Source organism: Periplaneta americana, chromosome 8 (assembly GCF_040183065.1).
Source record: "Periplaneta americana isolate PAMFEO1 chromosome 8, P.americana_PAMFEO1_priV1, whole genome shotgun sequence".
NCBI lineage: Eukaryota > Metazoa > Arthropoda > Insecta > Blattodea > Blattidae > Periplaneta > Periplaneta americana.
Genome location: NC_091124.1, coordinates 55,063,430 through 55,135,518, shown reverse-complemented (window position 1 = coordinate 55,135,518; position 72,089 = coordinate 55,063,430).

Genomic DNA, 72,089 nt, shown 5'->3' with positions numbered 1-72,089 from the left:
CATTGGAAAACGTGAACATATTTCTGGAACGTACTATACTCACTCAGTACGGTTTTCTATGACCGCAAGGTGACTCTGACTGCATACGCGGCCTTGGTTCTGTGTGGAGGACAATTGGAAGTTTACTAGTAGAGGGGGTGGGAATGAAGTACATTAAAAAACTCAGGTACAATATAAATTGAAGTAAAAGTAAAATGATGTCTCTGTATAAGATCCTACATATGAATAAAACATAGCCTAATAATCCATGTTTGTTGAATTATTTTATTTTTCCTTTTGACACAAGAAATGAAGTAGGCTAAAATTGAAAGAATCCAGTGAAGAAGATTTTGAAAGTCTGCGTTCCAAGCCACAAGTTAGCAACGCAGATTGCATATTTTGTGGGAATAATTTTTTTGAAGATAGCAATGGAGAAGTTTGGGTAATGTGTATTCATTGTGAGTTTTGGGCCCATGAAGAGTGCACAGGATGTAAATCATATCCATGTATTTGTGATTTTTTAGAATAATGTTATTTTTAATGGTTTTGTCATGGGTATTCCATTTACCTCTTCCTATTCCATAAACCAATCCTTTTTCATATCTTTAGAATTTTTTTTCAATTTTTTTTTATTGTATAGAGAACGTGTATTCTATGTTTATGATATACTCAACTCTAATAAATGTACTATATAGTATCACAAAAAACTGTTTTTTCATACGAATATTTCAGACGATAGGATTAAAAACAAAAATTGTATACCATATCGGACTCCCAGTAAAATAGTGTCGTAATTAAGAAATTGTTATTTGTAAACATATGGTATTTTCTAATCAAATACTGCTGTAAAAAATTTTAATACAGCGTTTCTCAAACTTTTTTGAAGTGGGGACCACTTTTTTTTAAGTCAGAACAGTTCCGCGGACCACCTTACTATTCTTCCCTTCGAAAGTAAATTTATAATTTTTGCAGAATATTTTAATACCAGTATAGTTATATTTTAAATTAGAATTAATTAATAAAAATTAATTCAATTCAATTAATTTTATATTAGTATTAGCTAATTACATTAATGTTAATAGAAGAAAATTTATTTCCGTTCTTTTTTTAATAATTCAAGGCTATTAGAGTTTGGATAAACTTTAACTTATTAACTAATAAATAAATAAATAAATAAATAAATAAATAAATAAATAAATAAATAAATGTTGATACTCACATTAGTGAGATGAATGAGCCTGTCGATTCTTACACAGTTGTTCTAGGCCTATATCTGAATGACTAGATATTTCTTTAATGGCACTAGAATCATTGATATTAATATCTTCACACACAGCTTCTGAACTGTTAGCAGTGCCTAAATGAAGCGTATCATCACGTTCCTTTCTTTTCAAAGATCCGGATCGAAACCAGTTTTTCAGTATTTATAATGGGCACTATTTAACAGAGACATAGACAACTACTAGCGTTTACCACTTAAGAAAGATTTAAAGTCATAAATACATGAAAAGGTTCGGTACTGTGGTCCTCTGTAATAAATTCGGGTAGTCCCTGGCTGGGTTACAGGTGCAGCACCAGAAGTACAGGGAAAAGATGGCGAGAAACACTACGTTCATAGTGCTTTAAATCCCTCTTTTGTTGCTGAGAGTACAGTGGGAAGTCGATGGAAGGGTAGGGTAACAAATTTCATAAAATGTCAGTTCTGAAGAAAAAGTGAAAGCGATTGCCGTGTGTAATTTCCAATCTCAGAGCTATAATGTAATACGCAATTCGTTTGAATTTTATTTTTTCTTCTGTCCTTTTTGAAGGGCCACAAGGGCAGACCTGGAGAACCACAGGTGGTCCGCGGACCATAGTTTGAGAAACGCTGTTTTAATAAATAGGTACCAAAACCTGGGATAATTCACCATTTTATTATTAGAATTTCATACCTCTAACTAGTTGGAAATAATTTACGAAAGTAATATGTGATTTTCGACTTACGACAGTATTTTACTGGCTGTGCGATGTCATCTTCCTTTCCCCTAGTAGCCTACGTGAGTTCATAAAAATTAGAAGCATTTAAAATTGGCTGAGAATATTATTGTGGAATATACACAGATAGTGATTAAAGTAAATCCGCGAATGTTGCTATTCTGACAAACCCAAAAATCATTTATGCATTCTGTCTGTCATATAGTAACAGATATTATTAATTAATAATAGAACAACGCTAATACAAAATGAAACCTCTCAGCATTTGTAATTAATCAGAAATTTTAATGAATCGTTTAATATTTTGTAGTAAATTTCGTATAATATTCATGTAGTTTTTGTCATAATAGGATTTATTCGCACGTCAATGCGTAATTAATTTCTGACGCATAAAGTTATCAGTAAGTTTTTTTATAATTTTAAGTAAATAGGTTATAATACTATTTTTGTTTAAAAACATATTATTTATAACCAAAATGATTTTGTCACGCTGTCAGTCTGTCTATGCCCTGTATCCGTCCGTTCCTTAGTCCGTCCAGCCCTTAGTCCATGCTCCCGTCTTTGCGTCTGTCAGTCTGGCTCAACTTCCGTCCGTTCATCCGTCCGTATCTTTTTATACAGGGTGATTCAGAGGAATAACCACCACTTACGAAGCATATTTCCGAAGACATTCTGAGCAAAAAAAAAAAATCATGTAAACATGTGTCCTAATCTCAATATTTTCAGAGTTACACTAATTTGAAGTTGTTAGTAAAATACATCAAAAGATCTCTGACTTCTTGTGGCATCCCGTCTCTTTTGGAACATCCAGGTATTAGTCGCGCGGATGGTAAACGACCCGATGGTCTCACCTTAATTCCATGGTCTAGAGGAAAATCTTTAATTTGGGACTCCACTTGCATTGACACTCTAGCTCCATCTCACGTGTCGAATACCTCCAGACGCGCAGCATCTGCTGCTGAATTAGCCGTGAAAAATAAAGTCAATAAATATTCTCATCTATTAAACAATTATATCTTTGTCCCCTTTGCTGTGGAGACCTTCGGTCATTGGAGTCATGACGCTAAAGTTTTAGTATCTCAAATAGGCCAAATTTTTATCTCCATCACAGGTGATCGTCGTTGCACTACTTTAAGTACTGCAATTCAACGCGGAAATGCAATGAGCGTTTTGGGTACTCTTCCCGAGTACAGCCCTTAGGATGAACTCTTCCTCTTGTAAAATTTATTTAGTATTCCGTATGTAAATATTTGTATTTGTATTTAGTTTTATATACTGTATTGTTCAAATTATAAAATTTATTGTTAAACTTATATTTTTAATTTCGGGGAATAGTTTTTTTATATACAGAGAATATTAATGAAAAATAGTCACATCATGGTATTAACTATAATAATATTTAATTTCTAATGGTAATGTCATCAAACTACTCCAAGATTTTATTTAATTTTAACCCTTAACTTGGAAAAGCTTCATTTCTCACACTAGTTTATTAAACCTTGTCGGACCGTAAAGATAACAACTATCGCAATGTCCATATTTTTATATGTTGTACAATATTATAGTATTATGAAATTTTGATAAATTTTACTATCAATTTTTTTCTATTCTATAAAACTTATAGCATATAGCTATTAACCTATTGAATCCTATAGAATATATTATCAATTTAAGGGTTAACGGTGAAAGAATATTACAAATAGAAAATGAACTCTTCAGAACTATAGCCTACCTTTTTTAATAGGCTATTATTCTGAAGCTAAAAATGTGTTGTTAATTGCTTTGTTCAGATTTTGTTTTCAATTTTCAACTGAAAATTACATCATTTTCATCCACTTACTAGGGCTGGATAAAAAGTAATGGCGACAGTTCGATATTTCTGACAAGGCTTTATTCACAGGGATACAATACAACATTTATGTACCTTCTATATAGTCGCCCCCTTATTTATTACTTTTTGCCAAATGTTTGGAAGGCGTCGTATACCATCAGCATGTCCATCTTTGTTGATGTTCCGTATTGACCGCCCTATAGCACGGATAAGTTCACCTCTGGTATTGTAGTTCCAGAATCTCCCATTGCCAGCGACGCAAGAGGTCTTTGAGAGCAGCAGCGGTGTGACTCCTTGCATTACGTATCATGAAGACTGATGGGATTCTGTACCACCAAGTGTCGTCGTTTTCTCCTGAGGGCTGGACGAAGGTGGTGCTGCAGGAACCTGCAGTAGTAGTCCGCATTTGCCCTCTCCCCTGGAGGTACAACGTGGTGCAGTATTACCCCATCAATGTCATACGCCACAATGAACATCACCTTCACAGCACTTTGTGTAGCGCACACTTTCTTCGGACGAGGAGAACCTGAATGCTTCCATCCATTTTATTGACGTTTCAAGTTTGATTGGTTTGTATGAGCGACCCCAGGTTTCGCCCATAGCGACGATTCGTCCGAGAAAGTCGTAATCTATCCTTTGGTACCGGTCCAACAAGGCCTGTGCAACTCATAGCGGTGCCATTGTTAAACCTCGAAAATTTCATGGGGTATCCAACGGCCTGTAATTTTGCGGTAACCCAGAATGTCTTGCAGAATATGGAGCACAGTTTTGTGACATACTCCGACTTCCGCTGCTAACTCATGAGCAGTCCATCGGCAATCAGCATCCAACAGGGAAGCAAGGAGTTGAACTGTGTTGTCCTCCACGCTGGGTCGTCCTGTACGGAGATTGTCCTGAACGGCATCCCTGCCTTCCCGAACCGCTTTAACCCATCGTGCCACTGTGCGATATGGCAATGCTGCATAGGCACATGCTTCACGCAGTCCCTGAATACATTCTTGTGCACTACGACCTCGTGTCACTTCAATTTTGATCCAGGAACGTTGCTCTAGTTTTGTAAACGTGGTCTTAGGGCGCTCGCACTATCCTTGTGAAAATCAACGTTCTACACATGTAGATTGACAGAGTACTGTCGCCGCTGGCTGCACTAACTCATCTAACAGTCCTTGTTCATGTCCACACAGCTGGCAGCTCTCGAACGCACCATCGTCACGTAACAGCAGTGTTGCCATTACCTTTTATCCAACCTATGTATATAAAAAATTTCTACAGGTTTAATGCTCTTTATTAAAAATTAAGATTACAATAATTACTCTACTAGTGTCAAATGAACCGATGTTTGAAGAATACTCAGAGTGGCTCTTTTCGTTCCTGTTGTGCTGTATATTTTTGGTTTGTTTGTTAACAGGAGGTAGGAAGCTTTGACTAAGTACTTTCTGAAAGTATAAAATGTGTATATTTGAAAGTATATGAACTTGGATAAGTTCGGAAATTTTCTCATCAAAATTCCATAATATGAAAATAAAAAAAAAATTGTGTGAATTTAATGGAAACTCATTTAATTGCGTGTTACAGTTACATATTCACTGCATAGACAGCTAATGAATATATGACGTTGATTTCAGTACGTTTGCTAACAACCGTACTGCAATCTCTTCGAATGTTCATGACCCTTAATTTGATATCAGTCTGACAGATTAGCTTTGCTACTTGAATTTGACAAGCTGTGACACATCTTCATCAACATTACAGTCACATATTCAACCTGATCACGTGATGATGTTCTGATGGCGGGTTTACGTTAGAATTAACTGTCTAATAATCCAGTATTGCGAGCATTAAGGGGGAATTTTGATACCAGTGAAACTGTCACAATGAATTTCCTTAACGAAATTAACACCCAGTCGGCAGCGTTGTAGTATAATCGGTTGTCAAGGGAATTATGATATTCTCTTTATGTATGTGAGAATCCAGGAGGCATGAAACCTAACTATAATGATGTTTACATACCGCTCTGCTCGCAAATACATAGTCATTTCCATAACTCATTGCCCTACTTAATCGAGTAACATAGACTTTGCATTAATTTCTACACTGCGTTACAATCAGAGAGGTTAGAGCTCCAATGTTAGAAAAAATACGATAAGTGCATATCTTAGAAAAGACGATGACTGTACAATATTACTGAATATTGAACCATCTGAAAAAAGGTAATGAAAATGTGACATACTGAAATTTGTTTCTGAACTGCGACCGTACATGAGCGCTGCTCATTCGGTCCTCAAATTTTGTTAATATTATTGTATGCAATCCTCTTTTTACATTGATCGTATTTTATTTATATTTCTAATGTTGTAATTATATTCTGTATTCTGTGTATTTAAATAATTAATAAATAATAATAAAATAATAATAATAATAATAATAATAATAATTATTATTATTATTATTATTATTATTATTATTATTATTTCGTCAATGTATCGTGCATTCATTCGTTGTATTTCATAATACCGGTACTTCATTTCTTGCGTCAGAAGGAAAAATAAAGTAATTCACCATACATGTATTATTAGGCTATGTTTTATTCATATGTAGGATCTTAACTTGTTTGATGTTGATACTCCCAAATTTCAGCAATGGATAGTTGCGTAAATTTTCCAGTTATCCGAATGTAGCAAGTCATAAAGCTGTGTGTAAAGTGAAATATTCGTCATATATCAAAAAGGAGATTTTATACTTGCTTCCTTCTGGCTTTTGAGATGAGATTTAATAATGATAATAATAATAATAATAATAATTATTATTATTATTATTATTATTATTATTATTATTATTATTATTTATTAATCTGGCAGAGCTAATGCCAGTAGGCCTTCTCTTCCGCCCAGCCAGACTCTAATTCTAATTGAATACAATTGGTTACATAGTTATTACATTAATATCTAGTCCATACAACAACATGAAAGTAAATAATGAAAGTTGGATAAGTAATGTTATTGAGACAATAATAAAATTGGTAAGAAATAATAATGATAATGATAATAATAATAATAATAATAATAATAATAATAATAATAATAATAATAATAATAATAATAATAATAATATAACTTAAATATTTATTCTGTAATACTTACTTACTTGCTTTTAAGGAACCCGCAGGTTCATTGCCGCCCTCACATAAGCCCGCCATCGGTCCCTATCGTGAGCAAGATTAATCCATTCTCTATCATCATTCCCACCTCTTTCAATCCATTTTAATATCATCTTCCCATCTACTTCTCGGCCTCCCTAAAGGTCTTTTTTCCCTCCGGCCTTCCAACTAACACTCTATCCTATGCATTTCTGGATTCGCCCATACGTGCTACATGCTCCGCCCATCTCAAACGTCTGGATTTAATGTCAGATGAAGAATACAATGCGTGCATTTCTGTGTTGCGTAACTTTCTCCATTCTCCTGTAACTTATTTATTCTGGAAACGTACGATGACAAGTGAAGATCGGAGAAGTGAGAGTGGGATTGATTATTTCTTGTGACGTTGGTAGAGGAGACTGATGCTGTTGACTGAACACGAACACCGGTAGACAGTGCGTGTGCATTGTGTGCGACTGAAATGATGACGAAAGTGTGTATGTTATATCATGTATATTCCAACAAGTTAACAGAAATATAAAAATAGAATTAGATATTGAGGGGGAAGTCTGAAACCGGGCTTAATTTCGTTCTGGATTTCACCCCCCTCCAATCCCCAGCCTCCCCCGGTTTGAAATTTCGAGTAGTACCCCTATATTTTTATGCTTAATATGAAAGGGCATTCATTTGTTTGTGCACCTCATTCATTTATTGCATATCTTTTGTTTTATATCGTTGATTGTTGTTACCGTTGATTACAACTGAAGCTATAAATGTCATTGAACATTTCTTGTAATAGTTGTATTATATATATATATATATATATATATATATATATATATATATATATATAACCATTAAACGTGGAGAAACTTGAAGCAGCTATTATTGTTAACAAGAATTGTTAGAAAAATATTTCCTTAGTTTATTCCTAAATTGGTTAGATGTCTGACAGTCCCTGACATTACTCGGTAGGGAATTCCAAAGTCGAGGAACAGCCACAGTGAAAGAAGATGAATATGAGGATGTTCGGTGGGAGGGAATGGATAATATTGAGGAGTGTTGTGATCGTGTGTCTAGGTTATGGTGGGTGATTAATTTTGAAAACGAGACGCAAGATAGACAAGAGTGGAAAAATGCAATATGTGAAAGAGGAGGGAAAGACAGTGGATTTTCCTACGATCTTCTAGACGGAGCCAGGACAACATTTCGAGGGATGGTGTTACGTGATCAGCCCGGCGAATATTGCAGACGAAACGAACGCACATATTGTGAACGTGTTGTAGTCTCTGCGCCGAAGTAACGCTTAGGTCAGTTACTATGTTGGGAATAACATTCAACAGTGTATCACAAATTCAACAATCTTATATGCATTCAAATGAAGACAGAGGTTTCGTTTTTTGGATTGCTGAAGAAGTGAATTTTGTTGCAATTCTAAAATGCGAGATATAAGATTACATTCAGGTCTATGTAGATGTATACAAATTGAAAGTGATATAATTGTGCAGATTTTAACAGCTTATTTCTTGAATAGAATAAAACAGAAAATTGTAATATATTAGTCCCAAATGAATAATATTCTCAGAATAACATAAGTCATATCGTAATTTGCTACCATTAGGAAGTTTGGCAACCTTACTGCAGTAACTAAGGGATGGAATGCCGCTATTCAGTCCTGAATTCGTCTATATTCGTAGGTTATGCAGCGGTGCGCTGTTGCCAAACTACACCGATTTTCAGCGTAATTTTCTAATTAAGCACTCAATTACAAAACGTATAATAAGATTTTTATTTATTTTAAAATAGCTTATTCTATTGAGCACTTCAGTCTTCACAGTTATATTACTTCCACTCTGTATAGTTAATTTAAGCCTATATGAATATATACAGAATTTTTCTGTACATTATTTGATGCTATGATTGAGAATTGATATTGTGGCGCCATGTTAAAAGATTCTGGTAGCGTCAGAGAGTTGCGCACGCATCTAGCGAGAGGAAAAGCGCGGGGAAATGGAAACACGAACCCCTGACGGCACGGAGCAAGGGAGGAGAAAAGCTACTGTGACTGGGCGGAAGGAAGCACCTGGAAGCGGATTGTTGTGGAGGTCCAGAAGCTTCGCGACGCAGAACATTCTAGATGCTCGTGGTAAATAAATGACACCGTGATTTGCCGATGAAAGTCAGTCTTCGGAAGTCAGTCTACAAATGAGTCTTCGAGCGAGCAAGGAAGCCATCTTTCGAGAGCATCTGGAAGACCGGAGTTCGACATGCAGAGAATCGCAACTGGGAATACTCGAGTTCGACGTTTCGAGGACCGTAGCCGGAAGACCGGGGTTCGACGTGCAGTGAACTTGAGTGAGTCGGTAACTATGAAAGTGCCCACCAGTCGAGTACGACGTAGTTCGGAAGACCTGAGTTCGATGTGCAGTAAACTTGAACAGTGAGTTAGAAGAACTAGCCAAGGCGAGCGAACTGAGAACTGACAATTTTGTTCTGCACTTAGTACTTTGTGAACATTAATTGAAATTAGGAGTACATTGTTGATCTTCTCAATAATATACGTGTCTTGTCATTGTCGTCGTGTGGAGTGCAATAACGACTGTTGTGTTGCTGTGTTGAGTGGAATACCCATTGTTGTAGAGTGAATTATTAAGAATAAAAGTAACATTGTAGACAGATGTGGTGGAAAAGTAGACTAATATTGTGACAGTCGGGAGTCGATCGCGTCCCACAGAGGTCGGGGGCGCACGAGAAAACGAGCGACGCAGCGAAGAAGGTTTGCGGCCGCTCGGGTCTGGAGGGGACAGACGTAAGAGGGAGCGCGAGGTGGCGGCGCGGACATGACGAAGGGTGAGGGGGAAGTAAAGCAGCTAGTAACTGAGGGGAGAAATCCAGAGAATTCGAGAGGTGCCATCTTCTAGGCATTTGTCGATTGATCGCGAAATCGTACTCTCCAGAAACTATGGTTTAGTTATAAATACGACACGAGAATGAACTTGAGCAGCAGTTAGTTAGTTAGTTAGTTAGTTAGTTAGTTAGTTAGTTAGTTAGTTAGTTAGTTGCAGTCGTTGCTAGTTTTGGACAGCAAGGCAGTGAAGCCAGCTTCGAGACCGGAGTTCGATTTGAGTTGTGTCCGTAACTGTGGGAGCCGGAAGTCCTGAGTTTGAGTGCAGTGGACCGCAGTTGGGGGACCTGAGTTCGAAGTTCAGTGGACTGTCTCTGAAGGTCTGGGGTTCGAGATACTGTGAACTTGAGTGACTGAGCTAGAAGAACTAGCCAAGGCAAACTAACTGTGAACTGCGAACTGACAGTTCTGATTTGTAAATAGTGCTTTGTGAACATTAGTTAAAATTAGCAGTTCATTGTTGTTCTCAATAATCCAAGTAAATTGTCATTGTTGTCTGTGGAGTGCAATAACGAATGCTGTGTTACTATGTGGAGTGGAAACCCCATTGTTGACGGAAGTAGAATTAAATTGTAGAAAGTGATTATTTATTGTTGCTTTGGATAAAAATTATTCTTGTTTTGTGTTAAAAGTTACAATATACTGAAATGTTAATATAATGTTTTTTATTTATTATTTACTTACTTACAACTTACTTACAAATGGCTTTTAAGGAACCCGAAGGTTCATTGCCGCCCTCACATAAGCCCGCCAGCGGTCCCTATCCTGTGCAAGATTAATCCAGTCTCTATCATCATACCCCACCTCCCTCAAATCCATTTTAATATTATCCTCTCATCTACGTCTCGGCCTCCCTAAAGGTCTTTTTCCCTCCGGTATCCCAACTAACACTCTATATGCATTTCTGGATTCGCCCATACGTGTTTTATTTATTATTATTATTATTATTATTATTATTATTATTATTATTATTATTATTATTACTCTACTTAAGGCTCTCAGAAAATAATTATAAATTTCCAAAAGCAGTGACCACAAGCAAGCCAAGAGACAGCCGAAAAGACCAGGGTTTTCACTGGAAAGATGGATGGACCAGTGAAAATAGGATCAGACAACTACAGTCTAACCTGGAAAGTCAGAAGAAGAAGAAGAATTTTTATAATTATCTCTTTGTAGTTATCAGTTTATTATTTTATTTTTAACGACGTAACATAGTCGACAAATATCCGTCCACCTTAAAGAAATAGCATAATGATGTCTACATCGATTTCTGTTTCGAAAAATTTATTACAGTTATTGTGCCCAATGTCTGAGATTCGCTGACCCGGACTAAGGGCCGCATCACAAATGGAATCAGATCCTGCGAGTATCCCCGCTATATTGCATTTGATTCGGGCAGGTCAGCCGTCCCCTCTCAGCATAAACAAACTGCGTAACACAATTCTCCTCACGTTTCCCCCGCTGCCTGCGGAACTTAAGTTTCCGATAGATAGACTCTGCCCCAGTGAGATACATAACTCTGCCGCCCGGAGAGAGCTTTGATGCTCTCCACAGTGCAAACACATTCCACCTGCAGCTCTTCACTCTCAAACAATACAAACATTAATATTTGAAACACTGACAAGTCGTTCACTGTTCAGAACCAAGGTTGGTTATTGAATTTTTCTCATTTTTTGTGTTGTGTAGTTTCGCCCTACAAATAATGTGGGATTCAAATCGATCCAGTCAACTGATGATATGAATCAACACCGATTTTGTTAAGTATAACTTCTACTCTTGTGTACTTTTATCCACTGATTCCAAAAAAATAACTAAGAATTTTTCATTTTTATGAACAAGGAACCGGTTTTCAGCCAAAACGGTACCATAACACATTAGAATGGGTTAAGGACTAGCGAGTAGAGAGTCATTCATTATATCTAGCAGAATGTTAATGAAAAATAGTCACATCATGATATTAACTATAGTAGTAGTAGTAGTATTTATTCCATATTTATAAACCCTATTTGACATATAGTATATTAGAGTTATATTTTAAACTAATCATAACAAATTGAAACTTACAGACTACCATACAATAAATATACACTTGTAAGAGTGTAACATATATAAATTAATTAGATTAATGCCTTGAAATTACAGTCGAAAAACATAGAGAATTTAACATGAATAGCATGTTGCACTTATAGATAATATTATGACACTTAGCTAATATACACACATACACACACATACATACATACATACATACATACATACATACATACATACATACATACATACATACATACATACATACATGCTTACTTACGTATGTAGAGACATAACATATAGATACATACGGTGAATAAACATTAATTTGATTGAAGGCTTGAAATTATAATCGCAATACCTAGAGAATTTAACATGAATAGACATGTTGAACTTGTAGATCATATTAAGACATTTCGCTAAAATATGTACATTTGTAGACATAATATAACAACATGTAGACATATATTTATAAATTTACACATGCATACATACATACATACATTCATACATACATACATACATACATACATACATACACTCACACACAGATACATATATATATATTATATATGTATATATATATACACACACACAGCAAGATGTACGTCAGTAACAGATAATTGGAAAGGATGAACAATATTAAATACCTTGGACATTCATTATCACTTGCACATGACTTTGATATACAAAATAAATTTACCAAATTTATAAAAACATAATGCATAATAAATACAATTTTAAAACCATCATTTATTTAGAGTTATACACGAATCGCAGTTAAAAAAGAACTCTTGCCCGACAGTTTTAATCGCTGCCGAGATGGACTTCATGAGACACAAAATGGAACCACGAAAGAAATAATGATATCCTGAAATAACTCAAAGTCGAATCAATATTACAATATGTTTATAATTTCAAAAGGATGGATAGAACACTGATACCGAAACAAATCCTGCAGTACGCTCCTCGTGAAAGAAAATTTGTTGGTCGCCCTGCTAAGAGTTGGACTGACGTGAGACCTTAACAGACCATCTAGTCTAATACATGTTTTGGATTATCATGATGATAAAGATGAAATTATATTAATATTAACTATAATAATATTTAATTTTTAATGGTAATGTCATCAAACTATTCCAAGATTTTATTTAATTTTAACCCTTAACTTGGCAAAGCTTCATTTCTCACACTAGTTTATTAAACCTTGTCGGACCGTAAAGAAAACAACTATCGCAATGTCCATATTTTTATATGTTGTACAATATTATAGTATTATGAAATTTTGATCAATTTTACTATTAATTTTTTTCTATTCTATAAAAATTATAGCATATAGCTATTAACCTATTGTATCCTATAGAATATATTATCAATTTAAAGGTAAACGATGAAAGAATATTACAAATAGAAAATGAACTCTTCAGAACTATAGCCTACCTTTTTTAATAGGCTATTACTCTGAAGCTAAAAATGTGTTATTAATTGCTTTGTTCAGATTTTGTTTTCAATTTTCAACTGAAAATTACATCATTTTTACCCACTTACTAGAGCTGGATAAAATGTAATGGCAACAGTTCGATATTTCTGACAAGGCTTTATTCACAGGGGTACAACATTTACGTACTTTCTATATAGTCGTCCCCCTTATTTATTACTTTTTGTCAAATGTTTGGAAGGCGTCGTACACCACCAGCATGTCCATCTTTGTTGATGTTCCGTATTGACAGCCCTATAGCATGGATAAGTTCACCTCTGGTATTGTACCGGGTCCCTCGCAGTGGTTCTTTCACTTTGGTGAAAAGATCGTAATCGCATGGACTCATATCATTCATTATATCTAGCGGGTGGCACTTGGCAACATACGATATAAAGGGTGCGACAAAACATCCTCCCCAATTTAAAGTTTAAATAAAAAACAACTGTAACAAAATAAGGAAACTTTATTAATATGAATGGTATCTTAACAGTGGGAATTTTTCATTTTTTGAATAACGTGTCTCTCAAGTGGTGTCCTTCAATATCAATGCATTGTTGAATGCGACTTCGGAAATTCTGAATCACTCTAACTAGCATTTCTTGAGGAATAAGACCAATTTCTTCCTGTATTGCATTTCTTAGGTCTGGCAAAGTCCTCGGTCGATGTTTGAACACCTCAGCCTTAAGTTGTCCCCATAGAAAAAATCGCAGGGTGCAAGGTCTTGTGATCGTGCTGGCCAGGGGACGTCGCCACATGAAGAAATTAAGCATCCGGGAAACATCTGAGCAGCGACAACGGAATTACCACTTACCAGAAACGATACCACAGCGTAAGCACGTTCTTCACCCGTCCACGGCATAGTTGGAATTCGTTAGAGATTACAATTTGCACTAATTGAATGTCAATTCCGTATATTCAAAGACCTATTAAATTCTTGTTGTTTTGCGCATCTCAATTGATATCACTATGGCAACACATGTAAACCTAAATTTACCACTGTTTAGATACAGTTCATATTAATACAATTTCCTTATTTGATCCATCTGTTCTTTATTTAAACTTTAAATTAGGGAGGATGTTTTGCCGCACCCTTTATTTAATAACGTTAAATTCTGTGATGGTGTGGGAAAATGTATGGCAAAAGTTCGACAGTTGAGGGTGGAACTGGCCGAGGGGAGGGAGCCGAAGAAATAAGAGAAAGAGTTATTTATTAGTGTTGTAATGAGTAGTATTAACACTGAGCGAATTAGGTAATTGCGGGATATGTTCTTTTTGTTTTTTGTATGGTATGTATTACCTTTATATTTATTAGTTGGATTATTTGGTGCAGTTTCGATAAGGAATTAAATTGTTTATATATATATATATACTACTAATATATATATATATATATCACCGTGTTTTTTTCATATCTTACATTTATTTTATTTTTATTATTTTTGTGAAATTTGGTTTGAAGTTAGAGTAGTTATAATTGTGATAATTAATGATAACGGTAGTAATAATAATAACTGTTGTTTTACTATTTTATTATTAGTAGTATTATTTTCGTTTTGAAGATTCAAACTGTGCATAGTTATAGCACGAATGGCCGTACGGGCTCGTGCGAAGGATCTTGTGTACATGAGTTTGTATAATTTATTATGCATCCATAAATGCACTTTATCTATCTATCTGTATTTGGCCTAGACGTCAAAATATCAGGACACTTAAAGGAAAATGGAATAGGATTTCTGTCAAAGATTTTTATTGATCTTTTTGTTATTTCAATTTATAATTTGGTTTCCCTTCTTTGTATGATGTATTATAGGCTATATGATTGTACAAAATTTTTCTCCATTTTATTTTTCCGATTTTCTGTGAAAGGGTGTAGACATTTTAATTTTAACTAACAATTTACAAAATGCTTTATGGATTTTGGTAGGATAATTATGTTTTTTTTTTTTTCATTTTACCAGTTTATTATTTGATATTTCGTCTTTAAAATTGAATATATTGCATAATTAAAACATAATGGTTTATTTAACGATGCTCGCAACTGCCGAGGTTATATCAGCGTCGCCGGTGTGCCGGAATTTTGTCCCGCAGGAGTTATTTTACATGCCAGTAAGTCTACTGACACGAGCCTGACGCATTTAAACACACTTAAATACCATCGACCTGCGCCGGGATCGAATCCGCAACCTCGAGCATAGAAGGCCAGCGCTATACCAACTACGCCACCGAGGCCGACAGTATTATATAATAATATACTAAAATTGTGTTAATATATATATATATATTTATATATTTTAGATTTTTACGAGAAGATGGCGCAATCTATTTATATTTGTCTTATTTTAACACTAATATTTTCCTTCAGTTTAGTTTTTTTCACACAAGAAGAACCTTTTCCAAGCCCCTGCATAACCTAGAAAGTTGACATTTTCATTTGGATGTTGTACAGATACGGAAATGAAATATGGGCCAGGCCTTGATAGAAGTTCTCCTGAATATAGACATTTTTTCTTTCTGGGTCTGTACATGTACTGTAACAGTACCTTAGAATTGTTCAAATTTTGGTAATGTTACAGGAAGTAATCCACAGAAAATCATTGAAAAAATATGCGAATGGGGAAACAATTATTTCTCAGTAAATAAATAAATAAATTAAAGAAGGATACTGTTTCAGCAAAAAGTCAAATTATCTGTCCACGACCTGTAAGAAAAATTAACTGTCTACCTTCTTCAGCTTTCGAGAAAAAATTCTTAATGTAAGATAGAATTTCATATTGCCAAGGAAGGAAATTCAATATTTCCTTATATTAAGCGAATAAATTAAACAAGGATATTGTTTCAGCACAATGTAAAATTACATGTCCATGACCTGTAAAAAAAATTAGCTGTATAGCTTCTACAGTTTTCGAGAAAAATTTCCTTATGTAAGATAGAATTTCACATTGCCAAGATAGAAAATTCAATATCCCCTTAAAAGAAACGGAAAGATAATAACCTTTTTTCTTTGTAAAATAAACTAAAATGAAAACAAATATATTTTTCTAGAACAAGATATCTAATAAAGCCTAACATGTTTATAATATACATTAGGAAATTCGTTCTACCCCAAATTCATAAATACGAATGGTTTATCATTCAGAAGGGCTTCAAGCTCCTCTCCAACGATATCTTCATACTGACTAATATGACACGCTTTATAATTGCACTTTAAATGGAGTTTCATAACAGTGGTAATAACTTTTTCATAAACTAAATACTATACCCCAATTCCTATCTTCGAAAATAAACAGAGAATTTAATGGAGACCCTGCTAACCATATGTGATTGACTCACAAACCTATATTTGCATACAACATTGATTGATTCAGTTCGCGTTTTAAGTGTTGAAATCGATGTTTTTAGATCACTGACTTCAGCGAGATAAGAAATTCAAGAGCGCCTAGAGATTAGGCAGTTTTCAGAACAAATTACACGAATAAAAATGCAGTCGGTGCACAGGGTGCAAATGCACGCGAATGACCCATCTCTGTTCTCGACCAACGTTACATGTGGATTAGTAATCACGAAACAGACTTCAAATAAGAATATTAATAATAATAATAATAATAATAATAATAATAATAATAATAATAATAATATTGTGACAGCTACACCGGGGTTCGAACGCGTGTCCGTTGGTCGCTTAGGTGTGGCGGCGAGGGGAGCAACTGGATGCCGAGAGGGTAGAGGGGCGGTGTACTACTGCGACGCACGAGGGGAGGTTGCGCGCGCATCTGGTGCTGGCAGAGAGGAGAGGGGTCTGGATTGTTCGAGAGTGCTATCTCTGGACACACGTGGAACTTTCTCGTCTACGTCGCTGTGGTTATAAAAGAGAACACGCAAGTGAAAGTCAGTCAGTCAGTCAGTCAGTCAGTGTTGTTACAACCAGCAAGCAGCCAGTCTTGTGAAGCCAGCTTCGAGACCAGAGCGCGACTTGAGTTGTGTCCGTAACTGTGGAGCCTGAAGCCCGGAGTTCGAGTGCAGTGGACCGCAGTTGGGGGACCTGAGTTCGAAGTTCAGCGGATCGTCTCTGAAGGTCTGGGGTTCGAGATTCTGTGAACGCGAGTGACTGAGCTAGAAGAACTAGCCAAGACAAACGAGCTGTGAACTGAGAACTGACAGTTCTGTGTTGTAAATAGTGCTTGTGAATATTAGTTAAGATTAACAGTTCATTGTTGTTCGTAATAGTCCAAGTAAATTGTCATTGTCGTCAGTGGAGTGCACTAACGAATACAGTGTTACTGTGTGGAGAGCAAATCCTATTGTTGAGATAATAAAAGTTACATTGTTGTTAAGTATAAAACGTTACAATATATTTGTATGTAATAAATGGTACCGGTATCAATTGATATATCCTGAAGTTTGGAGTGAATAATAATAATAATCACTCAATAAAAGAATTGCATTCCAATGGATACCATTCAACGTATTACTCTGTGAAAATATTTATTAAATCTACATACTTAGACTTCAACAAACAAAATTTGATAACACAATCTCAAGGGAAAAATGGAACTCTCTGCATCATAATCCACAGTTAATTCCCGATTTACCACGAAAATCGTCTGTAGCTGCATTTAGATTGGCAACAGGCCATGATTGTTTGGCCAAACACCTACATAGAATTGGAATATATCAGTCCCCTAACTGCCCATTGTGCAACTCAAACCAAGAAATGGATTCGGAACACCTCAAAATCTGTGCTTCAGTGGCTGGCCATGATAATATCTTTGAAAAATATTGGAGTGCAAGAGGTCAAATGACTTTATTGTCAAACGCCTGACGTTAGAAAACAACAGCAACAACATAATTATCTTGAAGTTTTTAAAATTATCTGGTGGTTGTCGGAGACTGAAGATGGCGACGACTGCTTGCTGTCTCGAGGTTGCTGTCGGTTGACGATGTTAACTAAGAAAATTATAGATCTTGAGTACACACTTTTAACATTGATATCACTTAAGATTTGGTAAATTTGTTATAAAAGTAACTTTGTTGTGTTAATCTGAAACTATGTTGGTAATTTACCTTATTGAATGACTGGTTTTTCTTTGATATTGGGCATCTTGAGATTAAAAGTGAGGTCCTTGCTTGTTTCCGGTCCGGAAACAAAATACCGATTGAAATTCTACACCAACACAACAACAAATACATCCAAAACTACATTACACATTAGAAATTGAGAAAAATCTATACATTTCTTAGACATCACAATGACAAATGTAGATAAGAAAAATGCATCCAAAATCTATAGAAAGTCCACAATCACAGTGACACATATAGGTCCCTGTACATAACACAAACATTCCACTTTTCGATCCATGGTACACAGATAACAGCTCAACATACCAATGAACACACTATGAATTACATAGCACAAGAGAATAGGTGTAACTCCAACATAATACACATCATAAGGAAGAGAAAACATAATCATAAGAAACGAAGGAACAGAACACAGAGAGAAGAACACAAATATACAATTACAAGTTTGCAAACAGAACACAAAACACACTACAAAAATTTCTGAACACATGAACTAGACAAAAAAATGCAACCCAACAGGAGTTTACAAATTAACATGCAATAGTTATACTGTCGTGTTTAGATAACTTATGCGCAGTAAACCAGCCAAGTCCATTTGATACTGACAAGGAAGAAAAGGGGTGTATGGGCTAGTCGCTGCGCAGCTCCTGTAGAGTTCACTCCTTTTCCTCATTAAAGTGCATAGTATACTATTACATAAACATTAGTATCATGATGGAACCAGGAAAGACATTATAGTTTGTTTTCTTGCGAGTGGAAGAATGAAAAGAAAAAATTGCGTTGTGTTACGTACGAGTGTTTCGATAGCAGCGAATGGAAAAACTTTGATCGCACATGAAGTGCAGGTAGGCTACTAGTGTTTTTCAATATAGGTGTAACTTACGTCAGCAGTCCTCCTCCTTCCCCTTCCTGCCTCACTGAATATGCTGAGAAGCTGGCTCTCTCCATATCATCCCTACTCAATGTTCGCGCATAACACCGGCCAAACTATCTAAACACAAAAGTAACGACTTCTACACAGGACAAACTAGGAGATGATTTCGAATATATACTAGGAACACATCACAGCCTTAAACAAATCACACACTACTTCCACATACACAGAACAATCACCAATACCAACCACATTTACAGCAACATAGAAACAGACATGGAAATCCTACATATTGAATTGAAAAGCCAGAAATTAAATACATTAGAACAATACGAAATACAGGGTGATGCATGAATACCTGTAAAAACTTTGTGGGTGTAATGTAGAGGTAAAAATGAAACTAAAATATTCTTTACAACGTTTCCCGTAAATCCTTACTTTCAGAGTTATGATATATAGTGCCATATCTTGCCAGACATAAACATGGGCCAGTAAAGTCTTCGGTTGTGTCACGTTCGCATACATAGCGACTGAGGTAGATGTTTCTTATTCGTACACCCCACTACAGTTGATTCCGACCTCATAGGATTTTGTTTACTGTATGTAGGTATGTTTAGTTGTATGCCACTGTTGCAGTTCCTACAGTCACGACGTCCCGTAGGTACACATTCATTTTGTCGTTAGTTCAGTAGGCTTCAGTTATGTACGGTAAGATAGATCGTGCAACACCAGTTGCTTGGCCAGCCAGGTCACCAGACTTCTACCTTTGGCGTCGTCTGAAGGCGCTCGTTTATGCCACTCAAATTCTAAACGTAGCATAACTACAGCAGTGACATCAAAATAGCTATGAAACAGTTCGGAATGAGTTGAACGGAGTCTGTAAAATTCTAAGATCAGTACATACCTGCATACAGTAAACGAAGTTTTATCAGGTCGAAATAAACTGTACGTAATAGGGGTGTACGAATAACAAACATCTAATGCAGTCGCTATGTAGGTGAGTATTACACATCCGAAGGCTTTACTGGTCCATGTATTTGATACCTAGCAAGATCATCATTACACTGAAAGTAAGGATTTGTAGGAAAAATTATATAACTTAGAACATTTTAGTTTTAGTTTTACCTCTACATTACACCCACAAAGTTTTTACAGGTATTTATGAATCATCCTGTATATAGAGACTACAACGTGTTCATAATGTGTGCATACGATTCATCTGCAATACTCATAATTTTGACCATATAACACCTTCCCTCCAGTTACTTTCATGGGTGTGTGTGAAGGAACGAAAAACAATACATTCACTGTCTCTTCTATCATGCATACTTCTAGTCCGAATTATCTGTTATCGCGCTTTCAATTTCTTACAACTCTTCGAATACCTCGCCTCTGGAATTCGTTACCTAATGACGTCGGGGACTGCCGGACTTTATCACAATTGAAAATTAAATTGGAAAATTTTGTCTTATTTAATGCTTTTTAGGTGTATTGCTTGAAGTGTTGATTTGTGTTTTTTTTTCCTCTAGATTAAAATTGCAAGTTTCTTGTTTATGTTAGTTAATTAGTTAGGATACAATTAATTATGACACTTAATCACTCACTTAAAGTTTGTGTGACTGCAACCTGTGTATATTTTTGTGTGGCTTTACTTTTTTTATATAGGTCTCGCAATCACGGATTACCGACGGAAGGAATGCGAATCAATCACTGCGATAAGGAAGAGCGGGCGAGAGGAAAGGTCACGAGATAACTTGAATGATATTCAAGAGTACAATCGGAAGAGAAATGACATCGATAGAATCAGTCTTGCGTTGTGATAGTTTCATTACGACTTTAGTTTGTCCCATTGCATGTGAATACGTGTCTTGTATCGCACGGTATTATTATTTCATTCGTAAACATATGTTGCGCGTTTAATTAGCTTCGAATTTTTTTCTTGCTACGTTCTTTATTTCCACAGCGATGTCTTTATTTGTTCATCTTCTTGGAAGAGACAATACTTCCATCGGCTCGCACCTTTCCTCCCTCGGCGTGCCTACATACACATGTCAAAACAGACAGCAACGCCACCACTGGTTTCTTGCGCGAGCTATAGTGTATTTTTTTCTTTTTATTTCTATTATTGTATTTGTATTTCTGGTGGTGTGGAAGAGAAAGCCTGATGGCCTTAACTACACCAGAATAAGTAAATAAATAAATAAATAAATAAATAAATAAATAAATAAGTAAATAAATAAATAAATAAGTATATGATTATGTCTCGTGACCAGAATATTATACGAAATGGAAATATAAAAATTGGAGATTTATCTTTCGAAGAGGTGAAAAAATTCAAATATCTTGGAGCAACAGTAACAAATATAAATGACACTCGGGAAGAAATTAAACGCAGAATAAATATGGGAAATGCGTGTTATTATTCGGTTGAGAAGCTTTTATCATCCAGTCTGCTGTCAAAAAATCTGAAAGTTAGAATTTATAAAACAGTTATATTACCGGTTTTTCTGTATGGCTATGAAACTTGGACTCTCACTTTTAGAGAGAAACATAGGTTAAGGGAGTTTGAGAATAAGGTGCTTAGGAAAATATTTGGGGCTGAGCAGGATGAAGTTACAGGAGAATGGAGAAAGTTACACAACGCAGAACTGCACGCATTGTATTCTTCACCTGACATAATTAGGAACATAAAATCCAGACGTTTGAGATGGGCAGGGCATGTAGCACGTATGAGCGAATCCAGAAATCCATATAGAGTGTTAGTTGGGAGACCAGAGGGAAAAAGACCTTTAGGGAGGCCGAGACGTAATGGGAGGATAATATTAAAATGGATTTGAGGGAGGTGGGATATGATGATAGAGACTGGATTAATCTTGCACAGGATAGGGACCGATGGCGGGCTTATGTGAGGGCGGCAATGAACCTTCGGGTTCCTTAAAAGCCATTTGTAAGTAAGTAATAAATAAATAAATAAATAAATAGACATACACATCTCCACAACATATATCCAGTATACACTTAAATCTCTAAACACACATCGAATATCACACAACACTACACATTATAAATGCAGCCACCACAAAGGCGCCATAAGGAAGAAACCGGAAACTAGCAAGGACCTCACTGCTAACCTGAAGATGGCTCATGTCAAGTCGAAACTAGTCATTCAATAATGTAATTTAATAACATAATTTTAAATTAACTCTGGAAATATTCTATGACATATTTACCAAATCTTAAGGTAATTATGGTTATTAAATAACGATGATAATTTATTCCGATACTAATTGAATTATGCTGATATGATGTTGATAACAATCACGGAATGAAGTTCTCTGAAGTAAATTGTACCGCCTGAACTGAGGTTATAGCATGTTGGTTACTACACGAAATATGAAGTGGCTCTGAAGATCTTGGGCAGAGCTTTCATCGGGTAGTAAAAACGGAACGCAGTGGAGGCATAAAAATTATATGGGGACGGCTGATATTTTGTCATCGTCCCAACTAGCTGGCTGCAGGTTCAGCAACATTTTATGCGAATCTTTTATGCTGAGCGGAACAGAAGGGAACGTTTTGTTTTTCCCTGCGAGATGCTCTTTGCACCTAGATCACGCTTATTTGCGACACTAGGCTGTGATGAGATGAGAATGGACTGCCATTTTTAGAAAAGCACGCCCAGAATATCTCACGTGGCACGACCATTATGATATGAAATGTGGAGGTCCTCTTCACAATATTGGTTTTCAGCTTGAATGGACTGAGTTACGAATGAAAAGAAGGAAGGAAAGTGGTGGTATACATAGGCTATATATGAATAAAGGTAATGTAATTGAGTAATGAATGCATAAATACCGGGTCGTCATTTTGCTTTTACTTACATTTTTAATATTAACCTGGCTATAACTTTGGATTAACGGTTGAGAACCGGAAATACTGTTTGTTACCCCCTTCCACGACCGGAGTTTGATGATACTAGAGTAAAATACAAACAAATCACTTTACTAGGTATAGGAGGGAAGAAAAGTAAACTAACGTAAACTTAGAAATATTACGATTTTGATTTTGATAATTTTCATCAGGTTTTTATTTAATTAAAATACAGTACAGTATTAAAAATAAGTATTTTTCCTCACTAACTGAACTATCCAGGTGGATATATTCATTATGCTGTAGTACATAGTCTACAGCATATTAGCATGCAATATGGAGAGTGCATTTAAATTTTTAAATAATCAAAATTTGGATATTTAAACAAATTGTTGAAAATAGTGGCGATTAATTTCGATACAGGCATATTATCTTTAATTATTCTATTGTAAGTTGTTTAGCAAACACAACTCTTTTACAGTAATGCCAAAAGAAATAATGCAAAGAAACGTAATTCAGGCCACATGGGGGGAGGAATAATACTGCGCCTCTTTAAATAATTTTGTACCTTCTCTATAACAGACTACCTTACGTGCTGTAAATTCAGTTTTCACTTCTGCTCGATTTGTACAGATTAATTTACTTAGATATGCTATCTACTGTTCGTCCAAGTGGTTATGTCGCAGGGTTGTAGAAAGGGGGTAATCACGTGACAGTTACTTAACGAGGCCCTTTTACTTAAATTATTTTAAACAGTTGTGTAATATTACGTAGAAGTCCAATTCCTAACAGCAAATATTTTCAGGAATGAGCTAAGACAGCCCAGCCACTAGCCTTTACAGAGGGACCAGCAGAAACGGATGGGGGAAACCGGGAAGCGACGTAACCATAAGGACACAATACCTGTGCGAAAATGTGATTCAATAATGCATGCTCTTTCTTCACTGGAAATACGACCATATTTCTGGAACGTACTATATTCACTCACTCAGTACTCTTTACTATAACCGTAAGACGACTTTGACTTCATATGCGGCTTTGTTTCTGGACGGGTGGAAGGAAGATCACTAGTAGAAAGAGTGAGAGTGAAGTACATTAAAAAACTCAGATACAATAAAAATTGAAGTAAAAATAAAATGATGTCCCTGTATAAGCAAACAAGTGAACAGTAAACAAGTATGCATTACTTAAATAAAGAAACAGGAAATTGAAAAGTAATATTCATGTCACTCTCATTAGATAAACGAACTGTAAAATATGAAATAGTGGTACAGAATACGATATTCGAAAAATTAAATGGATTCAATTACACCGGGCAACAAAATTTAACCCTTTCCCTGTTAAATGGAAAATAAAATGTGATTCATATGGTGTCTTTTAGTTTGATTTCAAATCTATTTACAGTTTTTTTTTTCTATGGGGCATAGATCTTTTGTAATAGACATTTTTATTGTAATGAGTTAACCTTACAACTTACTCACTTACAAATGGCGTTTAAGGAACCCAGAGGTTCATTGCCGCCCTCACATAAGCCCGCCATCCGTCTCTATTCTCAGCAAGATGAATGCAGTTCATACCATCATATCCCACCTCCCTCAAATCTATTTTAATATTATCCCCTCCCATCTACGCCTTGGTCTCCCCAAAGGTCTCTTTCCCTCAGGTCTTCCAACTAACACTCTATATGCATTTCTAGATTCATACATATGAGTTACATGCCTTGCTCATCTCAAATGTTTGGATTTAATGTTCCTAATGGATATTAATTAAATAACCTTGCTTTAGTGAAGTTAAAATATGTTACATAGTCTGTATATTGATTTACATGTTCTTGAGGATTTTATGGCGTATTTAGCTTGAGGAACATCTCTCTTGAGAGTATAACAGTAGTCGGCTAACATTGTTCAGCTCTATTTACCTTGGTAATGATTTTCCATGGTATATATTTCTTCCTGGCGGAAGCTTCTCCATTTTCGTTACTTACACTGCCATGGTTGAAGAGGAAACCAATATGTACTGTACTTGAATTATATTGCGTCACGAAGCATTGGAAGAAAGAAACAAATACTGGTACGTAAATACATATACAAACTGGAAAACAAAGAAAAGTTTGACGATTATTTTTAGACATAACATTTTCTGTATCAGTTAATATTACGTAAGCAGATTCAATCCTTAAAACTGAACATAAATAGTTGTCTATCAGCCGACTTTTTGGATTAGATTTGTTAAGTTTCATGAAAAGAATAACTGTTTACACCTCTACGTACAACCTAACATTGATATTATTTCTAAAACTTTTTTTTACTATTTAAAATAAGAAGTAAAAATCGAAGTAATTGAGGATATTGCGATGACTGCAATGCTCTTTACTCCTTAGCATGAGGTCGAGTGATGAACTGTGTAAAATTTTTACTCACTTATTACGTGTAGCGTAAAACTACAGGTGAGAGAGAGGTGGCAGGAGACATAAGATTTGAACGCGTGCTGTTGCTGGAACGAAATTAAAGCACAGCACGATTAGAACGGGATAACATCGCTGTGTTAGATAGACATATATATGAGAGGAGTTAGCCTTATGATATGAATTGTGTAGTGTACGCAGTAAAGTCTAATGCGGTCATAACTCCCATCCTTCCAGAATGTACTATATTTACAATTAAATAGCAATAGTTGTAATGTTACAGCATTTCTATTTTGTGTCTTTCCAAAGAGATCACCCTGTATATCTATCTAGGTACTTTACTGTCTCAAATAAAATCTCTGTCCACACTGATTTGTTTATTAATAAGGAAATACAAATAGGAACATAAATAAATAATAATGATACAACTAAATACATTTGTAAATACTAGATAAGTAAATAAAAATACAAGTAGGCAATGAATTCAGATAAAGGAACAAAGAAAGGCTTTCCTTATTTGTGCTTCACGTCACGCTTCTTTCAGAAGCCTTGCCTTAAGGAGTTCTAATTATGTCTTGGGAAGAATAAAAAGCGCCAAGCTCATAATTATGCAACTTTTCTCTTTTCCCCTCTTCCTTTCATCACTCCTAGACTCGTAAATCTTCTCTAAGAAACTTGTTTTCAAATACTCTGAACCTCTTCTGCTCTTAGAGTAGAGAAGTTAGCTTCTGCGTTCATATAAAACAATCGTTGCCATGTTCTATCACTATTACCATCATGACAAATTTTAGGTTGTAAGGCCATGTTCTATAGTCTATATGTGAAAATCTACACATCCCTTTACAATATGCGAGTAGTGAAAACGCCCTTGTTTTATCTCACTGTTATGTTCGAAAAAAAAAATACTCTGAACTAATATAATGAAATATAAATGTGAAATATGCATATTATTTCATGCTGCTGAGTCATAACCATAAGATTAGTCCAATTCAATGTATTTAGTCAATTTATTGAACGTAGGAAAATAATTAAAACATAATTTTCATAATCATAATTACAGTTCGGAAATTGCCCTTTTTTCATATTTATTCCTATATAGAGTTCCAGATTCAACGCATTGCGCATGCGCAGTGCTCCAAAGCAATCAGCGTATTCCGAATCTCAGCGCTGAGCAATCTGATGGCATCACGTTGTTCCGAATTTCACCGATGGCGTCACTGATGCTCCACCGGTGTCGCACCGATGCCATCAGCTTGCAGAGGTGGTGCAGTCTCCATCAGTCTCCATCAGTGAATCTGATTGGTTCTTGTATAGGGCGGGAATTAGCGGACGAATAACATCGTGCACTGTTGTGTCATGGCGGTGTGTTCTGCTTTAGTTCTGTTGTATTGTTTGTAACGAGCACAACGTAAAAACAATATGTTAATGGCTTATGGGCGGACATGTCAACGGACCAGGTATTACTACTGGTTCAAGAAATAAATTGTTTATGCTCTCTTTTCTTTGAACGAGATGGCTTTACGGAAATTTTGCAAAATTTTGCTAGCGTAGCACAGACAACAACTTATACAGTCGCCATGACAGTCATCGATCTTTCCAACAGTTTTGTTCCTATTTCGTTGCACCGTGACGTCATTGTTGTCCACCGGTCCGATGAGATTCGAAATACGCTGAGTGATACACACGAGATTGCTTTGGTAGTTATTGAAATTAATTTTACTTCGTTTCTTGTCGTAACTCAAAATACATTTGAAAATATGCGATGAAAATTGATTTGTTCTTAATAGTAGATAAATATTAAAATTGTACAGTGAAATAGAATGTCTGCAAACGAAATTAACCTGAATATTAATTTAAAAACTGTTTTCTGAACAGTATCCGAACTCTGAACTTCATAGACTGCGAGCAAGCACGCTAGCGCAGAACTATCGAAATGCTTGCGATGAATTATTATAATCCAAGTTGCTGTACTGTATCATGTTTGCTTAGATAATGACTTTGTAATTAATTTGGTCTTATTTTTAGATTAATTTCATGCTTTTTGATTAGTTATGAAATACTGTCTTTCCCCATAACTATGGTCTTGGAACACAAGTATGGTTCATTCAAATTTTGTATTCTATAACGTAGTACCTCGTTTATCTATACTTTTTTATACTGTAGTTTGAAGTCAAGTCATTGCAGCTATCTACGAACGATCTATGTTACTTCTACAATGTTCTATGAATAGTTGTATCGTAAACCATAGTGTCCCAGGACCATAGCTATGGAAAATGACGGTACCTTCAATATTCAATAATACTGAGTTGAAAACTGTTGTTCAATCGTTGTGGTGTGAATCGCGCTTTGGAAGGATATTCAAGAGTCGAGCCTTTTTTTTCTGGGGCTGTACATAATGTGGGAAATTAATTGACAAATCATGATAGGTTATTTGAAAGCGCATTATCAAGTTCGTAGTGCCTATAAATTCTTATTTTAGAAACAACAGCTTATTTTAGGAATAGGAACCTTGTCAGCAAATATTCTGAAACAAACTGAATCACGTGTTTAGAGTATTCCGTTCATTATAATGTTCGAAGTTAAAAATGGTTTTACTAGCAACTATCGTTATTACTTCCAGTAATTCTTTATTGAACACTGAAATTTTACTACGAGCAAGTAAAGCGATAGGTTTGGAAGTAAACCCCGAAAACGCGAAGTAGCCTATATGATGTCTTGTGACCTGAATATTCTAAGAAATGGAAATATAAAAATTGGAGATTTATCTTTCGAAGAGGTGGAAAAATTCAAATATCTTGGAGCAATAGTAACAAATGTAAATGACACTCGGGAGAAAATTAAACGCAGAATAAATATGGGAAATGCCTGTTATTATTCGGTTGAGAAGCTTTTGTCATGTATTTAGTATTTTAGTATTTATTTATTTAACCTGGTAGAGATAAGGCCGTCAGGCCTTCTCTGCCCCTCTACCAGGAGATTCCAACTACAATATGAACAATAAAATTACAATTATTATTAAATTTACAATTACAATTACAAATAACATTACAATTAGTATTAAATTTACGATTACAATTACAATAAAATCAAAGTACGAAAAGATTACCTGAATAATTAAAGCTAGATAATTTATCATAGAGAAACAAAGAATATTTTATATTTACTGAATTAACAAATTAAATCTAGAATAACAAAATTGTATAGTGATGAAATTACTCGATATTGAAATATTTTGTGATAGTTTAAGGAAACTATTTAGAAGAAATCAATTACTGACCAAGTGCCTAGTAAGTTTGCGATTGAATTCAATTTTATTTCGACAGTCCCTGATGCTAGCAGGTAGCGAATTCCAGAGTCTTGGCAGGGCTATTGTGAAAGAAGATGAGTATGAGGAGGTGCGATGGGATGGTATTGTTAGTATTGTTTCATGGCGAGAGCGTGTGTTCAGATTATGGTGGGAAGAAAGGTAAGTGAAGCGAGACGACAGGTACAAAGGAATAGAAGAGATCAAGATTTCGAAGAGAAAGAGAAGTGAATGTAAATTTCTTTTCTTATCTAGTTTAAGCCAACCTATTGCTTCCAGGGATGGGGTAATATGATCATATTTACGAACATTGCTTACAAAACGTACACACAAATTATGAGCACGTTGAAGTTCCATTTTGTTGTCGCTGGAGAGGTCAGTCAGTAAAATGTTCGCATAGTCATGTAGTGTGCTGTCAAAAAATCTGAAAGCTAGAATTTATAAAAAAAAGTTACATTGCCGGTTGTTCTATATGGCTGTGAAACTTGGACTCTGACTTTGAGAGAGGAATAGAGATTGAGGGTGTTTGAGAATAAGGTTCTTAGGAAAATATTTGGGGCTAAAAGGGATGAAGTTACAGAAGAATGGAGAAACGCAGAACTGCATGCATTGTTTTCTTCACCTGACATAATTAGGAACATTAAATCCAGACGTTTGAGATGGGTAGGCATGTAGCACGTATGGGCGAATCCAGAAATACATATAAAGCGTTAGTTGAGAGGCCATAGGGAAAAAGACCTTTGGGAAGGCCGAGACGTAGATGGGAGGATAATATTGAAATGGATTTGAGGGAGGTGGGATATGATGATAGGCACTGGATTAATCTTGCACACGATAGGCACCAATGGCGGGCTTATGTGAGGGCGGCAATGAATCTGCGGGTTACTTAAAAGCCAGTAAGTAAGTATTTCTTTATTGAGGCAACATTCTTACATATGTGCGCTTCTAACGAAACAGCCTCTTCGGTAATGTATCGAGATTATGCAGTGACGTTAGGTCAGCTCCTTTCTTCTCAGTTTTGTGCTGTTACTCGAAAAACACTGTCAATATTCAGTCTGGTTAGCAGTTCTGTCTGGTGTAACAACCTATGTATTGTCAATGAAAGAGCTCAAAAAGTATGTAAATGAAGCATAAGACTGTCGAAGACGAAGGTTCCACGAGAGATGGAAGGACAATTTTCTGTCAGTGACTGGTTCATGCATACATAAACACCTGGAGACATATAATTCTTGTAATGTAGATATTTTCCCTCGGTATTTTAAAATAAAATTAAATTGAATTCTTTCTCGTTTGTCGTATAATATTAGGCTAAGCTAGAAAATCATGACTGTGTGTTTATGATTTTATTTTGGCTATAAGAATTTAATATTTTGTAATAATCGATGTAATAAAATTTAAGAAGGGCATATATTATTTTTAGTTACGCTTTTTAAGGAAATCGGTTTAATAATTCATTCATTTGTATTATGAATAAGATTAGAAGTTAAACCGATAATTGGCATTCTTTGTTCACGAGTCAAATGTGAAAAAGGACAATAAAAATACAGATACTTATGTTGAAAATCTTGCAGCCTCGGAGAAAAGAATATAGTATTTGTAATTTATATAACCATTTAATACTTTTTAAAATATTAGTTGTATTTTTGGTGCCTATCATAAGTGCCTATTTTGGATGGTTTTAGTAACTTTTGCCTCCATATTTTTATACAATTTTAAGTGCCTATTCAGAGTGCTTCAGGTGAAATGTAAAATACTTCAGGATAATGTTGTTTGGGTTAACCTACATCGATTTAACACGATGTACCTATGTCCGAAATGTAGTAGTTGGGAAGTTATTGATGGGCGAACTTTTAAATGGGGAGAGAAAATATAGGCTAGACATATTTGTACATTTTAGAAGAATGTGATATGATACATTATTGAAAATACTGCATCTTGTATTGTTCCAATAAGTGTATTTCATAAGTAACTACAAACTTAGTAAGAAAAAATTTATTACATAACACATATTACAAAGGTTGTCCTTCTTATAGATTCCATGAATTGTAAATTCATATCAGGTACCGGTACCGTTTCTTTTTCCCACCTCAATGAAATACTAGGTAGCTTTTCAGTTTCAGATAACATCCGGTAGATATAGGAAAACACAGATAGATGGAACCCTTCGATTGGAAAAACGTTGCCTGTATTCTTCAACAGCAGCCAATGCATTGTCATCATAAAATCCATAAATAAACAGCACATCTCAATATTCACTATGCGAATGCACGAATTAAATATCAAGTGAACGTGTATTCAGTTATGTGCGTTACGCTGGCGTTGCGGTGCTCAGATGCTGTCGTGTGCAAAAGAACTGGCGTAATATGCCAAGTATAGTACACGGAACGGCAATACGTTACAGTATTTCTCCCAACTGACAGATTTCGGACATAGGTATATGAAGTTAAATCGATGTAGGTTAACCCAAACTATATTAATCTCAAATATTTTACATTCCTCCTGAGACCTCAGTATATTCGAGCGCAAATCATAATAATTTATTCTTTCGTTGTTTAGTTTGGTTGATTTGATGCTATTTTAGTTTCTTTGTTTGTTTATATATTAGAAATTTGTGCATTTTCCAGCAAATGTATAGACCAGCGGTGACCAATTCGGGTGTCGTGATTACTTCGTGTAATCACAGACATTCAAACGGGTACGAGGAGTTTCCTGTATATTGCTGTGTGTTTCATTTACGTACTGAAGGCAAGCAGTGGTAGTATCGTGTCGCTCACAAACTCTGTCTCTACAAGCAATAAGAGGTGGTTTCGTAAAGAATGAGGAGAACTTTTTTGTTGTTCTGTAGGACAAAATGTAATATGTTTAGGTTACTTTGAACAACGGTTCAATTGGGAGTATATAGAAACATTAATTGCCACGCTGAATAATGTATTATTATTATTATTATTATTATTATTATTATTATTATTATTATTATTATTACTACTGACCACTAAGTATGTTTTTCTATAATTTTTCTGTACGTGCATGAATATTGATATTTTTAGATCTTCTCCCTTGAAGGATAAAATTATTAGGTTTTATCTCAGTTTTAGTCTTCTTAATATTTGGATGAGAGTAACTATTTATTAGTTATTCATTTAATAATAATATTGTAGAAAAACTGATTCAATATTATGTACCAACGAACAGGTAAATGCCAGGAACTGACATGTCTTAAATCATAGCCAGAAAGAGAAAGATGAGATAAATTAATATATGGAAGTCAGCTACCTAATGGGGTTTGAAATATCTCGTGCTCTAAAGTCTTTTAATGGAACAGAATTATTTCTCAAACGAGTAATGATAAAATAGCTTAAATAACTTGTCCATAAGAAGTTTTTAATTTTGAAAAACTACGAATTTCTCGACCAAGTATCGAGAGAAGAATTTATAAAATTCCTGGTTATATTCAAGTGGTAGGTTAAAAAAGAACCAAGAAAAATCGTATATTATTCACTGGCTCTTGATGACAGCAGTGACATTACTGATATAGCAAAGTTTGAGATTTTTATCCGCGGGATTGATCAAGATGTTAGTACAGGAACCACCACTGGTTGTAGCTTTCCTGTCAAGTACCTTTTCTCAGTCTCCTTATTTCATAGGCTGTCTGTCGCAAGTAATCACTGCAGCTCGAGTTTTGGTCACCGCTGGTATAGACACATTTGACCTAAATTTCGTATATTTGTGTCCTTTTTTAAATATATTTATTTCTAAATATTTTAACAGGTAATATGAGAGCATATTTTCTTTGATCCTTATTTACATCGAATACAAGATTGCCTCTGGCTAACATTACTTTATATTTTATTGATATTTCTGTTCCACTTCAGGAGTACCATTCGATAATGTGCCTTTCATATTCTTATATATTACATTTATTTATCTTTATTATACTATCAGAATGTTTTATGAACTTTAGACTAATATATTTGTTATTTTATATTCAGGTACTAGAGCATGCAGAACTCCGCAAAATTTAATTCTATACTTGAACAGCAACTCGTTTTATTTTCTCTGGGGCTATACAGGAAATTTTCCTGTAATTTCCGTACTCATCTGAGCGTTGGCGTACTACTTTGTTGCAAGGTTTTATTTCATAGAAATGGAATATTTACGCTCTTTCTGTTGAGTATTATCTGCCCCACAGAATTTATGTATTATAGCCTAAAGTGTGATGGTAATTTTGTAAGTGACCTGGGGCAAATTAAGCGATTTCTCACTAAATATGTTTAAAATCAACATACAAAGAAAATTCTGTATTGCCAGTGAGAAATTTCGAATTAACCAACGCCAAGAAAATCACTACTTAGATTTTTTTTCGAGTATTAAGGACATATTATTGTTATTATTATTAATCTGGAATTGTTACACATAAAGATTTTTTTTTACAGTTTTGTAAGGGTACAATAATGATTCTTAACACTACTTAGAAATGCTTATAATAAAATTTATTTAATTCTAAAAGTCTTATTTTGAATACAACAGTCATTGAACATTACACTATTAATTATATTAACATCTTATTACTAAAATACATTAAAATCGATCAATCTAGTCCACACCTGTGGAGTAACGGTCAGCACGTCTGGCCGCGAAACCAGGTGGCCCGGGTTCGAATCCCGGTTGGGGCAGGTTACCTGGTTGAGGTTTTTCCGGGGTTTTCCCTCAACCCAATACGAGGAAATGCTGGGTAACTTTCGGTGCTGGACCCCGGAATCATTTCACCAGCATTATCACCTTCATATCATTCAGACGCTAAATAACCTAGATGTTGATACAGCGTCGTAAAATAACCAAGTAAAATAAAATAAAAATCGATTAATCTAGACATTTTTCCAGGCCTTGCTGTCTCATCTTCGGTAGTTGAATGTATGTAAAATGTAGAAATCTTGAATGTTGAATCTATTATATCATGCATGCAAATTGAATCCTGTGTCATTAATTTCATTTAGTGTTCTGTCCAGGGCAGGTTCACTGCAAACCCAGCTTTCTCCAGTTTTTCCTAATTTCTGTCTTCTTTTTCATCTCATATCATCCCTATATCTCAATGTCGTCTATGATCCGATATCTTCTTCTACTCCGAACTCTTCTCCCGTTCACCATACCTTCCAGTGCATCCTTCAGTAGGCAGTTTCTTCTCAGCCAGTGACCTAACCAATTCCTTTTCCTCTTCCTGATCAGTTTCAGTATCATACTTTCTTCACCCACTCTTTCCAATACAGCTTCATTTCTTACTCTCTCTGTCCACTTCACACGTTCCATTATTCTCCATAACCACATTTCAAATGCTTCTATTCGCTTCTTTTCACTTTGTTATAATGTCCATGTTTCTACACCATACAGTTCCACACTCCATACAAAGTACTTCACTAGTCTCTTCCTTAGTTCCTTTTTCCAGTCCGCAGAAAATGCTTCTTTTTCTATTAAAAGCGTCCTTGTTCATTGCTATCCTCCTTTTGACTTCCTGACAGCAGCTCATGTTACTGCTTATAGTACACACCAAGTATTTGAACCTGCCCACTTGCTCTACTGCCTCATTTAGAATTCGCAAGTTTATCTTCTGTATTTTTCTTCTTATGACCATGCTCTTCGTCTTATTTGCATTTATCTTCATTCTGTCATTTAGCTCCAGTAGCATATCCTTTAGTATCATTTTCTTTTCTGCTAACAACGCCATGAAACCAACATCAAGGAATATGAAAATGAACGAATACGACGTTAGTTTTGACAAAGTTCAGCTGGGAAGACATAATATCGTAGAGTACGTAAGTGTCATATGTCTGGCTTCTACAGTAGAATGTATATTCATATTTTTTACAAATTAAAAATGGTGGTAGTTTAATGTGCAGTGATGAAGCTTTTCCCTCATAATTCATAAACTTGTTAACTTTTTCATGTTCTCTCTCTTTTTTTTTTCATTACTGAAACTCATGTTTACAATATTATGCTCTTTCAACTACATTCCTTAATATTTTTTTTTAATTTGTGTTAGAAGAAAGTACTGATACTTGACCATTTTTTAAATGAATTTATTTTTATCAGACAATCTATCGAAGGTAGAGAAGTGATCTTGCATCATATTGTGGATATAACATGCACAAATACACACAAAATATTTCATCACAGAATATTGGATAGCTTTTTAGTTTTGTGGGGAATGCTTCATCACTGCACGGTGAAATTTGTTTTGAAAAAACAAATGTAAATAATTTTTTTAATCGTAAAAATATTTTTTTTCATATAGCAGAAGGGCAGTGTTTTACACATACCAATATTCATTATTGTACAAGATACAGTAATGGAGGAAAAAAATGTTGAATATTTCCCAAATTTTACTACTGTAAGCTGTACTTACCCCTTAAATTTGATCCGGTCTCTCTCTTTCATTTTATTACTGAAACTCATCTTTACAATTTCATGCTCTTTCAACTACATTCCTTAATAAATACTATTTTTTTTTATTTTGTGTTAAAAGAAAGTACTGATACTTGACCATTTTTTTAATGAATTTATTTTTATCAATCTATCAAAGGTATAGAAGTGATCTTGCATCATATTGGAAATATAACATGCACAAATACACACGAAAATTGCATCATAGAATACTGGATACAGTAGTTTTGAGTTATGTGGGAAATGCTTCATCACTGCACAGTGAAATGAATTTTGAAAAAAAAAAAAAATATATATATAAATAATTTTTTTAATCGTAAAAATATATGTTTTTTTCATATAGCAGAAGGACAGTGTTTTAAACATACCAATATTCATTATTGTACAAGATACAGTAATGGAGGAAAAAAATGTTGAATATTTCCCAAATTTTACTACTGTAAGCTGTGCCTAATCCCTTAAATTTGATCCGACCATATGTAACTTTTCGTTCTGAAAAAGAATTTTACAATGTTACATTTGATCGGATCAAATTTCTGCACATTTGAAGAATAGAACTAAAATTATTTCAGTCATTTATTATCATAATACATTGCTCTCTTAAATTGACTAAGAATATACATCTTGATTACACAACTTTTAACACTGTATCACTTCGGAATATGTGCGATGAGACTTTCTTGTGTTAAATTCTAACGTACCTTGTTGGTCTTGGCGCCTCTGGATTCAAAGTATACAGAAAACCCACAACAATAACAACACACACATACACAACACATCCAACCACCCCACACAACACAAACAAGCTGCATTCCGAACAATGGTACACAGACTACTCAACATACCAATGAACTAATAGGATTACAACGAAGAGCTAAACACGATCAAATACATAGCACAAAAAACGGATACAACCATACCATAATAGACAACATAATACGTAAGACAAAACACAATCACAAAAAACAGAAGAATACAACACAAACACAAGAACACAAAAAATACATCACACTGAATGAATGAATGAATGAATGAATGAATGAATGAATGAATGAATGAATGAATGGAGCCTATGAAGGGCTAGGGCCTCCTACAGGAGGGGAAGCTCGGTTGATGTGGTTCACATGATGAGCTATTTCACGTGAACAATATTTACATTCACATTCACTATGTGAGATACACTAGAGTTTGTCGAATTTCAGTTCTATATGAGTTTGTTCACTATCTGTCTCCACTCGTTCCTGTTGCGGGCGATGGTTGACCAGTTCCCTCCCAGCTGCTGCTTGAATGTATCTGCCCATCTTCTTCTTGGCCTGCCTTGTGTTCTCCTTCCTATGTACGGGTCCCACATGGTGGTTTCTCGCGCCCATCTGCCTTGTTACTGCCTTGCTACATGACCACCCCACTTCCACTTCGTTATGAGGGTTTTTGTGTGATGTTCTCAGAAGCTGTAATTTTCTGCAGTGCCGTGTTGGAGACCTGGGTGTGTTTTTTGTTTTCGTATGTTAGTGTGATGTTTATGTTTAGGTCCATAAACATCACACTAACATACGAAAACAAAAACACACCCAAAATTGCAATCTCATTCAAGAAATTAAATTACAACATCGCATATAGAACAAATAACACTCTACAAAAACATCTCAACACATAAACAACACAAACACAACCATACAGGCGTATACAAACTCAAATGTAACACCTGCAAAAACTTCTACATAGGACAGACAGGCAGATCCTTTCAAACACGTTACAAAGAACACATCACAGCCATAACAAAATTACAAAACACCTCCACATATGCAGAACACATCACAAATGCTAACCACACCGACAGAGACATCAACAGAGACATGGAAATACTACACATCCAACCAAAAAGCCAGAAACTAAACACACTACAACAATATGAAATATACAGACACACGAAAACACACCCCAACGAAATTCTCAACACACAACTCAATTTCAGAACAAACACACTCTTTGACTCTACATTATACCACACGAACGCACCCTCACAGGATACAGAACAAGAGGCGCCAAGACCAACAACAACCAGTTCTGAGGATGACCCATAAATAGGTCGAAACATGTAAACAAGGTACGTTAGAATTTAACACAAAGTCTCATCATACATATTCCGACTAAGAATATTTCATATAAAACTATTTTTTATCTCGAAAAGAAGCAAAAATGAGCAAAATTGTTAAACTTTGTTGTTTGAAATATCTCAAATAATAACCCCCTGAAATTGAAGACATCATTTATTGTTCATCCTGTACTTTAATAATAATAATAATAATAATAATAATAATAATAATAATGGTTTATTTTAACTGGCAGAGTTAAGGCCATTCGGCCTTCTCTTCCACTCAACCAGTATGATAAAAAATTACTACAATGCTATGAATATAACATAATTACGTACACGCAAAACAAAATTACCAGTAAAGGGTTGGTGGAGGTATCGCTTTTAATTGGAACTGTGTCCGCTCTCTTATACATTTTCGCAATTACCTACACGCTGAATGATCTGTCACTTACTTTAGTGTAACTGCAGGGTAACTGAGTCCTCTCCAGATCGACTGTAAAACAAAATGGATGTTAAAGCTGCTGGAACTGACAGCCGAGAGAGAATCGGAACGGCCCCTAGAAATTCAAGCATTAACTGCTGCAACTTGTGCCGCCGCAATTTCCTCCTCTCCCACTGCATTATTGCCCATGGCCAATTTCACCCCCTTCTGAGGGCCTTTCTAATGTTGGTAATTCTAAGACTCGAGATTTTTATACGGGTTCTTATGTGTCAGAAGAAGTAACTCTTACACTAAGCCCGTACGTCTGAGTTAGCTATGGTTCAGTCAGATGACTTCTCGCTGAAAGACCAGAGGTTCGATTCCAGGTAAAAATATTATATTTGTGGTGGACAAAGTAACAATTGTATAAGTAATTGATTAACTAGCGGAACTTACTCGTGTTAATTATGTAAGTCTGTGTGGCTTACAGCTGTTTCGGTGCTTCATCACACCATCCTCAGAGCCTACTAGATCTCGGCGTCATCTCGAACGTCTCTGCCTGTTGTGTGGGTGCGTTTGATTGTTGAAAATTGTCGAAAAGTGGAGTCAAATAGTGTGTGTGTACTGAAATTGATCTGTGTGTTGAGAATTTCATCAGAGTGTGTTTTAGTGTGTTTGTATGTTTCATATTGTTCTAGTGTGTTGAGTTTTTGGTTCTTGGGTTGTATGTCCGCATTTATGTTATTGTATGTATGGTTAGAATTGGTTATGTGATCGGCGTATGTAGATGTATTGTGTCCCCTGGTTATTGCTTTAATGTGTTCTTTGTAGCGTGTTTGGAATGATCTTCCTGTCTGTCCAATGTAGAACTTGTCGCAACTATTACATGTGAGTTTGTATATACCTGTGTGGTCGTATTTATTTGTTTGTGTTTTTTGTGTGTTGAGATGTCTTTGTAGTGTGTTTTCTGTCCTGTATGCTATGTTGTATTTCTGCTTTCTGAATGAAAATGCGACCTCATGTGTGCTTTTGTTTTCATATGTTAGTGTGATGTATTTCTTGTGTTCTTGTGTTTGTGTTGTGTTTCGCGTGTTTTTATGTTTAAGTTTTTGTTTTGTCTTTCTTATGATGTTGTCTATTATGTTTGGATTGTAACAGTTTTCTTGTGCTATGTATTTGATTGTGTTCACTTCTTCATTGTAGTGTTGTTGGCTCCAGAGAAGTTCGAGATGACCCCGAGATCTAGTAGGATCTGAGGATGGTGTGATGAAGCACCGAAACAGCTGTAAGCCGCACAGACTTACATAATTAACACGAGTAAGTTACGCTAGTTATTCAATTACTTATAATAAAGTGTTAAGAGTAGTGTACGCAAGATCAGAATGGATTATCAAGACAATGGTATAGGTTTACTTCGAATATTGGTAACGATTATAAATAATGTTTGACGTCATACTGCATATTTGAGGTGGAAACAGGCATTCCAGGTCAATGTCCAACATACAGAAAGTCCACTACAAAAATGTCCACAACTAAAACGTCCAATCAAATAAGGCCGCTAGTCAAAATAGTCAATAAAGAGAAATGACCACAAGTCTCAATGTTCAGTGTACAGGGTTGTTTCCGATCTCTGATAACAAATTTGAATGACGTCATGTGCGTCAGGAATCACACCGACAGCTGAATTGCGGCGAGAGGTGGCAGATCAGTAGTGAGTGACTTCATAACCAGAGTGCACGGTGTATCACAGCAGCAATGCCCAAGAAAATCGAGCCTTTTTGGGAGGGGTACATAACAACCTTTTCAATGCCAAGTACAGTTACGTGAAAATCATAGGAGCCTGCAAAAAACTTGGTTTCCAAGAACGGCATCTTGTGTGTACCTAATAAGACTGGCAAAGCTCGGATGGGTATAATTCCAGAGAGGAAAAAGCAAGCAAATCCACCTCTCGTCACAAGTCGCCGCACCCCACGAGACGATACAAATTTATTAGAGCTTTACCAATCTTATTAAGTACCCTTTCCGATGCCAAGTACAGTTAAGTGAAAATAACAGAAGCCTGCAATAAACGAGGTTTCGTTATTTCCAAGAAAGGCCTATTCTGTTATGTACCCCTCCCAGAAAGGCTTGATTTTCTTGGGAATTTCTGCTGTTAGTCGCCGTGCACTCTATGAGATCACTCACTACTGGTCTGTCACCTCGCGCCACAGTTCAGCTGTCGTGTGACTCCTGACGCTCATGAAGTCATTCAAATTCGTTATCAGAGATCGGAAACAACCCTGTATAGAAATGTCCACAAGTCAAAATGTCTATTTTAGAGAGATGTCCAATATACAGAAAAGTACACAAATGAAAACGTCCAATCTCTAGTAGGCCTATGTAGGGTTTATACACATGATTCTTCAACATTTCGTTTCGGAGAGCTACACCGCCAAGATTCCCACCTATATGAAATTTCTATGAAATAACATTATAAGGTGGTCATAAAACTAACATACAGTGGAAGGTTTCTACTCTAAATTTCAAAAACATGTTTCCTAGACATTATGTCAGTATTCTGAGATTCATAGAAAACACAACTCAAAAACAGAATCAAACAGAATACATAATCCAGATTTCAGTATGGTCACATAAACGTAAAACATCTAGTAAACAAGAGGTATATTACGAATTAACCCACGGCGAATTGAAGGAATTGTAGACCAATAAATCAATATAAGGACAACAATAATGCGAAACAATATCTGCGTCCACTTTTATATCATACGGAGCTGCATGCTGACTGACCCCGGTGAAGAAGAAAATGAGAAAATGAAATTAGTTGCGTGATATTAGAAATTTAGCTTACTTCACTGTTTAATTAATTTACAGTATTAACACTGTCTAGTATATACAGTCACGAAGCTTGAGTTGTGAGGGTGCTAGGAACAATAGACTGTGCCAGTACTATTTCGCATTGTCTATAATGAGGCGATAGTAGCGATCCTAGTGGTTACCAACTACCTATGGATGCATAATTACTACGAATTGAGCTTCGTGACTGTATATATTAGACTGTGGTATTAATAATGTTCTGGTTATTCATGATACCGTACATGTAATAACTCCTGACTTTTTTTCATACTAGATGTTTAATGTTTGTTGTAATTTAAGATAATGTTCATTTATTCAATGTCGACGTTTTTGATACTGGACATTAATGATGATGGACATTTTAACGATAAACATTTCGCAATGGCAAGGCTCACTTTGAGAAAAGCAGATTAGAAAACATCTCAAAACGCATTCTAAACGGAAGTAGTCCTGGTTTCGGTATAAGATGAAAGCACCAGATGTAACAATAAAGAAACGAAGTAGTCTGGAAATAGTAATAGGATTACTACACGTTCTTTTGCATCCGGATGCATTTATTTTTAATGTGAGAATTGACAATCTTGTCCGCAAACTTCTGTTAAGTAGCCCTACCACAGAAATTATATTAATAAAAGGAGCAACTTATTTGTTAATTCATATCCTGTGAACAGGTAAATCTTCTTTTGCTTTTCTTTCGTGCGTTTTTCCCTCAAATTAGTCTACTTTTGTTGGACTCTTTTCCCATAAAATGTTAACAGATATCCAGAAATAAAAAGTGTTCAAAAACAGGCTATGTCAACGTGAAAATACTTGGAAGTGGAGTTAAAATAGTTTGTACTAGGATAAGTTTTTAAACGCTTCAGACAGACTTTAAATTTATAATGGGATGAATTTTATTATTGAAAAAATACTGATAATGTTTTTTATTCAGTTGCTGAGCACCATTGGCGTAATAAAAGCGTTCATACTATTGTAAATGTTGAAGATATTCTTGCGTTTATGGATCTACTAATAATCCAGAAGAATAAATAAAGACATAATTATATATATATACATACATGCACGCACACACGCACACATTTAGACCTATACATAGAGGCCGGGTAGCGCAGTCGATATAGCGCTGGCCTTCTGTGCTCAAGGTTGCGGGTTCGATCCCGGCCCAAGTCGATGGCACCTAAGTGTGCTTAAATGCGACAGGTAGATTTACTGACATGTAAAATAACTCCTGCGGGACAAAATTCCGGCACACCAGCGACGCTTATATAACCTCGGCAGTTGCAAGCGTCGTTAAATTAACCATGATTTTTAACATGCATGCATACGTACATACATGCATACAAACACACATACACACACACGTTGTAGCATCAAAAAAATTTCCTTCAGCCACACCGTATTTTTAATTGGTATTGTGAGTCCCTATCACCATACATGGTGCGTCCTCAGGTTGCGGATAGAGGAGACGATATGGAGGGTAGCTGCAGTCGCGGACAGCCGATAAGTAGTGATCCTGCAGCTTGGGAGTTGGGCGAAGGGCTAACAACCCATCATCATAAAAAACAGCTTGTTACGAAACCCCAGAATTGAGATGGGTAGGATATGTAGCATGTATGGGCGAATCCAGAAATGCATATAGAGTGTTAGTTGGGAGGCCTGAGGGAAAAAGACCTTTGGGGAGGCCGAGATATAGATGGCAGGATAATATTAAAATTAATTTGAGGGAGGTCTGATATGATTATAGAGATTGGATCAATCTTGCTCGGGATAGGGATCGCTGTGCGGGCTTATGTGACGGCGGCAATGGACCTCGGGTTCCTTAAAAGCCATAAATAAATAGTAGTAACGGTAGTAATAGCAGCAGCCGCTTTATTTTGCCTGGCATATTTAAGTCCATAAGACCTTCTCTTCCATTCAACCAGGTTTGAAAAATATATATGAGATTCATAAATTACATAAAAAACATAATACAGAACAATATAAAAATATGCACCGAAGTACGTTGATCTTAAGGTAACCTGCTAACGAGAGGAAACTTCGTTGGTAAATATTCCTAGAAATCTCATACCCCTGTGAGGCAGTAAAAATGTAGTCCTTTATGTGCGGTAGATGTCTTACATTGGATGTTCCTATTTACTTCGGAAGCCACTCTAACAATTTTGTATTATTCCTTTAAAATCCATATAATATTGGGTATGATTTTCATGGTTTGCGAGGTTATCGAAACTTATTCTGAGAACCGTATATTCCTATGCAAGAGAGGTAAGAAAGCTCCTGGAACTATTTATTGCACTGGTATTATTTTAATTATCATACTGAAATAATTTAGAACAATGATCGAAATATATATTATATTATAGGATTGAATTACATTCATACTTTCAGATCATATTTATTGCTATTTATAGGGAGAAAAAATTCCTCCAGACGAAGTTTTTGAGCTAACAGATTATACCAAAGCAAGCGTACGAGCATTTCAGTGTTCCTCCCGGCAGAGTTTACATGTCGTAAAGTTGAATGTATACCATGCTCTCAGAGGTCATCGGATTTCACATCGTTGAATTTCTGCTTTCGGGGATACATTACGTGGAAAACATAACTTACAATCCACCAGTGGAGAACTAATTGGATCTTGTTGCTCCTATTGCAGAAGCAACAACAGCCATCAGAACACGCCGACATTTTGTAATCCCTGCTGCATCGGTTGCAATTTGCACCGAACACGGCCACCTTGCTTTGGAATCTCTAGTCTACTGTAAAATGAATAAAAAATATAATTGTTGTTAAAGCTACATTCTGACATAGAGATACTGTAATATCGTAAAAGAATTCCACGCATTCTTACTCGACAAAATATTCGTATAGTAGATATGCCCTCCCAGAAAATTCGTGTAGAAATATATTTTATGTCATCCTAGCATTATAAACAGGTTGTTACTACATCCAATGTCGTGCGTAATCGGTTTATTATGGCACGCGTGCCAATAATAGCAATGATGTATTCTCTATGACGTAATACCGGAAGCTTGGGTGGGGATGCATGCAACTCGTCTGGTTATCTTGCTTACCGCTTCTACGCGCCACGTAACAAGAAATGAAATACAGGACAGAAGCTAACGTATAATTTATTTTCAATCTTTAACAATTTTGTATCACTTTTGTAACATAACATAAAACAGTTCTCTGGTTCAGAAAAACTGTATTAACAATATAAAGGAACATTTGTAACATAAATTTGATACCTAAGGTATAACTAGAGTTTGTAATACCTGTAAGGTCATCTTTTTCTCTTTATTCAGTGCCAATGACAGGCGCAACTAATCGATACGAACATATGAAGACTTTGTCAGCTATGGATGCCGAATTATTTCATAATTTATTTCCTACGAATTATTTCCTCGCTATCTTTCGTTTGAGAAACATTCACTAATGCCATAATCATTAGGATTTTCCACTTGTTGCATAAACTACTATTTTGCGGTGCACCGTCAGTCACATCATAAAGAACAACACAAGCAGGCCTACTATTTTTCTGTGTTTTGGGTTGTTTACCAGAAAGACGTGCAGTTTTAAAAACGTGAATTGTGCTATCCTGCAACGTTGTGATCAGTGGCCGAAAGCACAGAACTCTGTTGTGTTCCTGTGAATAACGCCTGCAGAGGAAGTGTTTTGAATAGGGAAGTTGGAGATCATTGCCATAATGATTGCTTTTAATATCGTAAGAGATAATACAAGTATTATACTATTTCATTTTTCTGTTCTAAATGTGTAGATAGAAGCTTCAAGTAGTATTTTGATTCATCCAGTTAGAAATATTTCCTTGCCATTATGGAAAGAGTTGGACTTTGGCAGTTATACAGGATGATTCATAAATAACTGTAAAAACTTTGTGGGTGTAATGCAGATGTAAAAATAAAACTAAAATATTCTATACAACGTTTCCTGCAAATCCTTACTTTCAGAGTTATGATGCATAGTGCCATATCTTGCCATGCATCAAAAACATTGGCCAGTAAAGTCTTCGGCTGTGTCACGTTCTCATACATAGCGACTGAGGTAGATGTTTCTTATTCGTACATCCCACTACAGTTGATTCCGACCTGATAGGACTTTGTTTACTGTACGTAGGTATGTTTAGTTGTATGGCACTGTTGCAGTTCCTACAGTCACCACGTTCCGTAGATACACATTTATTTTTTCGTTAGTTCAGTAGGCTTCAGTTGTGTGCGGTAAGGTAGATTGTGCAATACCAGTTACTTGGCCAGCCAGATCACCAGACTTCTATCTTTGGGGTCGTCTGAAGGCGTTCTTTTATGCCACTCAAATTCTTAACGTAGCATAACTACAGCAATAAAATCAAAATAGCTATGAAACAGTTCGGAATGAGTTGAACGGGGTCTGTAAAATTCTAAGACCAGTACCTACGTACAATAAACGAAGTTTTATCAGGGCGAAATCAACTGTACGTAATAGGGGTGTACGAATAACAAACATCTAATGCAGTCGCTATGTAGGCGACATTACACATCCGAAGGCTTTACTGGTCAATGTTTTTGATACCTAGCAAGATAGGACATTTTGCATCATAACTCTGAAAGTAAGGATTTGCGGGAAAAGTTGTATAGAACATTTTAATGTTAGTTTTGCCTCTACATTACACCCACAATATTTTTACAGGTATTTATGATTCACCATGTATAGTCAAAGGAGATTGCTCTACACATGTACAGTACTTACTTACTTACTTACTGGCTTTTAAGGAACCCGGAGGTTCATTGCCGCTCTCACATAAGCCCGCCATTGGTCCCTATCCTGAGCAGAATTAATCCAGTCTCTATCATCATATCCCACCTCCCTCAATTTCTTGGTTTTCCTATTTATTCATTAATTTTTCTTCAATATTTCCTTCCTTTCTCCACTCCTTTGCTTTATTTCATATTTTTTCAGTTTTCCTTCTTTCTTACATTACTTGATTCCTCTATTTCTTCTTTTGTTTTTTTCATTTTTCCTTTCTTTCTCCATTTCTTAATTTCTTTATTTATTGGGTACTTCGAAAGACAAAATGTTTAGCACTAATCAGCATATATTAGAGTTACGGAAATCTAATACTGCACTTTAAAAAATAATTATTTCAATAGATGAGTTTAGACGAGTGCATGACAATATATTCTCGCGATATCAACATGTATGCGAGCGGAAGGGCGGCACTTTTAACATCTACTGTAATGTATGTTTCATAATTAATTTCTGCTTCCGCCGTTGTAAGCAGCATTTTACCAGCTGATGCTCGACCTATCACCCGAGAGCCAGATACCGTGCTACGGCAGCAACAGGTATAAACGACCTTGTAGTTTTTTGGACAAATTAATTTTTACATACGGTTGTAAAATTCAAATTGTTAAAACTTGACTGTATAATTGAAATTCAAAATCTAGAAACCTTAGGACTGGTTCCAGAAAGACCGATCAGATATGATCAACGATCAAGGAGGGTTTTATTGGCCATAAATTCTATTTTCGTTGCAGAAAGAACAAGCAATATTTGATCTGAAATCAATCCTTCATCATATTTGATAAACAGATTTTCCCTGATCAGTAACTGAACAATAATCAAAATATGTATGTTGCTATAGTGAAAGCTAGAGTAATTTATATAGAAAATAGTTAAAGTAGGTCATTATATTGTTCTAAAATGGCCTAACATATTTCACTGATGAAAAAATTTTCAAACAATAAGAAATAGGCCTATTCGGTACCGAAAATATCCATAAACGACGTGGCTAACACATAAGCGATATATTTTTTTTTCTTCTTACAAAAAAAAAAAAACTTTATTGTATAGAAATATACATTACAGTTGAGCTTGTAATCACAATAAAACAAAACATATGGAACATGTATTGGGGAAGCCCACTGCCTGCTGGATCGCATCTTATGACTGCTTACACTGCCTGCTCAATCAGAGCTTATGTGCGAGTAATGAAAAAAGTTATTTTGCCGCTAGGTGGCAGGTAGTGCTTACTGCTATTAACGTTAACAATATATGCAAAGTACCCTAAAATAACTATTGTTATGACGTCCTTAAGTACCAGAAGAGATGAGGGCTTAGGGGAACGATGGCCCAGGGTGTCCGGACCCTTCCGAAGTGCTAACCCATTATATCCCAACGTATGAAATATCATACGAGAAATACATAATTTTGTTTATTCAATTAACAATGTAAATATTGTTTGTTATGAGGGTTTTTTCTCTTGTTATTATACAAGGATGTTTGAATTTAGCACACAGAAAGTTTCACCATTTGTGAAACTGTCTTTTGTCCTTTAGTACAGTAGACATCATCAAGATATCTATCAATGGAAGCAAAAACGCACCAAGGTAAACAATTTTGGCTTTATTTTATATAATACTGCAATTTTCTTGCTTTCTTATGCAATAATATGAAGAATGATCTTTATTGCTTCTATAATCCTATTACTGACAGATAGCTCCATTACATTATTGTAGTAGGACATGTTGAATTGTTGTGTATGATAAATCATACGTTGGGAAGTACCGGTAACGAGTTTCATAGTGTTTTAGGGTTCTAGAAACCAGTGAGGATTTTTTTTTTAAATTTTAGTAGGTTATTTTACGACGCTTTATCAACATCTCTGGCTATTTAGCGTCTGAGTGAGATGAAGGTGATAATGCCAGTGAAATGAGTTCGGGATCCAACACCGAAAGTTACCCATATTGGGTTGCTCATATTGGGTTGAGGGAAAACCCCGGACAAAACCTCAACCAGGTAACTTGCCCCGACCGGGAATCGAACCCGGGTCACCTGGTTTCACGACTAGACGCGCTAACCGTTACTCTACAAGTGTGGACACCAGTGAAGAGATATTTAGTGTATTAGAAGAATTTGGATGGGAATGATGAAGTAGCGCAAGACATAAGAAAAGTATCTCAGAATAATTGGTTCTTGTACCACCATGTGATTGTCTAGATAGCGACCAAGATGATGCTGGAAATGACCAGGAGTGGAGGAAGCACATTTTCTAGATTTATGGAGAGGTGTTCTGACTCAGGAAATGGAGGTGCAATCTGTATTTGATAATTTTTCCAAGGTACTGAAATTTTGTACAGATAAAGAAGATTCACTTTCAGGTCGCAACGAAACATAAGGAACAAAAAGCAAAAGTAGTGTACACAAAAGACCTAAGAAAGTAAAAGTAGATGAAGTTCAGAGAAAATATACTGAAAATTTTTTGATTCTAAAAATAGTATTGCAAAAATACCTGATTCCATTCTTACATACTGTATATAAGTAGTTTACACAATAAGGCCGCATCAACTTACATATTCAGACATATAATTGATGCAATTGTTGAACACATTGTTAAGGAAAGTGTAAAATATGCATAAAAAAGGGTTTCATGATCCAGTTGCCCTCAGAAGATGTATACAAATACAAAGCGATTTTTCTTTTATCTGGATACTGAAAATTATGCATAGTCATATATACCTACTGGTAGAGATGACCTGACACCAACAATGCTCTTGCGAGCAACGCAATGTAAAGAAATTCCTTAGATACATAGATTTTTTCACTTGAACGATAATAATACCAGAAGACAAAATATATAAGATCCTGCCACTTATTACATTCTCAATGATAAATTTGGAAGCCTCATTGTCCCACTAGGGAATAAATTCTCTCTGGTCGAAGCAATGGAACCATACTATGGGCATCATTCCATGAAACAATTTATTCCTGGAAAGTCCATTCGGTATGGATACAAGTTGGTATCTTGTTCATCCACGGGTTACCTCGTTAGTTTTTAACACTATACTCTTGCAAGTGATAGAGAAGAAGGCAAAACACTTGGACCTATTACCGAAAGACTATATATTGAATTCCTTCTTCAGAAATGTATAGTTTATATTGACAATTACTTCAATTCTCTTCCTCTTCTCAAAACCTTGTCAGAAAGTGGCATCAATTGCATAGGAACTACAGGTAATGATCGAGTGGAGAAAGCTCCATTACACAATATGAAGAGAGATCTCAGAGGTTCATACCACGCACTACAAGATGACAGAAATTAGATAACACATGGCATGGCAACAGTGTAGTTACTGTAGCTACCAACATATGCAATGGCAATGTTCTGGGACTAGGAAAATGTTCTCGAGGGAGTAAAAATCAAAAGAAGTGTGGAAAGTGTTCTAAGTTTCGATATGTTGGTTTACATTCAAAGAACAGTTTCTTGCAATACCATCTGCGATAACAATATATTTGCTAACACGAAACAGTGCCATTGTTTACAAAATATATCAACTTATTATTGTTATTAGTAGGCCTACATATGTAGTGTAATAGCACATAAAACATCACGTGCAGTAAATGTTTACTCATATGAACAGAAAATTTATTTGTACTACACACCAACGCCCAGCGTATGATTTTTCATACGGCTTAAAAAACACATGTAACTTACATTATTCTCAAAATAAAACCATTATATGTGATCTAAGGGCATACTAGACCTCAAATTTAGTACAAAAATTCAAAAATATTTTATTTCGGGATATAATGTAGTAATATTAATACTGAACTTAAAACTTAATTTTTTATAAGCGATACTACATCCAAACACAAGTTCTAATTAATGGGTTTGCATCATATAAATACAAATTATACAAGTAGGTCTAAGCTTGCTTTAGGCGTTTACTAAAATTATTATTAAAATCAATTACTGGTAATTTAAAAAATAATGTCTGAAATTGATAGAAAATATTTCAACAAGTTTAAACATATTTACGGAGAAATATGTGCTTCTTGTAACCGAGCTAAGAGGTTATTGAAAGTCACGGTTCGAATTAACGACAATATGGTGGTAACTTCCTGCTTGTAAAATAGCAGTTCCTTCAAACCCATAGAAATGGTATACGGACACTACGCCTACTGTTTTAAGTTCAGTATTGGCAGAAAGTAACTTCCCTATATATAAAAAGGCCCATTCGAAGTGTGATAAATTTTGAGCTCATTTAAAAAAATCCCTCCACCCTGGAAAAGAAATGCTGAGTAAAATACTGCGAAAATATAATTTACCCCATACTTTTGGAAGTATCAAGTTATAATTCAATGTGCTTTACGAGATATAGTATTCTAATCCTTTCCACTTCTTATTGATGTAATACCATAGACGACAGAAAAGTTACACTTGAAATGACAAGAAATTAGCTTGAGATTTTAATAGGAGAATCTTATACAATTGTAAATAGCCTATGTTATAATTAATGTTATGTTTAGGAAACCAAGTTTTATATCTCCTACAAAAAATCATCTTTACAAATCAACACTAAATTAAACATATTTTAACTCGAGTATTTCTTACTTCCAATATATTTTAAATAAAAAAAATTACGTAATTAATAAACGATTATTTACATACACTGTAATTACTTCTAAGATTTCAAATTAAAAATTATAATTCACTCTGCACACTTAGCACAGCCAAACCAACGACAGTTACTTGCTGCACTCTAGCGTCGAAACTGGGCAATAATGCTCCACGCGAAACACAGTGCTAAGAAAGAGGGTCCACACCTGTGGAGTAACGGTCAGCGCGTCTGGCTGCGAAACCAGGTGGCCCGGGTTCGAATCCTGGTTGGGGCAAGTTACCTGGTTGAGGTTTTTTCCGGGGTTTTCCCTGAACCCTTTAGGAGCAAATGCTGGGTAACTTTCGGTGCTGGACCCCGGACTCATTTAACCGGCATTATCACCTTCATATCATTCAGACGCTAAATAAACTAATGTTGATACAGCGTCGTAAAATAACCCAATAAAATAAAATAAATAAGAAAGAGGAATGAGCAGACAGTTACGCAGCCATAAGATGCGATCCAGCAGGCAGTGGGAGAGCCATAAGCGATATCCGACTTCATATTATCACTGTCTAGTATATTACATTCACGAAGCTCAATACGTAGGGAATATGCATCCATAGATAGTTGCTAACCACTAGGACCGCTACTATCGCCTCATCACATACAATGTGAAACACTACCGGCAAGTCTAGTGTTCCTAGTACCCTCATCAACTCAAGCTTCGTGACCATATATACTAGACTGTGATATTATGGTGAACGTGGCTAACGATGGTGAACGATATCGTTATTTCCTACTGGGACCGAAAACTTTACAAGTTTTCTTTCTGCTTCACTCAAACACTATATAGATCTATCTGCTTAAATTCTATTATATTCATGAAACCCTCTACGATGTTTAATAAGAGATCTCCATTATAAGAAAAATTTGGCCCCTCACGTTTTTAGTTTGGTTCATTCCTTTTATTCTCTAGTCTATAGAGATGGAATCCGGCTGTTTTACTTAAAAAACAACGACAAAGCATTCATTTGTTTTCTTGATCAGCTCCCATTCGATTCATTAGTTTTTCCCTTTTTAAAGAGTATCAAATTGGCCGTGATTATCAAATAACATCGATGCCAAATGCATTCCTTTCTTAAATCAGCAATTAGTAAATCGAGACAAGTTGGAGATTCACTTTCGTGCAACGCAATGAACAATAAAATAAATCAGGCATCAACTGATTGGTGATCAGGAACTGATTTGATTTGCATTTCTGCAACCGGGCCTTAGTCTTTCACAGATTAGCTCTGGAATTGCGGGTTTAAGCTGGATCTCCCGAGAGCAAGCCATTCTATTAATGTTATTCCGTAAGTTAACAGTGAGTTTAAATATTCAAACGACTTGCATCGAAATACAAAAGTTTTGTGAATATTCTCCATTGATTTCTGTTCTGCGTCTGTTGAATCGCTCTTGTCCCAAGCCCAAGGGGAGAAGTGTCCTTCAGTCGAAAGCACTCCACTGAATGCAGAAGACCCCGGGTGCATGCAAATGCACGAATCTAGCGGGAAGTCGTTCTAGATACAAGTGCGACGAAAGCTGTGATTCGGCTATGTGGCTAGCGTGGCGATGTCTTGCCGCTTCTCCAAGAAAAAAACTAAACCAACTATCGCGAAATGTAGGAAACTCTCAGTTCTGTACAAAGACACGTATCCGTACTTCTGTCAACTGAAGTATTCAAACAAAAGTTAGATGTTTCCTAACTTAGATCTGAAATATTTCTAGTCAACAACGAAACTGTGGTGTAGGTTTTCTGTCATCTTTCCCATTATATTGTATTGTTGCAAATTTATCTTATCTTCTGGAAAATCTTCCCTAAATACATTTTCGAAATACAGAATAGTATGTAAACAAACTTCCCCTAAAATAGGGGTTGTCCTGAAGGACAAAGTATACCAAATTTATAAGTATTAGTAAATGCGTACAATTTTATGAAAAAGTTTTCGTGAGAAATATAATAATAATAATAATAATAATAATAATAATAATAATAATAATAATTATTATTATTATTATTATTATTATTATTATTATTATTGTGTTATTAATTTACTTTATATGTGTGATTTTTTAGAAGATAGATTGAATATTTTAGAGCTATCAAAGAAACAGTCTTGGCCAAAGAGGATTCAAGATTGAACTCTTTGCAAGAATTAATATTTTTTTTCTTTTTTGTAATCTTGCCTCTAGCACCCACTAAAAACTCAATAATTTCAATAGTTAGTAACTTATGCATATGTAAATAATAAGGAACAGTTGGATCATAAATTTGATTCTTCTCATTGTTGACATCTTCCGGTTGAGTTGTATTGAATTCGAAGCGTATAGTAGGATCTATTATCTAGCCTGTTGTGTTGTTAAAGGCTAATATATCAACCCGCCGACAGCTTCCTGTTTCCGATAGACCATGGATTTCTTCATAGGTGGTATATCCCTTGTAGCGAAGAGCTTGAGCGATTGCGGACCTGATTTTGTAATGCCTGGCATTGCGTAATGTCTCACCATGCGTTCAAGATCCAAGAACGTGGGCGAGGGTTTCTATCGCGTTGAAGCAGTGGCGACAACGGTTACTGTCCATGGATCTGCCCGGAATAGCGCATACAGCCGCAACATTACCGACCATTTTTATAGCATCCCTCCATTCACTGCAGCTCAGTTCTTCATGACGAGTGATCATTTCTATTTTATATAATTTCGCAATAAATAATTTTTGGACTGAAAGAGTAATATTTTGAGAGACACGTATTTTAAAAATTAACAGATTGTTCTTTCCAAAAGGCTTAACACACATAAGAACTTACTACATTTGCGACATGATTATACAGATATAATTTCCAAATAACACATATTCGGACAAGAAGAACAATATTCTGAGACATATATTATATAGTGATATTAAAAACTTATTCCTTACATTTTTATTGTTCTTTTTTTTTACTATATCATGCAGGCTTTGCTTAATGGTAAGTTTTAATTGCCATGGTAATATTTTATACTGCATAGGTACAATCAGGACATAGTTAAAATGCAAGGAAAAAGTTTTTGTGCGAGATCGTGCGTATTTGCTTGTTTTCCGCACAGAACCAATACGCGGTAAGTGTGAAATACCACATTCAGTATTCCCAACGTAACATACATAACAATTTCCCTCTTCTTACCGCTTAAGCGCGACATTCATTTTACTGCTTCAGACTTTTAACATATTATTTTTAGAGACGTTTAACATAGTAATAATTATAAATTGGAAACTTACCACTGCAATTTCACCTAAATTGCACTGTTAATTATTGTTTTTAAATATTTGCAAAAATTAAGTAAAGTCTACTACTCCACGAAACTTATTGCATTCCTGATACAAGTAACATTAAGGAAGCCGTGAAAAAATCAACAAGATTCCAGATGCGGATGTTATTACTGCAATATGTTATATAAATAATATTTTTAAAATATTAAAATGAAAAATAAATCATTACATAACCTTAGCGTTTGTTTTAAGTTCGCATTTATAGATTGGGGGAAAAAAAGATAGACGTATATCACGGCCTGCTGGAGTATGGTAAACACAGAAAACATTTTATAGCAACAATGTTGAAGAAAGATATTTTGGTTTTCGGAAGTTAAAAAAGCTCAACTACGTTTCGCTTTTTCAATATTTTCCTCGACCATGAAAACATCAACATACCGCTCTTGTAACGTATATTACTATTGATGTCACTTTAATTAATACACTGTTAATTTCAGTGGGTTTACGTACGTACTTTCACAAACTATATTAGCAATATGGCTAAAGTATCACTGAATTGCTTTTTCATATGAGGAGCATCGTTTCAAAACGTATTATGTTCCCGAATTGTAATTTTACAAGAAATAACAAAAACGTTTCTCTCCTAAAGTGTTTTGAATATGTATAAAAATGAACTGCCATCGTGTTAATATAGACATTTATAACTAATACTGATAAAATCTGACATGTGTTTCCTATCACAATGCGGAGCAATTTGACTTTTAATTTGTTACTTAATATGTTTTGAAACGACACAATTAATTTAATACAGAAACAAAGAGCGTGTATTACGTGCATGTTTTTGTCCTGCCCGCTGTATCCGTCACAGAAAATTCTTATGCAAGTAACATCCAGCTCAAAGCTGAGTGCTTCGAGAAATGACACTACTCCATAATGTGTAGAATGTTGGGGACTTTGTGGGAATGTCAGCGATGCACAGTGAATAAAATGCAATTTGGCGAGAGTGATAGGCTTCACCAATTGCCAATTTTGGAGCTGCTGTAAATCAAAGCAGAATTACCTGCGACTGAACCACAGTGGCGTTCTTTCATAAAATTGTTTAAATCTGAGTTTCTGAGCATGCAGCTCAGCCATTAGAACCTGTTTTGAAGCCGGTTTGGTTTTTATTTCACTTGCCATACGAGCACAATAACTGCAGTCGCCGGTTATCCGAAGCCAATGTTGAAAAGAATACGAAAAATGTTTTGAAAAAACCATTTTTTGATCTTGAAATTTTCTGTAACTTTCGAATTTTATAACTCAAAGAGTTTGTTGATATTAAAGCAGGTGACAGATAGAGTCGTTGGCTCTTGTTGCGACTGTAATGAGATTCGGTTGCCTCTAATTTCTTTATGAATTCAATAACTTTCTTCTTCTTACGAGTATATAGTTCTTTCTTTCCCTTATCAGAGGCCTTCCTGGTTTCGGAAGCTTTGGTGAAGACACTTTCATCATTTGACTCAATTTCCGATACTGATCCATTTTTTTTGGTACGCTGTACACCAAAATCTTTGCTTTGAGTAGAAAATATACAGGAATACTGCCACATCTAAATCGACATTCTTTATGATAACATGGTGATTCGAATGCTGATAAATCTTCATCACGGTTTGAATAGCTTTGAAAGAATAGAGGTACTCAACAAAATATATATATATATATTAGTTTTGTGTTGTAGCTGGTGACAGCATTGAAAACCGCAACTCATAATATCAAATGGTTCTCGAAATATAGAGCGAAGGAATTTTGTTCACTCCCATTGCTGATGTCATACTGTCTCACCTGTAACTTGCATTGCGTAAGCTTAACACTTTGTTATCAGTGATACAGTTCCTGATGTCACCCACTGTTCTTTTCATTATTGTGTGTGTTCTGTAAGTATATAATTATATGCTGCTATGATGTAGGTCTGTCGCAAAAGAAAATCGGCAGCTACAAAATTCTAGGCGTTACAGATAGGAAGGACAAACGAGATAATATAGGTTCATCAATTAAGAAGAACCCAAGCAGAAAGAAGAACGATATTTTCCCGTTTTGGACAATACTGAATGTAAAATGATTAACAAAAGCAAGAATGAAGCATGACAGTGTGACGTACCACTAATCGCCATTACCACGTTTGAATTGCAAACGATTAGTTGCAGAAAGGTCTAGTTTGCCCCATTGTGTGTATAATGAAATGCATGTAGTTTAAAATATATCATCTCAGAATATGATGTTCAATTCAGTTTCTTGTAGTAACACAGCTAATACATTTATCTTGCTTCCATTTCGTTTTTGTTTGTAGCCTTTTCCTGCTTCCCTTTGATCTTTCTCAACTATTGCATAACCATCCATTTTGCACAAAAGTAGTAAGCAACTGTTATTCGTTACATCGTACACAGGCGCTGACAACTTAGGAAAAAGGTGGAATTTCGTTCAGGTCAACCAACGAAAGGAAAACGTTCGGGAATTTAATACGATTTGAACCGATCAATTTCGCAAACATAACACGATTTGAACCGACACATCAGAAAGCGCATACAAAAAACACAGGATATAATATGAAATGATCCAATTTTGTTACGGAATATGATAAAAGACATGCTTATAAGCGCGAAATCGCACCAAACTAAATTTCGATGGAAGGAGGACGTAACACATACAATTCTTTGTTTTCCTTTCTTTTGCACAAATAGCCTATGTATATAAATATTTAAGTAAACCCACTCTAAAGGAAAAACGTAATAGACACTGTGAAAAGCACGGAGTTTTTAAGTTAAATCCAACAACTTTGAACGGCTGTCCTTAAGCTTTATTTTAATATGTCATTACCAGGCTTCGCATTTTCGTTACACTGAATTTATTGAGAAATACAGCATTGTACGGAGGGAATTCAAATGTCTGGCGCTCACTGCATAAGTGCCTGTACAGGATACCTACGGTGAATGTAAATAATGGAGCATATCATGACAACATTGCAACTTAATTTTAATGGTTTGCAGAACCAAAAGTTCTGAACAAATATGTCTGCTCCTCCATTGACTACAATTGCATTTCAAAATTAATAACCTGATAATAAATATACAACAGAAGTTTTATACATACTATATATAAACGATAATTTACATCTCTTTATTGAAATTCTTTACAATGACAAAAATATACATTATGAGATTATGTAACTGAAACCTTCTTCAATCATCCTTTATCATCATTAAACACAAATCGCTGAAAAACTGCGAAAGATCACAATTAGAATCTGGATCTCTTGCAGCAAGAAACAATACAAATGTTCCACATGATTTTTACTGTCACAGTGAATTTTGAATACCTTGTCGTATTTCTACCTTCACTTCCACTTCGCAGAACTTTACAGAATATGTTACCATTCCTTACTCAAAAATGATAATTTCCAAATTCTGAAATAAACAACTGCAATGTTGATATTGGTGGCGACATTTGTCTCCTGTTGCACTTCCTCTATGACTGAACGGGATCACAATGAACTCATCGACATATTTATTTATAAACATACGGAGCAAAGTGCGTTCCTACATAACACAAGTCAAAACTCACAGAGGTCTTGTAACTTGTTTGTGTCTTTGACCGACGTCATTAATGTACCATCCAATATAACTCTTGTAACAAACCTGCGAAGCGTGGTCATTACGAATTCTAACCGCTCTGGAAATTGCAGCTGCTTAAAATCGAAAGGAATATTAGTTTGTATCATAGGAATACGTGAGATAAAAACATCTTCTATCGTTTTAGCAGTTAATATAGTCGCTTCTATACGTTTTGCATGAATTATTTGACACCAACTCTTATTGGTGACTCAATATTAAGTACACGCTGGCATTCCTTGTGGTTTCAAGAATACAGTTGGATAAATATCAGCCTGCTCACTACCTGAAACTGTACCGAGAAACTCAAAATATGGCCCAGGACTGTGTCATTGCTACTTACTGCATGGATTTTCTAGATTTTAGCTTTCATATTGCGTCAACAATGTTACTTAATTTTCTGTTATTTTTCCCACGGCTCCACAGTGTGCAATAACGCAAATCTAGCTGGACAAAATTACTAACTTCTCTGCATTCCAAGGATTGTTATGAAACTTTGTACAGGCCTTATAAATAGCACATATTTTTTGTGTACAAACTCTGACTACATTTGTGTACGAGGAACTACCCCTTTATAGAGGATGGTTTTAGACTAAAATAATAACTTCTCTCCTATCGAACAGATATTTATGAAACAGTGTACGGAACTTACAGGTAGAATATATTTTTTGTGTAGCTCAGTTGGTAGAGCAGCTGGCTACGGACTGGAAGGTCCGGGGTTCGATCCCAGGTGGCGACAGGATTTTTTCTCGTTGCCAAACTTTCAGAACGGCCCCGAGGCTCACTCAGCCTCCTATAAAATTGAGTACCGGGTCTTTCCCGGGGGTAAAAGGCGGTCAGAGCGTGGTGCTGACCACACCACCTCATTCTAGTGCCCAGGTCATGGAAAGCATGGAGCTCTACCTCCATGCCCCCCAAGTGCCTTCATGGCGTGTTACGGGGATACCTTTACCTTTACTTTTTTACAAACTATATTTACGGTTCTATAAGAGGAAGTACCCCTTTACAGGGAATGCATTTACGCAAAATTAACTTCTCTTCTACATAACAGATTTTTATGAAACTTTGTACAGGAGTTACAGGTAGCATATATTTTTACTCGTATGTACAAATTCTGATTTCATCTGTATGCTACATGTGGACCTAATTCTTGTACAAAGTTTCATAAAAATATATAGGAGGGAAGTTATTAATTTTGTCTAAATGCACCACTATAAAGGGATAGTTTCTATTATGAAACATAATCAGACTTTCTAGACAAAAAATAAAATATTCCACCTGTTACTTCTACCTTATATAAAGTTTTCATAAAACTCTGTTAGATAGGAGAGAAGAATTGTTTAAATACACCTGCTATAAAGGGCTAATTTTTCTTGCGCAAATGTAATCAGAGTTTGTATACAAAACATGCGTGTCACCTGTAAGGCATGTACAAAGGTTCGTTACAATCCGTTGGAATGAGAGAAATTATTAATTTTGTCCAGCTACTGATTTGCGTTCTGATTCACTGTGCGTTTGTTAAGCTTAGATAAAAATGTGTCCAATGCATTTTTAACCCGATGTGAATAATTTTGCAGGCCTAAAACACTCACAAGTGATTAAAAACTTCCTTATTCCGTGATTATTTTCTGCTGTTAAGTCGAATATGGAACAGTTATCGTATGTCCCACCACTGAATAAAAAAAGTAATTACTGATAAATGCGCAAGAACGCGCAAATTTTAAAACAAGGATCCAACACTCTAAATGATGCTGATTAAATGGTAAAAGAATTGTTGTAACCGGACGTGACCGGATATACTAAAACTCACATTATATTTGGAGAACTTTAAAATAATATTTCTTTTCAATTGTAATGTTTAAAACCTCTTGTAAGAAGAATAATACTTTAAAATCTTTCAATTGAAGTTACATTAGTAAGACGTACCTATGTGAACAGATTTCATGTCTCACAAAACAATAAATCACTAACAATTGGCTCTTCTTCATCCACAATAGTAAGCCTCTCTGTCTACGGCTGAACAGGAGCGAGAAGTGTTAGGAAGAACTCATTGTTCATACCCTTCTAAACATAGCTCGCCGCTGATGAAACAGTAAAAACTACTTTTCACAACATTCTCCAAATGTTAAAGAACATGAATTCATATTCATCTATGCTTAACTAAACGTGTCGAAATTTGATTTTTGTCCATCTAGATTGAGAAAATTGCACACTGTGTGCCCCGTGAAAGTCGATGTTGAATATAACAGAAATAAAAGACAATTGACTTAGAATAGGCCATTTTAATATTATACATACATACTTGATCATATTTATTTTTATTTTTTATTTTTTCAATTAACGTCCGTTTTCCCAGTTTTAATGTAGCCTATGTTTTTCTCCTGGTTATGAAGGTTAAATGTGCAAACTTTGGCAAATATCGGACAAACCGTGTAGACTTGTATAGTGTACATACTGTACATACAAATATACATACATTACATACACTGCCGGTAAAAATTTTTCGATCACCTATCAAAACTATGGATTTGTGGTTAAAACTGGGATTTCGTTTTGAATATTCTATCATATCATAATGCTAGAGAGAGAAAATATTTATTTTGTTGGTCTATTTAGTTTTTCCAATGTGTTTGTACATTGAAATAAAGTATATAGTTGTTTTCATAGCTGATCGAAAACTTTTGACCGATAGTGCAGAGTAGTGGCAAAAGAAACCGGACCGACCCTTGTAGCTGATTTCAGATCCTTGTTCACTCCAGAACACCATAGACTGGTAACTAAGACTTTCGTGTTCGAATCCTACCTTTTTTTTTTGTTCCCTATTGAAATATATTCCCAATACTTTGCGATTCCTGGTCAAATTCATGTTCTGGGAATAATAAGTTAATTAAGTAGTAAAATATCGCTGCAATCGAAAAGTGTTTGGAATAAATTTGAATAAGGAACAAAAAAAGTTTCCTTCTCAGGCAGGATTCGAACCACGAAAGTCTTAGTTACCAGTCTATCGTGCTCTGGAGTGAACAAGGCTCTGAAATCACCTACAAGGATCGGCCCCTATTTTTGCCACTACTATACATACATTCATACATACATACATACATACATACATATATGCATGCATGCATATTGTTTACCTCGTTTTAACCGTGACAACGTTTTTTAGTTCATTTAAGGGGAGGCAGAGGTGAAATTTTCGAACAAAACTGAAGAAAAAATGAAAATTTGGTTTTTTCCATTCTTATTATCTTTATTTTCATATTCCGATGTTAGTTTTTGATTTTGTGCCCTTTAAATGTATGAAATTAAAACCAAGATAACTGTATTACTATATTATTCCCATAATAAACTAATACTTATCAATACTCCTACCTTACTGGCCGCCAGCAGCGTGTCATATCTAATAATCGTTTCTCATCCTGGCGTACTGTAGATACAGGAGTTCCTCAGGGATCAGTATTAGGCCCCTTGCTCTTCTCTATTTATATAAATGGAATTTCCAACTCATTTAAGCACTGCAGATATCAAATATATGCAGACGACGTTCAATTGTATATTTCAGCCCGTCCCGACGCACTAAACGATAGCATTAATAGTCTGAATGAAGATCTTGATTCCATCTCTTACTGGTCTCAACAATTTGGGCTTAACCTAAACGCATGTAAATCACAGGCTATTCTGTTCGCGAACCGTAGATTAATTCCTGAAGTCAACTACCTAAATATTCCACCTGTGAAACTGAATAAAACAATCATCCCGTTTAGCTCTACCGTCAAAAATCTCGGAGTACATTTCGAATCTAATCTCAATTGGGATACGCATATTAAATATACATGTAAGAAGGCATTCTCTATTCTCCATTCACTAAAAAGATTGTATCATTATCCATCTAAATTAAAACAGACGCTGGTACAGACACTCATTCTACCTCACTTCGATTATTGCGACGTTTTGTTCAGTGATCTCAGGATTGATTCCGCTCAGAAACTACAGCGTGTTCATAACGCGTGCGTCCGCTTCATTTGTAATGTTCGATACTATGATCATATCTCACCTTCTTTCAAGAAGTTATCATGGCTTAGGTTACATGAGAGGAGAAATCTGCACTCACTTTCTCTCTTATATCGAATTATGCACTCTTCATCCCCCTATTATTTATTCGCTCGATTTCATACTCTCTCTCGCTATCATAATATTAATACTCGATCACAACGCGATAACACGCTAGAAATTCCACTTCACGCATCGTCTCTGTATTCCTCATCCTTCACTGTTGCTACCTCTCGTCACTGGAACTCTCTGCCGCCTGAAGTCAAGGGCTGCCGAACATTGAATTCTTTCAAATCCAAGTTAGAAAATTATCTTATGACGAGTTGCCAAACTAACTTACTATTATGACAAGTGTTGTATTGCATGTTTCCACGTATTCACATTTTTTTATGTTCTAATGATATTCAACTTATTTTATATTTTTGTTTTCATATTTTCCGATAATGTTATATCTCTAATGTGATAAGTTGAGCTATATATAATCTTAATTTTCCTTATTGTGTGTACTTAGAAATATTGTATTCACTGTATACTTTGTACTGCACTATTTTATTACTACTATTAGTATTATTATTATTATTATCATCATTATTACTATTCTTATTATTATTATTATTATTATTATTATTATGAATAATTGTCTTTTTTTGTATGCCTCATTTATTTTGACCTGCTGTTCACATATTATAATGCTTTTTTCTTTCTTTCTGTATGTTATATACTATGTCTGATTTCTTCTTATTTGTTGTTTATTTTTTATTATTATTATTATCTTATTTAGTTTTGTGTGTAAAATTGTAGTGTAATTTGTAAATTTGTAGTGTTTTTGTAACGCAGTCTTTACTCCTGGTTGAGTGTTAGAGAAGGCCGTATGGCCTTAACTCTGCCAGGTTAAATAAATCATTATTATTATTATTATTATTATTATTATTATTATTATTATTATTATTACTATTATTATTTATATACCGTCTCTGAACATATAAATAAAAAGAAATATTGAAAATTTCTTACAATATGGTGTATCGAGCATTTTATATCAAACGATATAAAGTTTTATAAAATTATTAATATTTACAGAACTATTGTACTTAGAAAGTTGAAACTTGGTATGTCCATTACTAATAACATACTTAGTATCCATGATCAATTTCAAACAAATCGAATAAATTTTGTGTGTTTTGAAATATTCACCTCTGTCTCCCCTTAAGCATTCTGGTTATTGTATTATGTTTGCTTTGTGAAGGATTTTAGATAACTGCGCAAATAGCCATAGTACTGACGCGCCCTTTTTAAATTCCACTAACTACATACGTACGTACGTACCTACATACATACATACATACATACATATATACATAAATAAATACATACATACATACATACATACATACATACATACATACATACATTACATACCGACAGCAAAATCACACTCGATTCGTTACGAAATTTCAATAACCATCACCACTTGATAGAACATATTAGAAAACAGATAAGAAAGCTGGAAACATTAAACTGGACTATTCACTTCGCATGGGTCAAGGCACACGTTGGACTTGCGGGGAACGAGCTGGCCGACCACTTGGCAAAGCAGGCAGCAAGTAACAACGCGATACCAGTGAGCTTCGACAGGATACCAGTCAGCGACATCATGTGGGAACTTCAGGAAGAAAGTGTGGTTAAGTGGGAAAGTGAGTGGCAAAACACGAAAAATGGTGCAGTGACAAAATCGTTTTTCCCCAGTGTAAAAGAGAGGTTACGCGTTAACATTCCACTGAATGGAAAGGTCACAACTTTCCTAACTGGACATGGAAAAACCGGTGCTTACTTATACAGATTCAAGCTGAGGGACAACCCGTCGTGTACGTGTGGAGCAGAGGAACAGACCGTCGACCACCTCCTTTTCGAGTGCCCGAAATTGGACAAAGAAAGACTAGCGTTCCAGCGGGAAATGTTAAGGAAAACTGGCAAGTGGACTTTCACAAAGCTTAAAATAATGCAAGAACATGCGCATACTTTCACAAACTATGTCAATGTTATAAATTTAGACGAGTAAACGTACGATAATTTAATCTAGGATAGATAAGAGTAGGCAATAGATATAATGAAAGACTCAAATTTTCACAACAGAATAACAGACCTACATACGCCTACAGAGTGACAGAAACGAGACATAATGTGCTATATTATAAACATACAGGTAGCAAGGCATGTAGTATTACCTTTATTGTAATGGGACATGCCGTTCAACTAATATTAAAAAAAATACATACATACATCGACTTTTATAATATATAAGGATATGTATGTGGTGTCGTTAGTGCAACTCTGCTTACAGCATACAACTGACACTACAAAAAACATCACAATGTTACTGAGAAATGATTTAGTGTCGCTGGCATGAGATCGAATTTGTGCAGCATATGTCGTCGTTGCTCGAATCGTAGTTCTATTGAGGTTCTCATTTTGCTGTCTATAGTAATTTTTTTACCGAATTTTAATGTGGAATAATCAGTGGGAAGTGCATCTGTGCGGTGCTGTTGGACAGTGGGGTGTATTTCCGAAGCAAGAGAGCGACGCAACAAATCAAACGACGGGTATAAACCCCTCGGGCCTGTATATTGTGTGCGTGGACCTCAACAGTTCACGCTGGGCTACTGCTGGGAAGAGAGATACAAAGCGCGAAGCTTCGTAATAAAGCAAACTGTCGGCATGGATGTCAGAAAGAAGGAAAGGTCTGCCCATTTCAGGGAAAAGCAACAAGGGCTTCAGTACTCTGCACATAAAATTGTCATTGAAGCTTCTTGTTAACCTTATGCAAGAAAATCTGACTTTATTTTCTTCAAAGGGTTTTTTGTTTTTTTTTTTTTATTGTAAATAGCGTACATTTAGGATTTCTGTCAGGGTCTAGTTGGACATCCACGAGATTCCTTTGTCTATTTCACTTATTTTACATCATCCTAATGGGTTGGGGACAACTCGCCACAGAAAATTAGCCACAGAGGCAACTCGCCACGTAATTAAAATTCGTATCAAAGACAATTCGCCACATAATTGGAATTTGTATCAAAGACAATTAGCCACACATTAAAATTCGTGTGAAAGGCAATTGGCCATATACTAAAATTCGCTGCAACTTGTAATATATGAAGGTAATACTCAAATTCGCAACAATTTATAATATATTTCTATGGTAACACAAGACAAATCCAGAAGCTGTAAACTAATTCGAAACTATGGCGGAAGAAATTCGCTTCACAAAATCAGAAAGAGGCTCTGACAAATTAATTTATCTTGGCTACATGTACACGAGACTTAGAGAAAATAAGAATGGAGTTGAAGCCAAGTTTCATGTACATAGCGATTTACATACTTAGTGGAATTTACAATTATTAATCTCTGTATCCATTCGCACAATATAGAGCTTCTGGAAGTCAAGAATTTATCTTTGTACCGCAGTGTGGCAAATTGTCTATCTGTGGCTAATTGTCTATTTGTGGCTAATTGTCTATCTGTGGCTAATTGTCTATCTGTGGCTAATTGTCTACCTGTGGCTAATTGTCTATTTCTGGCAAATTGTCTATTTGTGCCTAATTGTCTATCTGTGGCTAGTTGTCTATCTGTGGCTAATTGTCTATCTGTGGCTAATCGTCTATCTGTGGCTAATTGTCTATCTGTGGCTAATTGTCTATCTGTGGCTAATTGTCTATCTGTGGCTAATTGTCTATCTGTGGCAAATTGTCTATCTGTGGCCAATTGTCTGTCTGTGGCCAATTGTCTATCTGTGGCAAATTGTCTATCTGTGGCTAATTGTCTATCTGTGGCTAATTGTCTATGTGTGGCAAATTATCTGTCTGTGGCTAATTGTCTATTTGTAGCAAATTGTCTATTTGTGGCAAATTGTCTATCTGTAGCGAATTGTCAATCTGTGGCTAATTGTCTATCTGTGGCTAATTGTCTATCTGTGGCTAATTGTCTATCTGTGGCTAATTGTCTATCTGTGGCAAATTGTCTATCTGTGGCTAATTATCTATTTGTGGCGAATTGTCTATCTGTGGCGAATTGTCCCTATTACCAATTTTCTGTGGCCAATTGTCCCAGTTACCAATTTTCTGTGGCCAATTGTCCGGAACCGTATCCTAAATTCTATCAATAATGATAAAGAATGCCTCAGATATGAACCAATCACAGCTATGATTCTTCAGATGTCCTGACAGGTGCTAGTTGGACATCCATTCCGTGGGATCCTTTTGATTATTTCACTTACTTTACGTCATTCTACTTTCTACCACTAACGGTAAAGTATGTCTCAAATATGGACCAATCACAGCCTGATTCTTCAGAAAATTATCGCAAATTCGTCACCCTTTTTGTTTTGGACTTTATCAGCTCCAGCTTTCCCTGTTCATTGATCAAGTGTAGATCCAACTAAGATTCAGTAAGCACTGCACATAGCGAAAATGGTTGACGTTAACAGAACGTTTTGGCCAAGCGTCTAATGATGAAATTGATTTAATAATTCGGAATACAAAACCACAAACCACAAAGGAAAAAAAATAGGAAGTGCGTGTCGAATCGGCTTCGGCAGTTTTGTGAAGTGTGGGAGTATGGATTAGAGAGAAATATCTACTCAAAAGATTGCATGCATTTTAAAAGATTCAAGTATTAATATGAGAAAATTAAATCGTGATGAGTGTACTGTGAAAACTGTGTGGAATGTGACGACAAGAATAATAGAAAATAAATGTTTTAGGCAATATCAACGAAATATCAATAGATTGTAGGTAAATAATTTGAAATTGCTAAAGATTCATGAAGAATTCAAAAGTATTTCTTTCTGTCAGGGACTGTAGCTACCAACACTGCAACTACTATTACTACTACACTGCTCCGATTTAATATAATGCGTTTGAGTCTAAAGAAAGCAGAAAACAGTACAACATGATCTGTTGGGACGAGAATCCAAGCCCCGGCATACCGGTAAGGCATCATGTCACAAACACGTTCACGTCTGAGTATTTCTGAGAAAGTAAATACTATTCAGGTCCTAGAAGACGGCGCAAATATTAAGGATATTGCTGTAGAGTTTAAGGTAATATTTATTTATGTAATTATTTATTTATTTGGCTTCCTTATTTATTTATTTATTCACTTATTCATCGATTATATATATATATATATATATATATATATATATATATATATTTATTCATTCATTAAGTATTGTACTACAGGGACGTCATTTTATTTTTACTTCAATTTTTATTGTATCTGAGTTTTTGAATGTACTTCACTCCCACCCCTTCTACTAATGAAGTTTCAACTGTTCTCCAGACGGAATCAAGGCCGCATATAGTAAACAGCACTGAGTTAGTGAGTATAGTACGTTCCAGAAATATGTTCGCGTTTTCCAGTGACGAAAGAACTTTCAATATTGAATGATATTTTCGCACAGGTACTGTCCGTTTGCCTACGTCGCATCCCGATTTTCCTCACCTGCTTCTGCACGCCCCTCTGTAAAACCAAGGCTGTCTTAGCTCGTTTCTGAAAACATTAATTTCTGTTAGGAATTGGACGTTTACGTAATATTATACAACTGTTTAAAATAACTTAAATAAGAGGGCCTCGTTAAGTAATTAACTGTCACGTGATTTCCTACCTTTCTACGATCCTGCGGCATAACCACTTGGACGGACAGTAGATAGCATGTCTGAGTAATTTTATCTGTGCGGGTCGGGCAGAAGTGAAGATTGAATTTACAGTACATAAAGTACTCTTTTATAGAGTAGGTACAGAATTATTTCAACATGAGGTACTAGTACGGAAGACAAAACTGGCAATTGGAATTAGATGCAATAGTCTATAGTGCGATAATATGCACAAAAGAACTGAAGCCTGTATCGAAATGAACGGCCACCATTTAAAAAAAAAGTGTTTAAATATCCATATTATGATTATTTTTCAATTTAACTTCATTTTCTATATTGTACGCTAATGTGGTGTAGACAGTATAATATACACTGCATAATGAATACGTTCGCATGGATAGCTCAGTTCGTGAGTAAAAACATTTATTCTTAATCTTACTATACTGTATTTTGATTAAACAAAAACCTAATGAAAATTATCGAACTCAAAATCGCGATATTTCCTAGTTTACGTAAAGAGATGAAGTACTTTTCTTCCCTCCTATACCTACTAAAGTGATTTGTTTGTGTTTTACGCCAGTATCATCGAACTCCAGTCGTGGAAGGGGGTAGCGAATGGTGTTTCCGGTTCTCTAAAGGTATAGCCAGGTTAATATTAAAAATGTTAGTAAAAATAAAATGATGTCCCTGTATATAGGCAGACACAGTCTAGGAAATGAAATTAATTTCTATTAACATTGTGTCACATTCACTTTTTATAATGAATTAACAACTCTTCAATACCCATTCCCGAATGATCCTGGCTCTATATAAACATGATGCTTGCCGATTGCATGGAACTTGCTCCGCGTGTTATATCTAAGTAGGTGAACATTGATTTTCTCCTATATCGACGGAGCAGTGTACTACCAACACTACTACTGTCGTCATCACATTACTAACAATCATACATAAACATTGTGAATCTCAGAAGCATGAAATATCTCATCTCGACAAGCATGATACCTTGAAGCGTACATTTGTATGAATAATACATACATAGAGATAGAGTACCAGTAGTAATTTACACGTATACTCGCATACGAGCACACATTTGGATGATTCATAAATCTTGTTACTTTCTAGCATGTATATAGCCGATTGAAAAAATTACCCTACATAAATATGTAATGAGTTAAATGTTATGATATGAAATGGCATATCTTTATGAGTAGTAGTTTAAATATTTTATTTATTTATTTATTTATTTATTTATTATTTATTTATATATATATTTATTCATTCATTCATTCATTCATTCATTCATTCTTTCATTGAACATAACAGGCAAAGCCCAATTACAATATTCAAGACTGACAAACTAATTTATATTACATAAACAAGGAAAAGGAAACATACACTTATTAAAAACTGAAACAAAATAGAAATAAGAGAAAGAAAAAAAGAGAAATTGAAATAAGGTGTGAAAGTAGCTTCAAATTAACTAACAACAATATTCAGTAAAATATGATAACAAATAATTCTGTATCTAGAGCAATTCATATTAAAAATATCAACATTCGGATGAGGATGTAATTTATTGTATAACTGTAACATTTGGAAAACTGGGGAATTTTTGTGGGATTCGGTATTTGTCCTTTGTATGTAAAATAAATTTCGAAATTTTGTATTAAGCTTAGGTGCATATAATGTTATATAATAAAATAAACCAACACTGTCCAACTTATTGTTAATAATTTTATAAAGAAAGTTTAAAGATTGACAATTTCGTCTAATTTGCAAACTAGTAAAATGGAAATGTTGAAGCATTGTAGTATAAGTAGGATAATTATTATAAAGTCTGTAATATAACCATTTTAGTAATTTATTTTGAATTTTTTCTAGTAACAGAATATGTTTGTTAGTAACTGGGTTCCAGATAACTGCAACATACTCTAATTTAGATCGAACAATGGAATTATACAAAATGATTATAGTTTTGACTTTAAATTTACAAGAATTTCTCATAACAAAACTTAAATTTTTAATATTGTTAATATGGCTATGAAATGTAAAATTACTGCTGAATAATATACCTAAATCTTTGTTCATTTTCTGCTGGTAAAACTGTTGCCTCTATTTTATATGAAAATTTAATTGTATTTTTCACTCTATAAAAAGTCATATGTATACACTTACTTACTTACTTACTTACTTACTTACTTACTTACAAATGGCTTTTAAGGAACCCGAAGGTTCATTGCCGCCCTCACATAAGCCCGCCAGCGGTCCCTATCCTGTGCAAAATTAATCCAGTCTCTGTCATCATACTCCACCTCCCTCAAATCCATTTTAATATTATCCTCCCATCTACGTCTCGGCCTTCCTAAAGGTCTTTTTTCCTCCGGTCTCCCAACTAACACTCTATATGCATTTCTGGATTCGCCCATACGTGCTACATGCCCTGCCCATCTCAAACGCATATGTATACACTTATTAATGTTAAATAACAATTGGCTTTTAAGGAACCTGGAGGTTCATTGCCGCCCTCACATAAGCCCGCCATTCGTCCCTATCCTGAGCAAGATTAATCCTGTCTCTACCATCATATCCCACCTCCCTCAAATCCATTTTAATATTATCTTCCCACCTACGTCTCGGCCACCCCAACTATCACTCTATATGCATTTCTGTATTCGCCCATACGTGCTACATGTCCTGTCCATCTCAAACGTCTGGATTTTATGTTCCTAATTATGTCAGGTGAAGAATATAATGCGTGCAGCTCTCCGTTGTGTAACTTTCTCCATTCGTCTGTAACTTCATCCCTCTTAGCCCCAAATATTCTCCTAAGAACCTTATTCTCAAACATCCTTAATCTCTGTTCCTCTCTCAGAGTGAGAGTCCAAGTTTCACAACCATACAGAACAACCGGTAATATAACTGTTTTATAAATTCTAACTTTCAGATTTTTTGACAGAAGACTAGATGACAAAAGCTTCTCTACCGAATAATAAACAATTTATTATTAATACTCCAAATGTATAAGTTTGTAATACCTTTTTGAAGTAGCTTACAATCTGATATAGGTTTGATTTCTTTATATCTCTTTCTTTTCTTTATTGTGGATTTCAGGAAAATAAAACTCTTCAATAATCAGGGATTTGAATTTTAAATATTTGGTAGCTCAAAGTGTCAGGTTTAAATGCTCAAAGTAGATATGGAATTTATTACACTTCAAAAGATTAATTAACGTCGAATGGAACTGTGCTGCACGCGATACATGCTCGCGAAATTAATAACGCATTGTGTATCGATAGTTTTTAACATGTTATCTAGCAAGAAATGTGGATCTTGATAACTGTTGATGTTGCAGCGAGCATCAGAGAACAACATATCGGTTTCAAGTAATAACACGTAACCGCAATCGATTTCCCATAGAGGCGAATCAGTGGTTTATATCCCTTTTAGTCCAAACTACCTGAAAAGCAAGCATAAAGCACGGCAAACTGTTCCACCGCAGTCCGCAAAGCACAACGGAGCATTGCCCTCTATTATGGAGGGTAAACATGCGATTTGGTAAGAGAGAGAAAAAATCTCTTGCGAGGAGATTCTGCTCCAGGAGCCATTTCCTCTACTGTTTTCATCTTATGAGAGACACTAGTGCCTCTACCGGGTTGAACTGGAGGTGACGGGAACAGTAGCGCCAATAACTTATTTCATTTCAAGAGGTCATTTCAAATCAGAAAGCATATGGTTCTTCATTTTCTTCGATATCCTTTCGAAGGGTATTTCCCTTCCCCCTTTTCCCGACGCTTTTTTTTCTTCTCCACAACGACCCATTTGCTGTCTTCTCCAGCTGCGTACATGGCATACTGTTAAAGTACGATGTTTGGATGTTTTGAGAGACGGGGAGCGAAAAGAAGGTTGCGAGAGGGGGGGGGGGCGCGGATCGTGTCTACTAAAGTGTTCGAAATATCGCATAGAGAGAGAAGAAAAAAGTTTACGTTATAAGGACTGGTGGCGCTGCGGATGTTTGAGGAAGTAAAAAGAGGGTTGAAAACGTGTCGCCTGCTTGTGATCGGCGACAAGAACACACCCTCTCCCCATCTCCTGTGTCCTTCCTTTACTCCCAGTACAAACTACCCTACGATGCCTTGTTATTTTGCACACAGAATATGTGCCCCTTTTTATCTTACTCGCAATACAAGCAAGGCGAAGTTTTGGAACAGGCTGATGCCCACTTCATTCAGCATTGTGCAATTTGATCGATATTCGTCCATCATTTTCTATACAGCACATGCGGCCTCTTCGTGATAAATGTCTGCTCGCATTAGGGCTTGTATCGATGTCATCGCACAACCTCTTAGCATAAAACATCTCAATTTGAATAAGCAGGATGCGACACGTTTCACGCACCGCTCCAAAGAAACGTATATCGTATCTCGATCCTACACAGGTTGCTACGTAGATAAGTGCATGAACCCTATAGAAGTTATATGGGCTATACCATTTAATTTCAGACTCTGGAGAATGAATGGCTGCGAGGCAGTAGAGTTGACAGCAAGACATTGACAGAATATGGAGTTCTGTGATGCACTCATATCTAGTCTCATTATATTTAGAAAAGCAATCATTATGGGTATATTCACTAGCCCAAATTGCCAATGCGCCAATGTTAAATTTATTTAGTATTAGTATTTATTTATTTAATCTGGTAGAGATAAGGCCGTCAGGCCTTCTCTGCCCCTCTACCAGGAGATTCCAACTATAATATGAAGAATAAAATTATAAATAGCATTAAATTTACAATTACAATTACAAATAATATTACAATTAGTATTAAATTTACAATTACAATTACAATAAAAATCAAAGTACGAAAAGATTACCTGACTAATTAAAGCTAGATAATTTATCAACAGTAATCTCACTAGAGGTTTTGATTTATCTAGAGAAAATCAAAACTTGAGTGGGATTTAATTGACTATTACATGATCAGAAGAAAGTAGGCTATATAAAGATTAGAAGTAACAAAGTGTACAATGAAATATTAATTGGCTTACGAAAATACAACTGTCTTCAAATGTATTATTGTACCATCTCAACATTACGCTAGATGGCAGTAGTGTTTTATGATGATGTCTTCTTGTTACCGGTATCAGTTGTGCCAATTATGGAATCATCATTGAACTCTGTGGACTGTTAATAGTCAAGAAGGCTTTGTTGATTCAGTTTCATTTTTATTAAAACATTTGCATTCCATTTCAATCATCCGGATCCCAGTAATCAACGTCACTTGACAGATGATTTTTAATAAATCTTAGTATTAAACAATCTCTGTCACGTGACTATCCATAATATCATATAGCAGAAGCTATAACAAACATAACCTAAATAATATAAACAAGTGTTAGAAAAGTTTTAATTAGGGATGATGAAA